Source organism: Carassius carassius, chromosome 11, assembly GCF_963082965.1.
Source record: "Carassius carassius chromosome 11, fCarCar2.1, whole genome shotgun sequence".
Classification (NCBI taxonomy): Eukaryota; Metazoa; Chordata; class Actinopteri; order Cypriniformes; family Cyprinidae; genus Carassius; species Carassius carassius.
The window spans coordinates 31060495-31132583 of NC_081765.1; the positions used below are offsets into that span (position 1 = coordinate 31060495).

At 38.8% G+C, this 72089-nt stretch overlaps 4 protein-coding genes and 1 long non-coding RNA gene across 5 annotated transcripts; 2 read left to right on the forward strand and 3 right to left on the reverse strand.

Moving 5' to 3' along the window:
- Positions 1–1668: 1668 nt before the first annotated feature.
- Positions 1669–6681, reverse strand: zgc:172182 (coiled-coil domain-containing protein 89). Its single transcript, XM_059561290.1, has 8 exons — positions 6332–6681; positions 3775–4247; positions 3335–3465; positions 2932–3068; positions 2594–2670; positions 2128–2227; positions 1939–2045; positions 1669–1901 (listed from the first exon to the last, which is right to left on the reverse strand). Exons 1-7 carry the CDS (start codon positions 6389–6391, stop codon positions 1959–1961), a joined length of 1065 nt encoding a protein of 354 aa, XP_059417273.1. The 5' UTR covers positions 6392–6681; the 3' UTR covers positions 1669–1901; positions 1939–1958.
- A 4586-nt stretch (positions 6682–11267) lies between these two features.
- On the forward strand, positions 11268–11568 carry LOC132153191 (uncharacterized). Its single transcript, XR_009436626.1, has 2 exons — positions 11268–11390; positions 11423–11568. It is a non-coding gene; the product is annotated as an uncharacterized LOC132153191 (long non-coding RNA).
- A 135-nt stretch (positions 11569–11703) lies between these two features.
- Positions 11704–19143, reverse strand: rdh1 (retinol dehydrogenase 1). The gene is made up of 5 exons (XM_059562521.1): positions 18292–19143; positions 16654–17005; positions 13464–13722; positions 12263–12426; positions 11704–12089 (listed from the first exon to the last, which is right to left on the reverse strand). Exons 1-5 carry the CDS (start codon positions 18292–18294, stop codon positions 11923–11925), a joined length of 945 nt encoding a protein of 314 aa, XP_059418504.1. The 5' UTR covers positions 18295–19143; the 3' UTR covers positions 11704–11922.
- Positions 19144–19265: 122 nt separating this feature from the next.
- dhrs9 (dehydrogenase/reductase (SDR family) member 9) lies at positions 19266–22952 on the reverse strand. The gene is made up of 5 exons (XM_059562523.1): positions 22861–22952; positions 21196–21510; positions 20339–20597; positions 19673–19836; positions 19266–19557 (listed from the first exon to the last, which is right to left on the reverse strand). The coding sequence occupies exons 2-5, from the start codon at positions 21506–21508 to the stop codon at positions 19334–19336; spliced, it is 960 nt and encodes a 319-aa protein (XP_059418506.1). The 5' UTR covers positions 21509–21510; positions 22861–22952; the 3' UTR covers positions 19266–19333.
- An 841-nt stretch (positions 22953–23793) lies between these two features.
- abcb11a (ATP-binding cassette, sub-family B (MDR/TAP), member 11a) lies at positions 23794–43544 on the forward strand. Its single transcript, XM_059562522.1, has 29 exons — positions 23794–24110; positions 26173–26276; positions 27475–27568; positions 27724–27736; positions 29256–29310; positions 29396–29637; positions 30786–30870; positions 31136–31269; positions 31645–31816; positions 32723–32847; positions 33024–33198; positions 33650–33763; positions 33862–33972; positions 34059–34184; positions 34552–34755; positions 34904–35074; positions 35509–35710; positions 36413–36494; positions 36580–36700; positions 36778–36942; positions 37356–37460; positions 37577–37738; positions 38480–38683; positions 39125–39366; positions 39579–39735; positions 40572–40769; positions 41136–41342; positions 41729–41875; positions 42758–43544. The coding sequence occupies exons 3-29, from the start codon at positions 27493–27495 to the stop codon at positions 42956–42958; spliced, it is 3996 nt and encodes a 1331-aa protein (XP_059418505.1). The 5' UTR covers positions 23794–24110; positions 26173–26276; positions 27475–27492; the 3' UTR covers positions 42959–43544.
- The last annotated feature ends 28545 nt before the right edge of the window (positions 43545–72089 follow it).

The window sequence follows — 72089 nt, forward strand, 5'->3', positions numbered from 1 at the left end:
AAAGGTATGTACATCTCAGGTTCACATCCTAGAAGGACCATCATTTTTTGGAAAAGAAAGTGCTCTGCTACATGACTAAATATCCTCAGTTTAGGGCTAAAATATTTCATGCCATAATGCAATGCAAGATGCAATGAAAACGAGTTAACCCAAGAGGCGACTTACAGTACATGCTTTGAAGTGTGAACATCTGTCAATTCATCCAGATGTTCTATTCTATAAAACATATATACAGATGCAGACCAGATGACCACTATACAATTACGCGAACTGCCTGTTATTTGGCCACATATAAGTTCAGGAATGACACCAAAATTACTACACTAAAAAGTACTAGGAGCAAAATACTGTCATTTTATGCCGTTCATTTGTAAATGCAGAAGACATGCTGTTATTACTTGGACAGAATCATAGTTTCATTCTGTTATATCGATGCATGGAGGAATACACGGTGAACCAATGCATGACCTAAAGTGCTGGAAGGAACTGGAACTAGAAGGTAAACATTGCATTTTTAGGTGCTATATGGCTTGAGAGCTTTTACTAACGCAGTCAGATAGTTTTATCATCTCAAGAACCAGGCTACATAGTACACACAAAACAGTCCAATTTATTGCATATACGGATGAGCATCAGATAGAGCTGTCTCGATGATTCAGTTCTGACTGGTCATACTGTACAAATAGTGGTGATTGGCTATTTTCTTCTGAAGAACACAAAAGAAGATATTTTGAAGAACGTTGGAATCCAAACAACATTGGAGCCTATTCATTTTCATTGTGTGAACAAAAAAGGGGTGAGTAATTAAGAACTATTCCTTAAATTTTGAACATTACAATTAATTACAAGGTTTCTGCAGGTCTTAAAAAGTCTTTATTCATCCTTCCACAAATTGAGTCCTTAAAAAAGTCTTAAATCTAAGCAGGAATTCTTCCAATTTATCAATGAATTGCAATAAATGTTACATTGTTTTCCAGTACAAATATCAAAACATTCTTAAACCCTTAACTCTAAATTGAATATATGAAGTCTTGTTTTTTGAGAAACTGGATAAAATTAGTTCGAAACATGAACAAATATCTGTCAATGTGGAATGAAATCTTTTTTCCCTTTAAATTCTGTTACTTTTCTCCGAGCTCACTGGCAGATATTTGTTCGTTTTAATCATAAAAACACTTTATTTTTATCAATTTCTTATGAAACTAGACATATAAGATCTCATTCTGCTTCTTTTTATCTTGAATTAAGAATCTGTACACAGAGCAGGGGTGTCCAATCCTGTTTCTAGAGGTATATTATTAATATTTAAGTGCAAGACATTAACATTCAGAGGCTAAGTTGATGAATTATGTTCCATTAAAAGTTTTCCTTAAATTTTCTTTACTTGGTCTTAAAATCCTGAATTATCTGATAAGCATCATATGATATAATCAACTTGGTGGAAAAAGCAAAATAAATTTATCCAAAAGCAAACTTAAGCTGAAGGCAGAAGAAAATTTTAAACCTACATTTTCAAATTAGTTTAGAAAAAAAATCCCTTTTTTGAAAGGCAATATTTGACTTCAATTTAAAGCTCACAATGATTAGAGATTATCCAAGTGTAATCAAAATCAGGTGATTTTCTAATAATCATGACAGAGCCATTGACAGTCGACACTAAACAACAGCTGAAGTTTAAAAATGCTATTTTTATTTATAAAAGTCACAGTTTAGCCAAAACCAACCTATTTGCAAACTATCAAACTCCCCTACAGAAATACTTTAAACTGCACCTACTGACGGAAGACATTCTCTTAAGAGAAACCTCATTTCTGCTTTGTCTTCTGGTTCATTTTATACAACTTCCCCATATGCGATGAGCTAATGGTTTTCGCTATATCATGGCTGATTTTGATGATGATGATGGAAAGGGATGGATGGCTCAGATGATCATGTGCCGATGGAAAGGGATGGATGGCTCAGATGATCATGTGCCGAAGTTTGCAGTTTAACTCCTTCTCCTTCTCAAGCAGTCCACTGCTGTGCTTTTTATATGCCTCAAACTCCTAAAAACGTGATATGTAAAAACATTTATATGCTACTGAGACCAAGATGTCCACTGTACATAAAGGTTTTCTTTTAGCAGACCTTTTTGAGCTCATTGCAGGTGTCCTCTGCCTTCTCTAAGGCGTCCTGTAGTTCCTTCACTCTTAATTCACGGTTCACAGCTGCTGCTTCCTTTTCAAACCTGATAACCAAAAGAAATAAAATAAAAATTAAGAAAGACAGACTAAGCAAGTAATGCATTATAGACATTGGTAATATCATGTGCAAACAGAAACTCAAAGTCATAAAGAAAGTCAAAAATCCAGAACTGAACTTTTGTCTGTTGTGTTGTTTTTTTTCACTCATGTTATTCTGACCATGTATTATTGTCTTTCTATATTTATGGTGCTTTCTTTAGTCTGAAAGATGTATTTTTTATCTACTGTCCTCGAATGGAAAAATCTAATTGTATGTTTAATGGAAGGAAATTGGACGACTTGAAACTGTGTAAAAGATAATGAAAGTTTCACTTTTGGGTGAATTATTCCTTTAATTTCGCGATTCTTACCTGTTTTCTGCATCTAGTCTGGCGTTCTCAGCTTCCTGTCTTTTCCGAGCCAGCTCCTGAATTTCAGCTTGCTTGTCCTTTAACACATTGCAATGAAATCATTACAACTCCATCTGAAAACAAACAGATGTGTCCTGGACGGGATATCTTAATTGCATAAAATATTTGGGTTTTGGCTTTGTTTTGCTATTGTACTTGCTTTAGGTAATGACTTAAATGTAGTTTGACCAATAGCATGCAGGCATTGTACATAATCGACCAATTGTGGAATGCAAGAAGGTGGACTCTAACAAAGAATGGTTAAAGCAATGCAAATATGCATTATTTTTATTGCTCACCAGTATCATTTTCCCACGCTGCATTGAGAGATCAATAAGATCATCCTTTTCCTTCACAAGTTTCTCCAGTCTCTCTTGAGTGTCTGTCTCTCTCATTGACTCTTTTTCCTGAGTTTGTCTTAGTTTGAAATCCAACTCTGTTGAAAGAAATGTGTGAGGTGTTTAACAGTGTGCAGGTTACAACTGGACGACTACACACATTTAAAGACTTTGGTTCATGCTTAGCATAGTCCACATCTTTTAAATTCTCATCAAGCTTTGCTTCAGGACATTAACATAAAACATTTTTTGTTAAATTTTTAGTTAAAAATTAAAAAATACTTAAACGTTTTGGCAATATTTTTCTCATTTTCATTTAGTTTTGCTATTCTAGTTAGGCTTGGGTGAAATATGGACTAGATACCTGCACACATCTCCACAGCATTCTTCAGCTGTTTCTGTGTGTCGCTCAGCTCGTTCTTCAGCGACGCCTCTTTAATCTGATGGAGGTTGATCAGCTCTTTCAGTTTAATCTGGAAACCTGTTGTTTTCTCCCTGTTGGGATCATAACCATTCAATTCAGTTCTACTTATTTCACTGAAAGTAAACAGTAACCATCAACTTTTTCAGTTCTGGAACTATTTTTCCCATTCATTTTCTCAATATGTATTTTTAAAATGCAATCAATAAATTGTTCTAACAAACATGAGTTTGTGAAAACTTGAAAAAACAAAAGTTGGGTCTCTCTTCAGCATTATGATTTATTTATTTTTATTACCAGCAATATGGCAATTCATTAAAACTGTATTTCTCTATAGAGGTTTTTACTTCCAGAACAGACTGAAACCAAGAAGCGTTTCTTACTGATACTCTGTTTCTAGTCTCTTATGTTGCTCTGCCAAGTCTTTGAGCTCTTGAGTCAGTTTAAGGATGGTCTTCTCTTTTTCTTGCACTTCCTCACTGAAAAGCGTTTCATTTTCCTTTCTGAGTCTCTCGTTCTCCTTCTCCAGCTTCACGTTCTGGCTCTTGTACTCGTTCTTGAAGTTGATCAGCTCTCGGTGGTTGGAGGCCAGGTGCATGAATCTCTGCTCCAGCAGTTCAGATTTCTTCCTCTCGTTCTCCAGCTCCAGCTGCACATTGGCTCTCAGGTTCTCCAGCTCTGCGTTGATCTTCTCCAGAGCCTGACAGCGCAGAAGCATCTCGTCTGCTCTCTGTTTCAGGATGCAGATGAGAGTGGACTGCTCATCAATTCTTGATCGCAGCACTTCTGCTTCCGTCCTTTCTTCCTGAGAGAGACTTCTGAGCTTTTCCAGTGCTTGGTGCACATCGTCCATATCCTTGAAGGAAGGATTAAGATCTGGAGTTAAACCTGAGCTAATTCAAGTCATTATATTTATCATTTTCTGCTCAATTAGATTGTCTAAGAACCAATTCTAAGAGATGCATGAGATGCAGAATTGGCTCTAGATGGGTTTTTAAAGCCTGATACTGATATTTAGAGAAAAGGCTGTCAAATAGCTAATACAGTTGCCAGTATAATAAAATTAAAGAAGTAGTTCACCAATAAATTAAAATATGCTATATTGCTTATCTTGTATATTGCATTATTTCACCTCTGTCTGCTGTTTGGCTGTTTATATGTTGTATACTATGTTATTTACTTCATCTAAAGTGTCCTTGGGTGTTTGAAAGATGCTATATAAATAATAATTATTATTATTATGATTATTATTAAGTCATAGCACATGCAAAATTGCTGAATTTAATTTATATTAAAAATATGTATTTATTTAATTATTTATTACAATATTTACTCAAGAATATTTTACATGTATATAGAAAATGTTTGTGCACTGACAAATGCCTCAAAATTAGAAAATATTGTTGATTAATCATGTCTGGATGGTAAATTGGTCTATTTCTTGCACAGTTTCACATTGGCACTGTAAATTACATACTTTTTTTTATTACAAGAGCCACTGATAAATTTACATTATACTTTTATTAATTTAGCAGAAGTTTTTATTCAAAACGACTAACAGTTGAGAAATACAAGTGGCTCAAAATAAAGAGGCAAAAAAAACAAAACAAAAAAAAAACGGGAAGTGCTTGCCATGGAAAGTTTCTGAATGAGTTCTTTTCATGGATGTTTTTCCAGGTACAATCAAGCAAAAGGGAAAATGGGGCTTTGGCTCCACCTTTCTGCCACTCCAGCAAGAAATGGGACTGGACCATTTCAGTCAGGAGGGAGGGACACATTCACATGTTGCTAGTTTTGAGGATTCATTTTATTATTGTTTTAGTTATGGATACAGTATGATCATTTAAAAATGATGGGTGTTATTCAGAGGTTTGTTTTTGTTTAAGTTTCATTACTGAATGTTGTTTTTTAATACTCACCTCCCATGGTTTTGGTAGACTTAGGTCTATATCCTGTTTGTATGAGCCTTTTTTGTATTTGTTCATCAGGGTAGATCCTCTATTTTATTTTAGAAGCATTACAGTCATTTATTTTTCATTGGTTTAAACATTTCGTCATTTTATTTATTTTTTGCTATCATTTTATTTTTGATAGATGCACTTTCTCCTTTTTTGTGCACTGCTTGTGACCTGACTTCGTCTGCTCCATTACACAAGTAACCACAATAAAACTACCCTTGGTTACACAAGTCAAGCAAGAGCCTAATATATTATGATGGCAGATTTTTAAATAAAGCTTTATCTGAACTAGGGTATTTGTTTGGGGCAATTTGTCACATGTTTGAAATATATCAATATTATTCATATGGTTTTGTTCAGTGTACTGTAATATGTATTGACCAAAACAAGGGATTTTTTTGTATGCATATGTGCTTGCATGCTATTTATGTCCATTGTGACAACTTACCCCACGCCACTGAGACATGTTATGAAAAAATGTCGATGCGTGATATATGATCTGTTTTGTTTATTTTTATTTTCTAAAGCAGTATCGGTGGAAATGTTCAAGTTGCGTGTTAACGAAACTGAATTGGGGGAAGTCAAATAAATTCACTGAATATATGAAATAGGGTTAAAAAAAAAAGTGACAACAAGCCCCGGTGTGTTTACCCTACTGGGAGATGGTTTTAAAGGTAGAGTATCAAACCTTAGGTATTATAAAGCAAAACTATTAATTCAATCTTAAAATGAAATGTGTAGAACAAACAAACAACCAAATAAAAAAAGAAAGATTATTTCTTCCTTCCTTTTTTTTTTTTTTTTTTTTTTTTTTTTTTTTTTTTTTTTAGTAATGCGTGTCCAGTTGCTTTTTTTATTGTTTGGGCGAATTATATGTTTCAACCCACGATTTTATCCCAATCACAATATGAAAACAGTCGATGTTGACAGGCGAACAGAGATGATGAAATGGGCGTAAACAGTTTTGTATGAAACTGCGTACCTGTTTGGTGTCTTTGATCATCGTTTTGAGGTCTATTTGGATTTTCTGTGGAGATGTCATGTCGAATCTCTCAAGGCTGTGTTTCGCAGAAGAAAATAAACCAGGTTTGTTCACAAAGGCGTCTCGACCGCAGTGAGCTGCAGTGATTGATCTTCGGCTTGTGGCGATACAAAGTTTCCCCGGTTGCCCCTAGCAACAACGAATTTCGTCACGATTATTGTGCGTGTTTTCCCCTTGAACAGACTAGATTTGAGAATGTAATTCAGCATTTTAAAAATCGACTAACATTTATAACACGCGACGTTGTTCCAGATATGTATGTTTTGTGTGTTTCCCCTCAGGTTAAGCAGACTGGGCTGAAAACGCAGGTGTATTGCTCGGGTTTTACCACTAGATGTCGCCACAGCTCCTTCTCTAATGTGTGAAGAGACACTGGTGCGAAAGGCACATTTGCATTAGGTTGATTAGTAGAGTGAAGAATATATAGTTATTTTGATTAGCATTACGTTATGATCTACAGCTGTAGATCTTTTAAAAAAATCAACAGTGTTCTTTTGATTTGTTTAAGAGTTTTCCCAGCTAAGATCTTCAAACCATCTTAGGCTGGTTTAAGATGTTTTATTCAGTGGGAGCTCTTTAATTATAAAGTGAGGATCACAGGACATTAACACACATCAAATCTTTATTCAACTTTAATTTTGGCTCAGAAGGATCACTTATTAGCTAAGCATGAGAACTTTAACTTGCCTTATAGAAATTCACTGACCTTAAGTACATTTACATTTATTCATTTAGCTTACAATTGCTATATATGTCAGAGGTTGCACGCCTCTCGAGCAACTAGGGGTTAAGTGTCTTGCTCAGGGACACATTGGTGTCTCACAGTGGATTCAAACCCAGGTCTCTCACACCAAAGGCATGTGTCTTATCCACTGCGCCAACACCACCCCACAAGCAAGGCATTTAAAACCCTACTCTGCATTATTTGAGTCTGGCCTACTCAGCCTATGGAAAACTTTGAGAAATCTTGAGAATCAGAGACAGCTGTGGGTTCTTATCAATAAAAAATGTATTGCAAAAATATTGACTTGAGCATCCAACCTTCAAGTATCAAGCTGTGGTTTCACAACAGACTCTACAAAAAGCTTAGCTTCCTTAGCTGAATGTTCATTTCTATTATTTGTTAAATCTGACACAAATTTAGGAAACTTAAATTTGCTGCCCTAAACATGAAGTAAAATAGCCAGAGGCTATGCGCTGCAGTGCATTACTGATGTACAGTATCAAGATGGTTTCAGTGTTGTGATGAAAACATTTTTACAGTGCACTTTAAAAAAAAATCTTTATTTTTAAGTCTTTCTATTTTAAAATTCCTAAATTAATTCAATGTGTTACTTTTACCATTTCTTTGTAATTCTTTATGAAATTTTGGAGCGAAATTAGTTTCAGAGGAAATCCTACACCAATATTTTCAGTGTAATTATATATATATATAGCAACAGGTATCTCAGTAAATAAAGAAATGGATGATAATATTTATTATTTATAACCATTATATGATTTGTAATTTTATTATTCTAATTTATTATTCTATTTTTTTATTATTATTATAACAGCAATAAAAGCAGTGATTTGTAAATATTTCACATATAGTCTGTGACTTCACCATATACACATTATGTAGTCTAGTCAGTGACCTCGACAGGTTCCTGGGACCTAGTCAAGGATTTGATCCTGTGGGTCGAGCTGGGGGAGCGTCATATGCACGCCCTTTATCATCCACCCGAGCCACTGCATCTCAGTCCCAAGCGCTCCATCTGTCCGGCTTCATGAGAGGCTGGACACAGCAGCCGGGACCTTGCGTCACAATGCACAACATCTCCTCATTATATCTTTATGTGTGCTTCATTGCGATTGTCAAGGTATGGTGCGACTTTTGTCATTAACTTGTTTAGTATCATATTTGCACATTATTCAAGGTATACTGTAAACTGTCTAAAGTTGTTACTGTACAAAGCACAGTAAACTATTATTGCACTACTGTTATTTTGCATAGAGATTTATAGTTACCAATGATTTATATTTCAAATAAATGCTCTTTTTTTTAACTTTCTGTTTTCAACATTTTAATAATAAACAATGTTTCTTGGGCAGCAAATCGGCATATTAGAATGATTTCTGAAGGATCATGTGACACTGAAGAAGTAATGATGCTTAAAATTCAGCTTTACATAACAGGAATAAATTATATTTGAAAATATATTCAAAAAAGAAAACGTTTACTTTCAACTGTAAAAAAATAATATATATATATATATATATATATATATAAACCTTTTTGTATAAACTATTATAATATTTATTTAAAATGTTTTTTTGTGTTTTCAAATTAATTTGAGTAACTTTGCCCTATAGTCATTTTATTAGTTTTTGTTTTAATATATATTTGTTTTGTTTTAATTAATTTAGACTTTCATTCTAGTAATTTTAGTACTTCCAGTTAAATGTATTTAATTTCAGCTACTTGGCAAGGCAACAATTCTCATCTTCCACATCGGAAAACACAAAGAAACACTTCCTTTTCACAGAATACATTTTTATATGCAGCCCGCATATGACAGAAATCAATTTAAGATTATTTTTGAAGCAAATAAAAAAAAGTATAGATGAGAATAGATTAAATGTTTGTATAGTCTACAGGAAAGAGACTTTGCCTTCTGATGTTTTGTATGCCAATTCATGTTCCTTTTTATTATTATTGTGACATCATATTTGTATATCTTTGCACTGATACTGCTGAAAGAGAATGTTATGAATATTTTGTACATTTGTAAATTTGAAAATATTTTTTTGATAAGATCCTCTGGTCAGATGTTATTATGAAATAAATTATTACTTGTTCCTGGAGATTCGCACACACACACACACACACACACACACACACATATATATATATATATATATGCCAACAATACAGTAAAGTGCATTGAGAGCCAGCTGAGACTTTGTCATATGATCTGATTCGTCTTAAAAGAACAGTTCACCCAAAAATGAAAATTCACCCTCAGGCCAAGATGTAGATGAGTTTGTTTCTTCATGGGAACAGATTTGGAGAAATGTAGCATTGCTTCATTTGCTCACCAGTGGATCCTCTGTAGTGAATGGGTGCCGTCAGAATGAGAGTCCAAACAGCTGATAAAAACATCACAATAATCCACAAGACTCCCGTCCATCAGTTAATGTCTTCTGAAGCAAAAAGCTGCCTGTTTGTAAGAAACAAAAACCATTAAGACAGTTTTAACTTCAAACCATTGGTTCCAGCTAAAATACCAGTTCATAAAATTATTATATTTTTTTTTATTTTGAGGTGAATAGAAAACATGATGCATATGCATCACTTATGAACATATACCTCATCTGTGAAGTGGCCAGAATCGAGAAAAAGAGCACAGTGCTATTAAAGGAATAGTTCACCCAAAAATGACTCACCTGCTCCAAAAACAACCATAAAAGTAATATAAAACTAGTTCAGATGACTTGTGCATTATATTCTAAATCTTGTAAAGTTATACTTTGTATAAGAAACTGACACCGAATCGCATTATAAAGTGCTGATTAGTTTCCACAAAATAACAGCATACGTGTTCAAATGACATCAGGGTGAGGAAATTATGACAGAAATGGTAAACTACTCCAAATATTAATATGCAGTGACATTTTCTGCTGTAAACACATTTGAATAGAAGTAAAAGACACACCACTTCTGTCTTACAGTATATGTTCAGTTAATACTTGAAACTTCCCATCTATATGCATGTGATAATGACTGTGATATCTGGAGCTCTCTGATGTCCAATAGTTCAATAGCTTTTCATATTTAGTTTCCCATCTGATGATGCACATGTACAGTGAAATCAAAATATTTTATATGACTTTGTATATTAATTACAGGAAAACAAAATTAATATTATGTATTTATTCATCTTGACATGCTGATATGTAACTATAGAAAGTAACTGGAAACAAATGAATGCTGCTGTGAAAAATCTAATAAATTTGTTTTTATAAGAAATGCCTCTTTCTTTCACCCTCTTTTTCTTATGGTTTTAATGAGCTAATTGATATGGGTTGGGTTAATTAGTGAAAACAGCTGATACTAGTTACAGAGAAGCCTTAATTAAAAACTCTCCAGAAGTTGGTGGTGACTGTTAGGGTTGGAGAGTGGGTTATGTGTCTGTGAGATATTTTGGGAGGTCAGAGAGCTTCTGCTTGATGGAGAGCTTTGAGATCTATGCTCTTGGTTCTCTTCAAGCCTGTTCTTCACTCTTTGCAAAAGGTGTTTTTTGTTTGTTTGTTTGACAAAATGAGTCCAAAAACGAACTATTCCTGGTTCCCCAGGCAGTGAAAGGGTCTTAAAAATATATAAAAAATACTTTCTCTCTCTCTCTTAGCATGAATAACAGCCTTTTGTGAATTGTAAAGCCTTTATGGATGTCTTCACGGAACCATAAATGAACCTTTATTTTTAAGAGTGTTGAAGAGTTTTCCATTTGGAGTCATTCCATTAAGTTATGAAAAAATGTTAAAGTCTAGGTGAAACTATAGATTTTTTTTCTGTGCTGCAACATACATCCAGGTGTAATGGATTATCAAAAAAGAATTCACGAAAAAATGTTGGTTCTTCTATGTATGGGTGGTTGATTTGATGCTGAGATGTAGGTGTTGGACTCAAATTGGAGGCAGATGAATGTGAGCATAGGGTCTAAGCAAACTAAATGATCGGAGAAGGCTCGTCTTCGTCAGAATATCCATTTATGTCATTTTTCTTAAAAATTATTTAAAAAAAAAATTATAACATGATTGAATGGATCAGTTTGTTGTGGGACACCAAAGGGTACTTTATGGAAAATGCAACAATACATAAAATACATCATTTGCAGAATGAAATCCAATACTTTTCTTCCAAATTTTGAGGTGCTTATTGCAAAAATTGTGCCCGTTTTGCTCTATATGTCACTTTTTCACAAAATATGATGTTCCTTGTGTTCTTTTAATACGTGTTCCTTTAAATGCTTTTTTCCCACTTTTTAGCATTTTTTTTCTTTTTTTTGCTTTCAAAGACCATTTGTAAGATGAAGTCTTGTATTTTCCCCAAATCAGCAGAAAACTTGCCACAAAGACAGGATTCCCATCTTCCTCTAAGTCAGTTTGCAAGCATTTGTTAAATTCTCAGACCATTATCACATCCTGTATAGGAATGATTCCAAAGACATTATTTTATGCCTAATACTGATTGATATGAACTTTTGACTGCTTTACATGATGGAGAATTTTATTGATATTTTTGAATTCATCACCATCATCAAATGAGGTAATAGTAGGATTTTTTTTGCAAATTAGCAGAATTGTTTTTCAAGATTCAGAGTAGTTTAAAAATTTTTGCACACTGCAATCAGTTTCAAAGACAAATAGTCCCAAAGATGCTTGTATTAATATGTTGAGCTGCAGTGCTGTTTGCAGTAGTTTTTTTGTAGCAATGTTCAGCTCTTGTTCGTGGAAGGCATTATAATGTTGGTGAAGATGTCTGCTATTCATGTAGGCAGATACGAGAGGGGAATCCAGAAGAACTTGGCGTCCCAGCCTGCACTGTAGCGTGTTCGGGGATAACGTCCTGAAAGAGCGTGTTGCATGCATGACGTCACTTTGGAAAGGTCACTACTGGCCAGAATCTTCATGGAGAACTCCTGCACCTTTATATCTGGAGGAAAAGATTAAGAGAAATGCTGAAATGTCACATCGTTATCAGTCAAGTATTGTGTGTTTCACTGGATGAGCTTGTTTGCATGTGTTCCTTCAAATGCACCATGATATAAATCTTTAAATTCTAGTATTGCATGAAATCTGCATTGACATGACATCAGAAGCACTCACAGTCCTGCAGGTATGAGTCTCCGTAGGCTCTCCTGACCTCTGCTGGGAGGTTGCTCCACCGTTTCTTCAGATCATCTTCAATGAGGCTCAGATCGGTTACTTGTGTCTTGAAGAAGCCTGGTTCAATGATACTTACGTTCACTCCAAAGTGCATCATATCCCTCCTGATATCAGCAACAGAGAATAAAATGATTTTAGAGACATCATTAGACATTGAAGTAAAGATGCAAATCTCAAAGAAGTTAAAGTCTGGGTATGGTTTATAAGTTTAACTCAGTGAAATGTCAAAGTGTTTAAAGGGTTAACTTCAGAAAGACTGACGTTGTGGTGACTCATGACCATAGTTAGAAATGGGTTTTGTTGGCTGTTTTTAATTATAGTCAGATGATAAGTACAGCTTGTAAGCGGTATAAAATAATACAAATTATTTGTATTAATTTTAAAATATGTTTTATCTATTTTATTTATTTATTTAAGTCCTTATGACCTGTGTAATCTTTACTTTTATAGCTCTAATATTTATGGAAATTCAGAAATTGATTTTTGCTATTTTTAAAAGTCAGATGATGTTGTTGGTTTGTTTGTAATTTAACATTTTATTTTTATATATATTTTTTACTTAATACATTATGTATTTGTGAAAATGTTATTTATTTTTATATGTATTTATATTTAGATAATTTTAATATATATATATATATATAATATATATATAATACATAAAATGTATTTATATTTGAGAAAATGAATAAATATAAGCCATGATGAAATGGATTTTTTAAATAAAAGTCAGATGATTTTGTTAGCAATGTAACACAATACATTTGATTTTATGTTTTTTTATTAAATACATTTTGTTTGTTCATTTATTAAAACTTATTCATTTTATATTTAAATACATTTAATAAACACAAAATTATTTGTCAAATATATATATATATTTATTAATAAAATAAATAAATAAATAAATTATATATATATATATATATATATATATATATATATATATATATATATATATATATATATATATATATATTAAAAATAAATATATTATAGTTAAGATGATTGTCAAATATGTACTTTTGAGGCTCTAAATTTTAAGGACTAAAAACTAGGATAAAGAACAAGCACAAAACATACTACCAGTTCTTGTTGATATGTCTTGAAGTTCAGTTCCTTATTAGACAGCTAGGCATACCTCAAGCTATCAGAGAAGGCTTCCACACCATATTTAGCGAGACAATATCCTCCCCCGATGAGTGAGACTCTGCCCAGTATGCTGGCCACGTTCACCACCCGACCACGAGCTTTCTTAAGCAGAGGAAGAAACTTCAGGGTCACCTCGATGAGACCGATGAGGTTTACATTCAGAACCTTCTTAAAGTCCTCCAACTGCATCCACTCCATGGGGCCGATGGGGACCGAGATGCCAGCGTTGTTCACCAAACCCCACAGACCTGATGTAAGAAAAACGAAGAAGTGTAGTGTACATGCAAACCACACAATGAAAAGAAGAGTTTACTCACCCACAGGCCATTCAAAATGTTGATGAGTTTGTTTCTTCATCAGAACAGATTTGGAGAAATGCAGATTTCATCACTTGCTCAAAAATGGATCCACTGCAGTGAATGGGTGCCGTCAGAATGAGAGTCCAAACAGCTGATAAAAACTTCACAATAATCCATCAGTTAATGTCTTGTGAAATTAAAAGCTGTTTGTTTATAAGAAACAAATCCATCAAGACATTTTTTACTTCAAAACTTTTTTATTAATCAGTACAAAACATTACACTATTATATTAAGGCAGAAAATGACTCTTTCTTTCTTTGTTTTGTTTTTAAATAAATAAAGAATACAAAATTAACCATGGTTGTATAGTAAAGGTGTAACATTGGAGGATGTTTTCAATGGAGGAAGTGTTATGGATTATGGATATTCTGGCCAGAAGCTGTTTAAAGTTAAAACATCTTAACTGTGGATTTGTTTCTTACAAACAAACTAAGTTTTTTTCTTCACAAGACATTAACTGATGGATTGGAGTGGTGTGGATTACTTGTGGATTATTGTGATGTTTTTATCAGCTGTTAGGACTCTCATTCTGACGGCACCCATTCACTGCAGAGGATCCATTGGTGAACAAGTGATACAATGCTACATTTCCAGAAATCTGTTCTGATGAAGAAACAAACTCATCTAACATCTTGAAGGACCCGAGATGCATGAGTAATCTGTCAGCAAATATTAAATTTGGGGTGAACACAACCCTTTTAAGGTCGAAAGGTCATTGAATTCTGCAAACAAGCATGTCAGGTGCATTATGAGGGAAGTATGTGGTTCTATAATAAACGATGCAGCTTTGGTATGAGAATGGCATTTGGCTGAAGATGCCCCTTCAGGTCAACTAAAAGCGCTTGTCCAGGAGTTGCAGATTTATGAGTTGGTTGGTCGGCTTTATCTCTCGCTGTGCTTGACTCGAGCTAGGGTGTCCGTCCAGGGCCGTCGCAAGTGGGGTGAAAGGTGGTGACAATTATAGGGGCCCACGGCCGAGGGGGGGCCCCCGGCGATCTCAGCCGTCTGGCTGAGGCTATCCTAAAAAGACGATCAGGACAGTTGACAGGCCACTGCTGCGTGTCGTCACGAAAGCTTAACATTTTCATGTGTTTTTAAGCCTGACCACTTTCCAATTTAAACATTTAGAAAGAGTTTAAACCATTCAAAACACAAGACGCGGAAAATCTCAACTCGCGCGCTGTGTTCGGTGCGCACGCATCTTACAGTCTCAGAGCCGCGTCTGAGGGTGTACTCACACTAGGCACGGTTGCCATGAACCGGCCCGAGTACGATTGTCCCCCCTCCCCACTCCCCCTCTGGCCTGCACTCACATAGGGTTTCAGCATTCGTGCCGGAGCACGCTTACGTCATTATGGTGCGCGACGGTTTCGGGATAAACAGGAAGAGCGGCGCTCTCTGAACACAATGGAGTCCATCGCTCGTTTTTTTTTGTGGATAATTTTGTGTCGTTTGGTCCACGGTGGTCCACAGCCCTCTCACAGCCTGTTGTTAAACAGATGTGTCGCCTTAGTGGCGCGAAAATTTTCACGTAATCGTGCTGCTCGTATGAGGAGGTTTGCAAGGTACCAGCTGAGTTTTTGGAGCGTCGCAAAACCGTGACGCCACCCGTCCTGTTCCGTGCTCCAGCACGGTTAGCGCTCACACTGCATGCGAACCGCGCCCGAGTCCAACTGAACCGTGCTCTGGCCCACCTCTTCCAAGCGGGCCAGGGCCGGCCAATCGAGCCGTGCCCGGGCACGGTACGGAGCACTCACACTAGTCAAACGAACCGCGCTTTGGTGGTCAAACGCACTCGGGCACGGTTCAAACTGGCTAGTGTGAGTACACCCTGACAGACAGCGACACTAAACCCAGCTCTCCTTTGCGAAGTTCTCCTCGAACTTCCTCCTGCACCTGAACGAACAAATACAAATTGCAGTTTAAACAAACAGAAAAGGATGTGAAAAAGCCCATTTCAGCACCACGGTGTTAAGTGAAAGTAAACAGTTAAGAAAAATATCGGATGTGTATTTTATTGGATGGTTCATCGTCTCTTAAAGTGACCGCGCCTAATTTAGCTACTAGCTGCTGTAGCCTAATGTTAATCCAAGATTTTTTTACGTTTTAATAGTAGGTGCAGGACACTATAATTAATTTAGGTAAGAGAGTATAACAAAATAAAGCGAGCTGTGACATATTATACTCAAAAAATCTTGATACATTGGACTACTAGTGAAATTGATAGAAAAAAAAATGGGACCAAAAATTAATCACACTTTGACCTCACCATGCTTACGTGTTTTTTTGTTTTTTTTCTGAATTGCTAATGCAACCTTTTCACACCACAGACTGAACAAAATTAAGCATTGATTGGTAATTGTTCAACAAAGTATTGATAGTTGTGCAAATATTGTCATACTAACAGTTGTCTGAAGTTTGGTTGATTGTAATCCATTACATATCTTTCTATCAAAGTTATCTTACATTATCAAGATGAATTTGTTCTGACAGTTTAACTCTGATTTATTATCATATTTTATTACCATTTTATAAACTAGAGCAAATAAACTGTGATAATGTAAGAAATGTTGAAGGTGTCTGAATACATTTTGGTTTGACTGTTAATTTAATTTTTACAGTGAAGACTATGCAGTGCTATTTTATATTTAATTATTTGTTTTCTGTACCTGGACACCTACAAACATGAAACAGCTCAAACATTGTGGAATTAGCACAAATAAATAAATAGAATGAACAAACAATTTCAAACAGGGCCCACTGGTACTGCCTGCACTGGGGCCCCGCTGACCCCAGCTACGGCCCTGTGTCCGTCTCACCTCTCTCTCCGGTCTCTCTGCGCACGCGCTCCAGCGCTCGATCGACGCTCGCGCTGTCGGTAACATCGAGCAGAAGCGTCTTGAGTCTGGGGGAGGCGGACGCGCGCAGTCTGGAGGCACCAGGTTCCGTGAGACACGCGGCGAGCACGTGAAACCCCCGCCGGTCGAGCTGCCGCGCCGCCAGGTGTCCGAAGCCGCTATCGCAGCCCGTCACCAGGACGTGCTTCTCGTGGATGCCGGTGATCTGACGGGAGTCTCGGAAGAACCGGACCGCGGCGACGAGCGCGAGAACGACCAGAGACCAGCAGCAGCAGCAGCAGCAGCAGCACAGCAGATCCGCGCAGAAGAACACCTATGATGATGTACAAAACAAAACAATTCCATACAGACTTTTCAGGCAACATTTTTCCACCTTCCATTTACTAGATTTGAATGATTACACACACTGCACTGAGAAATACTCAAGTGAATATCTAATAATATGTTATTAAAGCAAAATATTACTAGAAAAGATTTACTAGACACGCCCATGACTTAATTCATGGGCATTTTTAATTTCAAATGTTTCTTACCATTAGATATTTACCACGGTAAATGCAATTGTAACAGTTATTGTAATTACAAAAACACTGTGGCATTGATGTTTGACTCCACTTTCATCAATCAGTCAATAAATACAGTAATGGCAGAAATATTTTAAAATTGATTAAAAATTAATTGTAGGTGTGTATATTTATTTTCTTTATGCATTGATATTTTATCTTTATTTTCATTTATTCAGGTTTGAATATATTTTTTTTATTCATACATTTATTTATATATTTTTATTTATTTTATTAGATTTTATTTAGCTTTGTATGTGAATATTTTTAATATTGTTTCTTTATATACATTTTAATGAGGATGTTTATGTATTTATGCATATATATATATATATATATATAGTTATTTTTTCCAGGTTAATTTTAAGAGATAAGTGTTTTCATTCTCATATTTATAAATTATTATAAATATAACTTTGAAAGAAGAGACAGGAGAGCAAAAGCTGTGACAAATAAAACTCAGCCAACTAGACTGAATTTGTGTTGCTGGCAGATTCCTATTATTTATTCATTAGTTCAAATTAGGTTGTGCAACTGTGTGAAAGTTTATACGCATAAACCTCCATTGGGACTGACCATATTAAAACTGATTATAGTGCACAACCAATGGAGAAACAAAATATTGTTTCAATGTCTGGCTGCATGAAAAAAAACACTTAAAATGTTTACATTTTGATCAAGAATTAAGCAAAAATATGATTCTTTGCATTATTTTTATTACAATTAATGTTAATGACAGTTAATGCCTCTCAGGCATGCCGCGGTGCATTCCTGTTCGACTGGTGAGAAAGGGAACGTCTTGGGTTATGCATGTAACCTTAGTACCTCGAGAGGGAACGATATGCTCTCCCCTCGCCATGCCTATTCTCCAAAGTGTCCACTAGAGGACCCCACATCTTGTTCCCTAGAAGGGGAACCATGTTACATGCATAACCCGAAGACGTTCCCTCATTTCACTGCTAATGATTTATAGCAAAAATAATTTCTACTTCAAAGACAGAAATGACCTGATCATGTTCAGAATTGACTAACGTACCATGACTAGTGCAGTTGTTAATACTCCTTCACTGAGAAAAACAGTAGATCTTGCTTCCGAACCCCCGAATCTCACTCCTGTCCTGATCCCGCTGCGCAGAAGAGCTCAAGGGCCACAAACCGACTCCGGGGTCCAAGGGCACCACAAGCAATAAACGTCATTGAGGTTGTGCAACTCAACCTATGGCCTAGTTTGGCTTCTAAACATTCATTACTTGGTTTCTTTGGCCATGTTACACTGTAGCTGTGGTCAAAATAAGTCGTGAAATTAAACTTTTGACAGGTTCTTATTTAGCAGATTAAATAACACACGCTTGTATGATGTTGGTATGGTGATGGTGTAATAAAAGTTTTTATCAATCTTTTAAAGAAATGTATTCAATTCTGAGCTTACATAATCATATCACTGGTTTAATATTCTCTCATGAAAGTTGAGATAATGAGAGGATATTTATATTGGGTAAAATATAATTGAAATGCTGTAAAATTAAGGAAAAATATTTATTTGTGATTAGAAAATCTTACAGGAAAAATGAGACCCCCCAAAAATGTTACAGAAAACATTTTAAAATTTAGTTTTTTATTTATTCAATATTGGAAAAATGTACAATAAAAGTTTTAACTGATTCACATGTGGATCATTTTATAATTAGGGCACTTTTCATGTCCATTATAGATGGATAATTGTATTCTAACAATTTTCTTCAGAAATACTGTTATGTATACACAATATGAGAATATGCACTACAATCTCTTACAAATATTTTGTGCACACTGTTTTTCAGTTTGCTTGAGAATGCATTAATGTCTATTAAATTATAGTTTTTGCATTTAAAATGAGTGGTTCTTGAGTTCAAAATAATGCGTAAAGATGTTAAAGTCAATATTCTCTGTATTAAATTTAGTTCTACAACCTAAATGCCTTAGAAAAATTGAGTTTAACATTTTTTTAGTTTGAAAGAAATTATAATTCAGTTAAGAAAATACGGTTTATTCCATCAATGTGCTGCATAGGTGCAACATAGAGAAGTGGCTGTTTATGCTTACAGAACCGAAGCTTTTGGATGAACAGCATTTTTTAAAACGAAAGCATCTGAGATGAAGGTTGGCATATAGGAGAGAGGCAGCCAGAAGAACTTGGCATCCCAGCCTGGAGAATATCTGGTCCGAGGATGAACCGCAGCCACAGCGTGCTCCATACAGCTGACCACCTTCATCAGATCTGGATCCAATATCTTTTCAATCTTCTCCTTAATCACCAGCTTTGCTAGAAGCACAATCATACAGACATCAGGAGTTTATTTAGGCTTTTAGAACTAGTGCAAACAGTTTGAGAGTGCGGACTTAATTTATTTGAAGCAGGTTATTGGACTCAAACTCACTTTTGTCTATGAAATCACTGCCATACTCATCCTTGACCTCCTGAGGCAACCTTTTCCATAATCTCTGCAGATGGCTCTCAAAGATAGTGGAGTCAGTAACACACGTTTTGAAGAATCCAGGTTCAATGCATAAAACCTTGACTCCAAACGGTGCCATGTTCCTCCTGGACAACAAAGACGCATTAAATAACTAAAACTGCCAGATATGAAAAATAAAAAAAAATGGATTCTGGAAATATTGTTGGTTTAGTGGTAAATTTAAACTTGCACATGAAAATATTTCCAGTGTTATTACTATTATATTATATTTATACATATTAAATGAAAAAAAAAAAAAGGTGATTGTGAAATTTTTTATGTATGCAACAAACTGTAATAAGTTTAAGTTCAAATACTAAAATTACTAAAACGGAAATAAAAAAAGAATTAAAGTTATACAGAAATATAAAAACAAATATAAAAACATTACAAGCAAATGTGAATGAATGAGTGAAACTGAAAATATACAAATAAAAGCTGATTCAAAAAATGTATAAATACTACAACAGTATATACATAATACTACAATGACAGCTTTTTTAAAGGATAGGATTTTTTCCTCTCTCTTTCGCTGTAAATGAGATTTTGTGAATTTTCAAAAAACGATCGATCACAGGACATACTGACCTTAGACCGTCATTAAAGGCCTCTACTCCATACTTAGTAATGCAGTACGCTCCTCCCAGAGTACTAATCCTTCCGAACACACTGGCCACATTGACCACTCTGCCTTTGGCTTTCTTAATGAGCGGCAACACGCTCAGAGTGATGGCAACAACCCCGATCAGATTGACATTGATCATTTGTTTGAAGTCCTCGATTTCCAGCCAGTCATTGGGAGCAGTTGGGAAAGAGATCCCAGCGTTGTTGACCACAGCCCACAGACCTGCAAACACGAACAACAAAATAAAATGATTTTAATTCATCTCAAGGGAGACTGCTAAATAAATATCCTTTATTTTACTTTACTTTGTTGAGAACTAAAAAAATATTTACAAAAACATTTTTTTAATCACAGGAATTGTTATATACTGGTTATTAATATCATCTAAGTTTTCTGGAAATACCCCGTATAATGTGCATTACTAAACATATGTATTGTGTAGGATAACATGCATTTATGAGCAAATGTCCTATTGCTGAATGAGCAATTAAATGAATTTCTTTACATTTTTTATTTTTACTTTTTAAATCAAATCTTGCACTAAGTTTTTCAAGGCATCTATTTAAAATCAGGAATTTATCTAAAAGTGCACTCTTAATTTCTTAATGTTTTAATTATCTCTTATGTTCACCAAGGCTACATTTATGTGCTCAGAAATACAGTAAAAACTGTAATATTGTGAAATAGTATTATAATTAAAGATAACTGTTTTCTATTGTAATATATTTTGAAATGCAATTAATTCCTGGGATGCAAAGCTGAATTTTTAGCAGACATTACCTTAGCATCAAATGATCCTTCAGAAGTTTTTGTGACTTACCCTTCTCTCCCACCAGAGTTTTAATGGTGTCTGCGGCTTTTTTGATGCTATAATTATCGGTCACATCCAAATGCAGCGTTGTGAGTTTGTCAGAGCAGCACTTCTTCAGCTCAACTTCTCCCTTCTCCGTGTAGCAGCCAGCGATGACACGGAAACCCTTTGTGTCCAGGTGTTTGGCCAAGAGATTCCCAAACCCTGTGTCACAGCCTGTGATGTACACAGACTTCTCTGATTTATTGGGAACTCGTCCCAGTTCTCTGAACCACCGATACACATATAACAAGACTATGAGACCTACAATGTACAGGAACATTTCTGCAAAAGAAAATTAATTTGTTTTCATAAGAAAGATGATCCAGATTCATGCAAACTCCCCCCAATTATACAGCAACAACAAAAGAGACACGAATGAGAGTGCATGTGGTCAAAGCTCCCCTTATGAAATACAAAACCTAGTGAACCATTAACTTTTTGGCTGATTGCAGAACACTGCAAACAGTATGAAGGAAAAATCCAATGATACATTTAAAACAAATATAAAAACCAGTATATTAAAAAGGAATAATATTAATAATGTTTGTCTGTTTCTTTATCTTTTAATATTGGATAACTGTGCAAGTAAATCTGTGATTGTGAAACACAAAGAAGCCACTTTCCAAATCGTGAATGAATCATTCGTTTGAATCGGATCTCTCAAAGAATCAGTTGAACCGGTTCACACAAGCCGATATAAAGGATTCATTGACGAATCGGGCTGAATCGGTCGCAGCGGCAATCTGGAGTCAACAATTTCACTATTGTTTATTTCGAACACAACCGATTTATAACCGAATAAGTAGCGAATTGTACCTGGGGATAGAAACAATTATCAATAAAGTAGCCTAGACCTACTTTGATTTTAAATATTATAAGCATTTGGGGGGTGAACTGAGATGTGACTGACGGAAAGTAAGTTAAACATTTCTCAAATAAAACGTGCTACAATGTTTGAAACTTGATTTTTTTTTGTACAGTTTTAGCAAAGCACACAAACTTGCTTTAATAAAATGTAATTCAATTATAACGTGCAAAAATGTGTAATGGAAAGGAGTGTGTGCAGAATTGTTTATTGTAAAAGGTTTGAAAGGAAATTAATCTTAGCTGCAGCACATTCAATTGCAGTAGCCTAAATGTTATAGTATCGTAGTATCTTTTATTATATTAGGCTAGCTTTAAAAGGTTTTTAGAACATGGTGACATCGATCGGATGCTCTGGATCACGCGATTGCGTTCGAAGTAAAAGAACCGCGGAATCTAATTTGGACAAATCGATAGAAACACCGGTGCTGTCCAAATGAACCGTTTGAAAGAACCGACTCCCGAAAAAGACTCGGTCGGACATCACTTCAGCAAAGCGGGGGGTATAACCTAAGATATCAACAATAGTAAACTTTAATTTACACAGTACTTTTGCGTACTTGGAACGTATGAAAGAAAGAAACCAAGCTAACGTTGTTACAACACTGAAGTGCCTTTATAAGAAAGCGCGTGATCAGTAGTCGAAACTGTCCTGACAAAGAACTCTTTTGCAAACAGCATTCATTTAACGTTACTAAACACAGGAATTTGCTTACTTGACCCTTTGTGCAAAATTGACTTTACAAACCGCTCGTATAGGCTACTTACCGTTGCTTTCTTTAAGATGTATGTTTCTAGAAACTAGTCAGTCGTCTCAGTAGTTTTGTGCATGTGTTTGTTCTTCGTTTCGGCTGTGCATACAATACCGGTTAACTGAAGTATCCAAGTGTCTGCTATTATGTAATACCTGTCCCGTGTTGTTCCTGCAGGGGGCGCTGGTGATCAGAAAAGACCGTTCCCTTCTCAGATGCATTGAGAATCCACACGGATTTAAGTTTGGCAGCTGGTAGGAAATGTGACAGTCGTACTGGGAACATTGGGAAGGTCAGATAAAACACCAGAGATACATTTCTCCAGCATTTTTCTTGCAATTGCAATTTAGCTTGGACTGATGGATGGTGATGTTGGAGATGATGTTGGCATAGTTTAGATGGTTTTTTTTTTATACAATAAAAACTCCAGACACAAAAGACTTAATGCATCACCTTTTGGAATTGATCAGTATTATTATTAATATTATTTCTTATTTTTTTAGCAGTTAATTTACATTTAAGAATTTAATTCATACATACAGTACAATAATAAGAAATAGATTTAATAAAAAATATTTTAGAGGTGTCACAAATATTTTAGAAAATGTAATGTAGGTCTAGGTATATAGTCACAGTCCTAAGCAGGGATATTATTTATTATTTTATTATAGTATTAATTAATATTTTTTAATTTTCGTTTTTATATTTTCAGTTTTCATTGTAATTTTTTTTATTAAGCTTTAATTTATTTCATAAAATTGTATATTTTATATTTTTATTTCAGTTTCAAGGCAGCATTTCTATTTTCATTTTAATTTTATTTTTAAGCTAAAGTTTATTTTGTTTTATTTTATTCCATTTTCATTATAATGAACTAAAACAGTTTTTAATCGTTTTACCTTTAATTTACTATAGCAACGCTGGTACTTAGAAACAGATCAAACACAGCTTCCTGTGTTTGTGAATCTATAAACAGTGCATTCCTGAACACAGGAAGCGACCTCAGACTTCTTTGGAATCAGTTCTAAGCAGGAATCATTTGTGTTATTGTGAATCCTGTGGCTGTAACAGCTCAGAGCTGCTGCACAAGTCATTGAGGTGCATTCACATACAAAAGGACTTAAACAAAACTTCGTAAAGAGATAATGTGGCATGCACTGCTTCAAAAGAAGTTTCAAGATTGCTGTATGAGCTGGGACACAGAAGAAGATGAGATTAATTGGATGCATATGAACAGACACATCTCTAGTCAGTCACTGTCTGGAGGTATAGTAAACATCAACATCAAGAATTTAATCATTTTTAGGCCTAGGATCCATTGGTGGATAAAGAGACGGAGCAGAGACTTAAAATGGAGTGTTAAAATGAAGAGAGTTGTATTTTTATTAGCTAAAGATAACTAAGATTATTAAAAACAAATGCATTGCTCACTGTTAGTGATGAGACCTTATTGTAAAGTGTTACAGGAATGTTTTTTAAATCCACTCAAATCCATTATCATGTAAATATCTTGATGTCAAGGATTGATATATGATGTACAAATAACAAAGAGTTGCATGATGCAACTTTATGGCAGATTATTACAAACAACCACACCAGCCTTTATCATTTTAACTGTACAAAACTGATTAATAAGTGATAAGTGATTTATCGCAGGCCAGAAATTACAGTGCAGTTATTCACCGTTCGGTCACTGACCTAATTTTACACACTTTTCCACATGATAGTACATGTGAGAGCGTGTTTTTTAATTAATTTATTTATTTTTTGACCGCATTTAATCCTTTTGTTAACTTGTTTATGAAAGATTTTGTCACTGACTAATATTAGAGTTTCCAGCATAAATATATGTTTCCAAATATTTAAACCCTGTTTTATGCATGTTTGGCATTCTTTTGTCAGGCTTTAATTTGCTGACAAATGTATGCATGCCAAATTTGTTGCTGGACACGATTTTAAATGCAATTTTTGTTTTTCAGTTGTGTGATTCATTGTCTGGCCACCAGATAGTACACTGTTGCATCTATTATTTTGGTATTTCTCTTGTGCAAGAAAATCAAATGTTTAGTTTAAATTTAGTCATCATTCTTATGATATATATTTTCAGATCCTTCAGAGGTTATGAAAATGTACTGTTTTGATAACGATTGACGTAGGATGTACCCTCAGCGTCATACGTTTTATCGGCGTCATAAATTTGACTGTTATGAAGGCTCCCAGAACATCAACAAAAATAGTAATATCCATTTCCGATTTTGTCAAAACTCGATCAAAGCAATTCCCTAATTTCTATATCTATGTGATAAATGATCCATTTTAAAGCTATACGTCTGTCTTTGTAATGTAGTAGTCAATGTAATGTCAAATATTGCAGTGCAATGCAATGTAATGCACTGGACTCAGATAGAGGGTAACATAGGAGATTTGTTATCCATTATTAATCATTTAAATTGTTTTTGAGTTGACAATCACCAGAAGGGTTCAATGACCGCTTGGCTGTTAAACTATCACCTATTAAATGATCCCCTTCATACATGATGCATTTATTAAATCAGGCCAAATGCAATATTACACTGGAAAAATGGCAAAAAAAATGGCTAGTAACACACAGAGTTAAATGTGAAATGTTGAAGTAGAAAGACTAATCCAAAAAACCTACTCCAGTTATCTTTATATTTTTAAATCATAACCAATATATATTTTTACAGTGTACACTGAAAAAAAAGATGATAGTACATTTCAAAAACAGTTGTAAAGAAATCGCAAGTAACACATTAAATTAATTGAATTAGAATTTTTGTAAAAAAAACAAAAACAAACTCTACTCATCTTTGTTTAATTTACAACTTTGAAAAATCTACAGTGTAGTTTTTCTACAGTATAGAAAAAATATATAAAAATAACTTGGACTGATTTAAATATAATTATGGCACTGTTATCCAATGGTATAGGTACATTATAGACCTTGTATTTTATAGCAGCATGATTCTAACCAAAAAAATGATGAATTATAAATTAATAAGGAAGACAGATCTGTCTCTCTATTTACTGTATCATCATACCTAATATTGCAAGCCCAACCTTATAGGTATGTCTTAATAAACCAACAACCCAACGGTCATTCAACCCAATTTATTACTTATGTTCATGAGATGACATTAATAATCCGCAGTAAACTTCATTGTGATTTGATGAGTGATAAATAAATGTGATCAATATCAGGAACTCATTTACTCCTTTGACACTATTTTGAATCTCTGTTTAGCGTAGAGAACACACCGTGCACACATTGACCTTGTCAGACGGTGATCAGGTTATGTCTTATCAGTCTAATAAAGGGGAAGATAGTGTAGAAGGTGTGGAAAGACTGCACTGATAGAAGAGCCCCTCTGACTTGAGACAAACGCCACTGAGAGCAGCTCCTCACAACAGGTATGAATCAGTCCTTCTTGCTTACTCTATTATAAAAAAAAGATTAACAATTACTACACTGTTTAGTTATTTGATTGAGAAGTGTAAATGGTGCTCTTTTGAAATGTTATTTGTGACCCTGGACCACAAAACCAGTCATAAGGGTACATTTTTCGAAAATGAGATCTATACATCATATGAAAGCTGAATAAATACGTTTCCATTGATGAATGGTTTGACAATATTTGGAGAAATAAAACTATTTGAATATCTGGAATCTGAAGGTGCAAAAAAAAACAATTCAAAATATTGAGGAATTCACCTTTAAAGTTGTCCAAATTAAGTTCTTAGCCATTACTAATCAAAAATTAAGGTTTGGTATATTTATGGTTGGAAATTTACTAAATATCTTCATGGAACATGAATTTTACTTAACCGCTATTGCTAAAAATAGACTCAAGCAATTTAAGACTGGTTTTGTGGTCCAAGGTCACATATGAAGTTGGAAATGAGATCTTTCTGATATCTCAATCGTTTCATCTATGCTGTAAAAAATATTTTTCAAACTTGTACATAAAACAAAGATGATTTCAGTCTTTCTACTTTAAAATGGCATGTGTAATTCAATGCGTTACCTGCAATTTTTGTAATTATTGTGAAATTTTCTATTAATACCGTTATTTTGTTCTCGAAGATGTTACTAATCATACATGTGTCTCCAAGAGTTTAAGTAGATCTGTAATGTTCTATACTGCTCTCTGACTCCAAAGTTTGAAATCTCTAGTTGGAGATTTTTAATTATGAACATATTTCTAATAATCCAACTATCAAATTCTCCCAAAACAAAATGAAATGATCTGCTATTGACAGTATTTGCCTTGTTTTCTACAGTAACTGGCTCATTTGTGTGTTTTTATTAATTCTGTGTTTATTTTGTCCATGCACTAATGGTTTTTAATTATTCTTTGAATATTTCATCAAACATAATCATGCGAGAAGAACAGTTTAGGATTCTTAATATTCAGTAAATTTATGACACAACAAAGCATTTATTCTTATCTATAGTCATTAAACAAAGACAATAAGACAATAAACTTTTACCTACTATTATTAATCTGGCACTTCATATTTATTATTTAACATATATGTATGTGATTTGATGACGTTGGGAAGTTAAAACTGACTAAACTGATATTTTTTCTGTAAAACCATATTTCAGATGCATCCAAACTGAAAAATGAAGAAGAATGAAGGTGAAAACTCTCCCGGGGACAGTGCAGATAAAACCACGAAATCATACAAAGCTGATGATGGTATGAACTGTAGTGTGCTGTGTTTAATTTTGAAAGCATTTATTTATTTATTTATTTTGAAACACTTCCAATTAAGACGTACTTGTAATAATTAAGAAAAATTATTTAATGTTTTACTATGTGCAAATAATTTCTTCTCTTTTTTTACAACACAGATGCTGACCTCAAGTGAGTTTAATTTTTTTGTCTTGTATATATAATATATAAATGAAATATGGCAAAAATGCCACAGTAAGTGACACTTGTTGAATTTCACACCTCAAATACATTTCTTAAAGGAATAGTTAATTCAATTCAATTCAAGTTTATTTGTATAGCGTTACAAATCGTTACAAAGCAACTTTACAGAGAATTATGTTTCTACAATATTTAGTAGTAGCTTATAAGTGGTGACTGTCAGTTTGTGCACGTATGACAGGATTTTTCAGAAAAAATAATACAAGACGTAGTCAACCAGACGATGAACATTATTAATATTATTAATTAATAATTATTATATGATGCAGTCACACTTGTAGCAATATTTGTTAGTTCTGTTTGTTGATTCAAGGTTAGCATCATCTGGGGTCCTCTGAGGGTCAGCATCATCTCTTCTCAGGTGTTCTGGATCCAGACTGGAGCTTGTGTAAATCCTAGTTATCACGGGATGTAAATCCCTTGGCAAAACATAGAAACAAATAGAGACATCATTAGCATAGCTGCTGATCCAACAAAGTAAAATTAATTAGTTTAACCCAAGCTAAAGAATAAGAATACACATTTGATCAGATGCAACTACACTCACAATTTAAGAGATACATTATTTGAATGCTTGGCGAAAGAGATGCATTTTTATTCTAGATTTAAACAGAGAGAGTGTGTCTGAACCCTGAACATTATCAGGAAGACACCCTGATGAAGGCATGTAGCCGCAACGCGTAGGTGTACCTCTCACCATTTTTAAAAAAAAGCAAGCCAAGAATGTAATAAAGGCTTTTTAATTTTTTCACTGAGATATTCGAGTGCCTTGGAGTTCTTGTCTTCAGAGATTTACTATCCCACAACCAAAGAGCACCGAGACTTTATACCCCATGCAGCACTTTTGTTTTTGCATTACTTTGAATTATCAGGAAGGCTATTCCAGAGTTTTGGAGCCAAATGTGAAAAAGCTCTACCTCCTTTAGTGGACTTTGCTATCCTAGGAACTACCAAAAGTCCAGCGTTTTGTGACCTTAGGGAGCGTGATGGGTTGTAACGTGGTAGAAGGCTAGTTAATTCAGAAATGAAAATTTGCTGAAAACGTTCTCGCCTTCAGGAATTTTTAAGATGTAGATGAGTTTGGTTAATATGGAAAGCCATATACAGCTTGGATCATCTGAGGCTGAATACATTTTCATTTTAGGGTTAAATTTTCCTGTAATATTTTATTTTAGTCTAGTGATGGGTTTAGTGCTTTGGTAGACAGTTTTTTTGTTGTTGTTGTTGAATGTGTAGATAATATGAAGTGAATATGAAAAAAAAAACACATTTTATTTACACTATTGCTTTGATATGATGTAGGTTTGATTTACAAGTACAAGCAAAGATTCTTTAGATTCAGTTATCATAAATGAACTGTGTAGATGTATAGAGTTGGCCTCATAAAGTACTGCTCATAAAAATCCACCTAAGCTGCAATAAAGTATCTAAATTCTGTCTGTGTTTGAAGGAATGGCAGTGACAAAACCAAAGAGAAAGTGCTGACCGTTGGATTCTTTCAGCTGGTAGGCATCTCAGTGTGATTCTGCTACTCAGATTGATTTCATTCATGATTTCTCTCTAACGTCACTGTTTTTGGTCTCTGTCCAGTTCCGCTTTGCCACATGGAAGGAGGTCTTGATGATGGTGGTGGGAGGTGTGTGCTCTCTGGTCCACGGCGCCGCGTCTCCTCTCATGCTGCTGGTGTACGGCATGATGACCAACACCTTCGTGGACTATGAGCTTGAGGTGCAGGAACTGGCCGACCCGAACAAAACCTGCATTAACAACACCATCACCTGGCTGGACGGGACTGTGGCCGAGCGGCCGGACAACAGCACCACGTACTGTGGGTGAGTGAGGATCCATCTGATGATTGGTCAGATCATCTGTCAGGCAAACTCCTGCGAAGGGTCAGTTGAGGGCATTATGACAGTACAGAGCTTTTAAATATAAACATGGGAGAATTTGATGAGAAATATTTGAGTTCCTTAAGACTGAATTTGAGTTAATTGAATCTGAGATATTGATAAGATCTCTTATGAAACTCAAGAGGAGAAATGCATATGATATTACTAGCATAACAGTGGAACATTATAACAGTGGAAGCTAATTCCGTATTTTCGAATAATATTACCAAGGGGCAACATATATATTGAAAATAGAAGGAGACCTAGGACGGATCCTTGTGGCACTCCATATGTTACTGGTGATGACTCCTCATTTAAATAAACAAAATGGTAGCGATCGGACAGGTAGGATCTAAACTATCTTAGAGCCTGCCCTTGAATACCTGTATAGCTTTGTAATCGATCTAGGAGTATGTCATGATCTATGGTGTCGAACGCAGCACTAAGATCAATGAGATGCAGCCTTGATCTGACGCAAGAAGCAGGTCATTTGTAATTTTAACAAGTGCAGTTTCTGTGCTATGGGGGGCCTGAAACCTGACTGAAATTCTTCATACAGATATTTTTTTTGCAGGAAGGAGCTCAATTGAGCAGACACAACTTTTCAAATTTTTTTGACATAAATGGAAGAATAGGCCTATAATTTGCCAGTTCCCTAGGATCTAGTTTTGGTTTCTTAATAAGAGGCTTAATAACCGCCAGCTTGAATGGTTTTGGGAGGTGACCTAAAGATAACTGCGAGTTAATGATATTGAGAAGCATTTTTTTAACTCTTGTTTTAATTAATATATTCTATTAATATATATATATATTATATGTGTATATATGTGTATGTGTGTGTGTGTGTGTGTAGAATATTTTTTTATTTACATTAATATATTTAGATTTTTATATTATATAAATATTTATTACATTTAATTATTTATTTATTTTTTTTTTACTTTAGTTTTTTTTTTTCAACAAGTTTAATAGCCAGAAGGCTTTTAGGGAATTAACTGGAGGATTGGTTCAAACATTGTCAAATGTGTCAATTTGCAGTTTGTAATTCCAGCTGCATATTTTATATGTTCTTGCTCTGTCCTTCTCTACAGGGTGGATATTGAAGCTGAAATGTCCAAGTTTGCATTGTACTATGTTGGAATTGGAGTTGGAGTCCTTATTCTGAGTTACTTTCAGGTACACAAGAAAGTTTGTTCTCGTCTGATTTGAAACTTTTTACTGTAATGGCCATCCAGACGAATGCACTTGAAAGAAGTGGTGCAATATTAATGTCTGTCTAGTATCAGAGATCCAGTCAGGGTTTTAATATACATGTCCTTCATTTTTTTTAAATCTCAGTAGTGCTCCAGATCTGCTGGAGACAGAGGCATTATTATGTCTGAACCTCAAGAAGTCATGTTTTCAAATCCACAGTATTTATGAAGATTCACTCTGGTTTCAGATCGCTCTCTGGGTTTCTGCTGCTGCCAGACAGATCCAGCGCATCAGGAAAATGTACTTCAGGAAGATAATGTGTATGGAGATCGGCTGGTTTGACTGCAACTCCATCGGGGAGCTGAACACGAGGATATCTGAGTAAGTGTGTTTCCATTGTAATATTGTTAGATTTGTTCATGCATCTTTCATTAGTGGTGTAAAATTTAAAACTTTGCATTGACAAATCAAAATGTGCATTTTGAAGAGTGATCAGATTTTTTTAGTGGACGATAAACAATCCATGAAGAACACTGTAAAAAAATTTTTTTTTATAGAGCATGTTTTACGAGAAAATATTTCCAGTTTTCTATTTCAAAAGTTCATTTTAAATTCAATGTTACTTAACGTTTTTTTTTTTAATTATTAGTAAAATTTTCCAGCAGTTTCTGAGTCCTATAAAAATCCTATACAGTTTTTTTCAGTGTAATAAAATCTAGTTGATTTTTCATGTTTATAAGTTCTTTTTCCATGTAGTGACATCAACAAAATCAACAGCGCTATTGCAGACCAGGTGTCAATCTTCATTGAGAGGATCTCAACATTCATATTTGGCTTCATGGTGGGATTCATCGGCGGATGGAAGCTGACGCTGGTGGTGATAGCAGTGAGTCCTCTCATAGGACTGGCTGCAGGACTCATGGCGATGGTTGGTGTCACTATTAACAGTTTAATATGAAGGAGATTAAGCACTTGTAGAATATAATGTAGTGCACAAATGTAATCAGATCTCAGGACAAAATGCATGTTTTAAAGAAACAGTTCACCTGAAAATGTGATGAAAATGTACTCACCCTCAGGCCACCCAAAATGCAGGTGAGTTTGTTTCTTCATCAGAACAGATTTGGATAAGTTTAGCATCCCATCACATGCTCACCAATAGATCCTCTGCAGTGAATGGGTGCCGTCAGAATGAGAGTCCAAACATCTGATAAAAACATCACGATAATCCACTAGTAATCCACACCACTCCAATCCATTAGTTAACATTTGGTGAAGTGAAAAGCTGCGTGTTTTTAAGAAACAAATCCATCAAGTCATTTTTAACTTGCTTCCTCTATCTGTAATATTTCTTCATTGAAAATTAAATGGTATCTTCTGAATCAGGAGAGAAATCTGCACAGATCAGGCACTGTTCACAGGCTAAAACAAGACTAAAACCGTTCTATACTTATGAATTACGGACTCATATTTTAGCTGGAAGCAATGGTTTGAAGTTAAAATGCTTTGATGTATATGTTTATTAAAAACATTCAACTTCACAAGACATTAACTGATGGACTGGAGTGCTGTGGATTACTTGTGGATGATTGTGATGTTTTTATCAGCTGTTTGGACTCTTATTCTGACGGCACCCATTCACTACAGAGGATCCATTGGTGAGCAAGTGTTGCAATGCTAAACTTATCCAAATCTGTTTTGATGAAGAAACTAACTTTTTTTGGCGAATTATTACATTAAAATGTTGTGTTTCATCATTCAGTCATCCATTATGATTTTGTCCTATTTCAGAGTGTTGTAAAACATTTAATTGTATATTTTGTTTGATTTGAAGGCTGTGGCGAGGCTGACGGGTCGTGAGTTGAAGGCCTATGCTAAAGCAGGAGCAGTGGCTGATGAAGTCCTATCCTCTCTGAGAACTGTGGCTGCTTTTGGAGGAGAGCACAAAGAGGCAGAGAGGTACAGCATGCCCTCTTTATCTGTCAGTGCAACCCCATTTACTTTTGGATATTCAATGAGAAAGCACTGAACTTTCAGCCATCTGGAATTATGTGGATTGTGAAAAGTGGGCATTATGGAAGTAAGGGGCTGAAAAAGTAAGAGGGATGTTGATGTGATTTATTTATTAATCACAGGTATGACAGGAACCTTGTGGAGGCCCAGGCGTGGGGAATTAAGAAGGGAGCGATCATCGGTGTGTTTCAGGGTTACCTTTGGTGCATCATATTCCTGTGTTACGCTCTGGCTTTCTGGTACGGCTCAAAACTGGTCATTGAAACTAAGGAGCTCACACCCGGTGGCCTCGTTCAGGTACAACGGCCAAGTGTGGACAAAAGGAATTTTTTTTTTTGTGTGTGTATTTATTTTATTTTATTGTATTATTTTTTAATGTATTTATTTTATTTTATTATTATTAATTTATTTTTATTTAATTTTGTATTTTTTATTTTTATTGACCCATTAGTTTTTTGGAATTTTATCATTTTACATGATGTTTCCAGTTGCAAGTTTACAGTATATGCTGTTGCAAATTTTTTATATATAATGGATATTCAAAGTGCTATACATGAAGGCAATTAAAAATAATCATAAAAGATAGGTAGAAAATAAAAATAACAATAAAAAATAGGAAATGAAAGAAGTAAAAATAAGTAAGAAACATATTCATACATAAAATTGTACAATCCAGTCAGTAAGATGCAACAGAGTGCTCAGTCAGTCAGTTTGTTAATAATTGTATAATGTTTTTTGTTCTCTTCAGGTGTTCTTTGGTGTTCTTATGGGTGCCATGAATCTGGGCCAGGCCTCTCCTTGTCTTGAGGCCTTTGCCTCTGGTCGGGCCGCAGCCAAGAGTATATTTGACACTATTGACAGGGTGAAAATAACACACACACAGTTCTCACAAAATCAATGAATTTCATTCTTTCAGCTTCAGAAACAGATTAATGACTGTCACATCCTGTTCCCATACAGGAACCAGAAATTGATTGCTTCTCAGAAGAAGGTCATACGTTGGACAAAGTTAAAGGTGACATTGAATTCCACAACGTTCACTTCAACTATCCCTCCCGTCCTGAAGTGAAAGTGGGTTATAGTTTTTAGCATGCATAATTTAATCTAATGTTAGCTTTTTTTCTATCCAATATTGACTGACCATATCTTGTATTCAGATATTAGATGACTTGAATGTTGTGGTTAAAGCTGGCGAGACGACTGCATTCGTTGGACCCAGTGGATCAGGAAAGAGCACAGTAATCCAACTCATTCAGAGGTTCTACGACCCAAAAGAAGGAATGGTACAGTAGTACTATTTTACTATTATTTATATACTGCTAAAGTATTTATTTTTTGTTGTCACATTTCCAGTTTTCATTTTTTTATTTCATGTCATTTTAATTTAATTTATTTTGTTATTGTCATTTTATATATCTATATATATATATATATAATTTCAATTTCAATTATATATATATATAAGTTCAGATTTTTTAAACAATTTCATAGGACATCAGTTATTTCCAACAATCAATCAGTAAAGGAAAAAAAAGATTGTCTTTTATTTGTTAAAAATACCTTCCATGAATAAACACTAGTTTAAAATAGTTAAATCTAATACCAAATGCCTGATCTGGTGTTGAAAATTGAAATTATTGTCATTTTTAGGTCACCCTGGATGGTCATGACATCAGAAGCCTAAATATCCAGTGGTTGCGTTCCCTTATTGGCATAGTGGAACAAGAGCCTGTTCTGTTCGCCACCACGATCGCGGAGAACATCCGATACGGCCGTCCTGGAGTCACCATGGAGGAGATTATAGATGCTGCCAAACAGGCCAATGCTTACAACTTCATCACGGATCTTCCTCAGGTGCCAGTTACTGTATAAGATCAGCACATGCATTACCTCACTGATAAATAGATAAAGTAACAGAGGAAGTTTTTTTTTTGAATTTTGCATGTATTCAGTTTGCATATCGAACTAAATACATTTTATCACACTGTCTCATGTCATTCAGAAATTTGACACATTGGTGGGTGAAGGTGGGGGTCAGATGAGTGGGGGGCAGAAACAAAGGATCGCCATTGCTCGAGCGCTGGTCAGGAATCCCAGAATCCTTCTGTTAGACATGGCCACATCAGCACTGGATAACGAAAGTGAGGCTATAGTACAGGAAGCCTTGGACAAGGTGAGTTTTACAACATCCATTAGCTAAGAACAAAATGTAACTTCTTCAGGTGTTTTTTTGAAGCTACATCCATCAGTTCAGCACAGTCCCTCATCCTGTCCTTACTTTCTAACTCCTTTAACTCCTTTTTTAAAACTCCTTTAGAACAGGGCCTAGCACCCATTTAACACCTTAGTAATGAGACACAACACCATAGCAGCCACACAGCTGCCCATGTATTCATAACTATATGAGATGCAATTAAACCTTGGACTTTGAGGCTTTTATTCTTGACAGACTGTCCTTTTCTAGTTATAATTAATTATAGTATCCTATAATTTAATGTTGCATGTTGTACTGAATTAAGAAACTTGTAAGCAAATCCATGTTTATTCAAGAAACTGATATTTCCATACATTTATTGTTGCACACACTCATTCAATGATATTTTTCAGGCTCGACAGGGAAGGACGACTATCAGCATTGCACACCGTCTGTCCACCATCCGTAACGCCGATGTTCTTGTGGGCTTTGAGCATGGACACGCTGTAGAGAGAGGCACACACAGCCAGTTACTGGACAGAAAGGGAGTTTACTTTACCTTGGTCACACTCCAGAATCAAGGGAAGGATACAGACAGTGATAAACCAGAGAACAGTGAGTACGGGGACTTTTGGAAGTCATTTGGTGTTGGAAACCTGTATGGTGGTGATTTTCTGTGAAACACAAAAGCAGAAATTTTGCATTATTTCACCAGTGAATTTCCATGCATTATAAGCTATGTGTCCATCCATGTATTTTCGTACGTATTAAAAAAAATAAAAATAATAATAATAACATTGGATTGGTGTTATTTTTTATGGTTGCGACTTTTTTGCTTTTTTTTTTTATCTTTGACATTTTTTCTTAGAATTTGTGTGATATAACCTAACAGTTATTTTCTCAAAATAGTCAGTTTTATTTATAACTCACAGTTGCGAGTTTATCTCATAATTCTAAGAAAGAAGTCAGAATTACAAGGTATAAATTTGCAGGTGCGAGGAAAAAAAGCACTTTTATCACGCAATTAATAATATAGGATGGAAATACTTTATTTGCAAATGTTATATGTGGTACTCTAATTTAATTTTGCAACTTTAGATGAAAGCATAGCAGTACTTACTACATCTGTCAAGGACAAAAACACAAAAACATAAAAACAGTCCACATAACTTCTCCATTGCACTACATTCTTCTAAAGCGATGCAATAAAATGAAGGTGCATAGAGATAGTTTTGAATGACATGAGGGGAAATGACATTGTGTACATTTTTGGGTGAACTGTTTCTTTAAACACTAACATGATACTGAATCACACAGCTCCTGAGATGAACTTGACAGAGGAGGATGGATTTGAGAAAGCAAGGAGCTTCAGCAGAGGAAGTTATGAGAGCTCCTTAAGGTACATAAACATTATGACATTTAATATAATCTTGAGAGGATTTGTCGGAATGTTCTCTTTTTAAATTAAAATGCCTTTTCTATAGGCGTTCTCTGAGACAGCGCTCACATTCTCAGATGTCAAACAAAATCCCGGATGCCATATCTGGAAAATTCGAAATCCACTCAGACCGATATGAAATGGAGGAGGTTGAAGCAAACAACAAGGTCTAGAACTGAATACAGTTGAATACAGTATTTCTGCTTTCTATATTTATTCTAAAGTTCCCTGTCTTGTCTTGCAGAAAAGCAAGGGTGAGGATGAAGAGGTCATTGAAGCGGCTCCTGTGGCACGAATCCTGAAGTATAACCGTCCTGAGTGGCCGTATATGCTCCTGGGCTCTTTAGGTGCTGCTATTAATGGATCTGTCAACCCCATCTATGCTCTTTTATTCAGTGAAATCCTTGGGGTGAGACACACACACACACACACACACACACACACACACACATGAACATGAGATACAATCTGTCTAGTTTTTATCTGCTAAGGCAGTTCTGTGTTTTACTATTATTTATCCCCAACCCTAAGTATTAAGCTTTGATGTGTACCTTGCTAAAAGGGTTTTGCATAAAATTTACAGTAGCATCCCATTAGTTGGCAACCGTATAAACATTGCCTGCGTTATACATAGTTTTCTCATGACATCACACATCACATACACACAATGTTTTTATGGTTCTAGTTTTATAATAACCCATGCTAGGCAGGTTTCGCACAAGCAAACACCACTCATCTTTAGTGTGTGTATGATCTGTTATTAAGTGTATCCTGTTATTAATCACAGGAATGGAGTTTAATAATATCATGGTTGCTTTTCAGACATTCTCCAATCAAGACCTGGATGAACAAAGGAGGCAGATAAATGGGATTTGTATTTTGTTTGTCAGCATAGGAGTCCTGAGCTTCTTTTCACAGTTCTTACAGGTATTCCCAGAGTTCTTAGTGAGGTTTTGTATACCTACGTTTTGTCCTTTTTCCATCAGAAGTGTGTGTTATTACAGCAGATCATCACTGATAGTGTGATTATACGTTTATTGCAGGGCTACTCTTTTGCCAAATCAGGAGAGCTGCTGACTCGCAGGCTGAGGAAGGTTGGATTTCAGGCAATGTTGAAGCAAGAGATGGGCTGGTTCGACAACCCCTTTAACAGTCCTGGTGCTCTGACTACCAGACTAGCCACGGACGCCTCAATGGTGCAGGGGGTGAGTGACAAAAGAATACAATAATGACACAAAATGTTGCAAAGCTGGAGAAAACAATCATTTCATATGAAAAGAGGTATTTCTTGAAGCAAAAAACAGATATCGAAAACGGATATAAAACACATTTGTGACTGAAAGATTGTGGCACACAGAAACTTTACATAAAAGAAGATAGTTTGCAGCAGCCCAAACCTTGCCATTTAATTCCAAGTATCATAGAGAGGCTAGGAAATGGATATAAAACAAACTTGTGGATGATTTTGGCATATAGAAATATTACTAGCATTATAAGTTGACTTCGGGGTGAAGAATTACATTAAAAAAGTTTCATATGCCCCTTTAAGATTTGCAGGAAAATACAATACTAATAAAAAAGGTTGCAAAAAAAATCATATGCAAAAAGGGTGTTTTTTTGAAGATGCAGCAGCGAAAATCTGAGCATTTAATTCTAAGGAAAATTGACGGAATATGGCACACATAAACTTTACTAACATTATAATTAGTAAATAAAAATAACTATATAAATTTGATATGCCTCTTTAGATTTTAAAAGAAAATACACTAAATACAAAAATTATAATAATATAAAATCATAAAATTATTAAAAAATATATTTTCAGTGGACCTTAGGTGGATGAACCACGTTATAAAAGATGTATGATATGCACCTTCTTAAGATATACATAACTGATATATGGTTAAGTGTGTGTTTGATTTGGTTTAATGTGCTCTTCACCGAAGGCTACAGGCTCACAGATCGGCATGATCGTGAATTCACTGACCAACATTGGTGCTTCCTTCATAATTGCATATTACTTCAGCTGGAAACTGAGTCTAGTGGTCACCTGCTTCCTTCCTCTCATCGGCCTGTCTGGAGTCTTTCAGGCTAAAATGCTGACAGGATTTGCTCACGAGGATAAAAATGCACTGGAGGCTGCTGGGCAGGTACAGTGAAGTCATGTTAAATAAGGTCTGCTTCATTCATTTAAATGCATCCTTTGTGCTTTCTCTGAGGCAGCGAATACACATGCATGTAGTCAGATTTATGAATGAATCACCAGTTCTTCATTAATGAATCGGTCAGAAAGTCTCATTAATCTGCATCAAATGTTTCTTGAGCATCAAATCAGCATAGAAAGATTTCTCAAGGATCATATGACACTGAAGTAACTGGAGTAATGATGCTGAAAATTCAGCTTTGCATCACATGAATAAATAATATTTTAAAATATATTCAAATAAAAAACAGCTATTTTAAATTGTAATAATATTTCACAATATTATAATTTTGCTCTGGGCTTTTACACAAACGTGAATCCCGCCAATAAAAAAAGTACCATTATTTTAGTTATGCACGTGTGTAAATTGAGCTCTCTGTTCATACAGGTGTCCAGTGAAGCTCTGAGCAACATCAGGACCATCGCCGGTTTAGCCAAAGAGAAACACTTTGTGTCTCAATATGAAGAGCAACTGCAAACACCATATAAAGGGGCAAAGAAAAAAGCTCATGTTTATGGCATCTGTTTTGCATTCGCCCAGTGTGTCATTTTCATGGCCTTTGCTGCCTCTTTTAGATACGGTGGCTATCTGGTCAGTAACGAGGGACTTCCATACATGATGGTATTCAGGTTAGTGCTTAGTACAGGTTTAAAAAAATAAAATAAAAATACACACCGCAAAGATTGTGGCTTAATTAACATACTCATTAAAATGAATGTCTGTATTAATGCATAAAAAAGCTTGCAGCATATACAACTTGGCATCAGTTAGAGGGAATTGTTTGAACAGATCAGGTTATTATTGTCCTTAATAGATGCTGATGTGTGTGTTTATTTCTCAGAGTCATTTCAGCTCTGGTGACCAGTGCCACTGCACTTGGCAGAGCTTCATCCTTCACTCCAGACTACGCCAAGGCCAAGATTGCTGCGGCCCAGATTTTCAAACTGTTGGACAGGGTTCCCAAAATTAACGTCAGCGAAACAGAAGGACAAAGTTGGGTAAGAGAGCATCAGTTTTTTTTCCTCCCAGCTGTTAACTTCCGTCATTTTTCCTAGTTAGCATGACTAGTAGAACTTTACCATTCTGTGGGCAAAATTCATCTTTCTCCATTGATGGCCATTCTTAATTAGCTGAAAATTTGTGAATTTGAATGTGCAAACTGATCAAAAGACAGAGTTTCTGATGGATGGTTGTCTAATTTAAAGTGTGGGCTGCTCCTCTGAATTTATTTTATTATTATTATTATTATTATTATTTTTACATGGTCTTCTTCTGGTCATAGTAAGAGACAGATGTGATTTATTAATTATTATTTATTTTATTCCATTATTTATTTTGCTTTATATCATGACCTCTTTCAGTAATATTTTTGTCATTTTATGCATATTATAAAAATAAATGCATACAGTGGGTTTTTATTTTACTTTATTTTCTATTTCATATTTAATTTCTATTTTACTTCATAATATATTTTTGTTTTATTTTTTAATTTAACTTTATTTTTCAATTTTATTTTTGGATTTGTATGTTAATATTAATAGTTATTTTGTAAATTATCCCCTTTATGTATTTCAATGACATGTCTCAGGTGGTAGGGATATTTAATGCATGTTATTCCCAAAAGAGATGCTAACAGACACCATCAAATGTTTTTTTTCTTTTTTCAAGTATTTTGTGACCTTTAGTACATGTCTACATTGTGTACATGCTAGTGTTCACCTAAAAGTTGCCAATATTAACTTTTAGTAGATACTGTATACTTAAAAATGTCATATTGTAATATTATTGATTCTGCTTTTTTGCCTTTATAATGTTCTCTTCTATGCTGTTACAGGATGACTTTAAGGGCCAAATAGAATTCAAAGTGTGCAGGTTCACGTATCCCAGCAGGCCAGACGTCCAGGTTTTAAGGGGGCTGGAGGTGTCAGTACGTCCAGGACAGACTCTTGCTTTTGTGGGCAGCAGCGGCTGCGGGAAAAGCACCAGCGTTCAACTGCTGGAGCGATTCTACGACCCCGATGAAGGACAAGTGGTATGAAACCACATTTATTGAATACTTACATAAATGCAGTTAGCAGATGCTTTTAACCAAAGCAGAACAAAAGCAATTTGTCACAGAGCCAACAGTATTAGTAATTTTAATGCATATTTAATTTGCTCAGAAATTGCTTGAATTTGAAGCTGTTGCATTATTGCAAGAATTATTACCAGATAGATTTTTAAAGATTCACATTATAATCTAGTTGACAATAATCATGTCATTTTGCCAAAAAAACACACAAAACTGCTGTAATTAGATGCTATTAAAATATCTCTTAATACAAGTCAGACGATGAGGAAGGATTGTGAATTCCTTGATTTCTGTCACAAACTATGACTTTCGGTTATTGCCCTATAGCTGATCGATGGACGTCCATCTGCGAGCATCAGTGTGCCTTTCCTGAGGTCTCAGATCGGCATCGTATCCCAGGAGCCAGTGCTGTTTGACTGCAGTATTGCAGAGAATATCCAGTATGGTGATAATTCTCGTACCGTGAGCATGAAGGAGGTTATAGAGGCTGCAAAGAAGGCCTATCTGCACGATTTTGTGATGACACTACCTGATGTAAGTTATGCATTCCTTTTATTCATGACTGACAATTTGGATTTAAATATGGCTTAAAGTCAACATTTGTTTGTCCATTTTATTTTTGTAATTGAATGTATAATCCGCTATGCTGTTATAAAGATCTCGTTGATTTACAGCTATCAAAATTTTAGCGTACTTATGGCCATATAAATATCAGCATCTGCACCAAATTGCATATTTATTTCTTCCTTCCTTGAGTATGAGCTACATATTCTCACTATATAAATCATAAAAGACTGAAATATCAAATATGATACAAAACATAGAAACACACATGAAACTTTTTGTTTAGATTTCCAATAAACCGTTCCATTTATAAAAAAAATTTTTTTTATATTTTTGATTATTGTTGTGTTTTTTAGAAATATGAAACTCAGGTCGGTGCTCAAGGCTCTCAGCTGTCCCGCGGTCAGAAACAGCGCATAGCGATCGCAAGGGCCATCGTCAGAAACCCTAAAATCCTGCTGCTGGATGAGGCCACGTCTGCTCTGGATACTGAGAGTGAGAAGGTAAAACTATTTTCATGTGTGAATGCACTGATTTTATATTCTGACTGTCATTTGCTGAGTAGTACCTGATTATATGAGATCTGAATTGCATAATCAAATTCCAAAAAATACATAATTGTCATTAGATCGCACACACAACAAGTGTTTTAATTAGATTTTTTATTTTAAAAATATATGTTTAAGATTTAATTAGGTAATAGGTTTTTAATGATTCATGAACCCCCTGCAGTTCCTAACATATTGTAATGTTTAATGCACTTCATGTGGTTGATAACAAAGAATGGAACACGTTTTCTTTTTCTTTGTATTTTTTTTTTATATCAATATGGTACAAGATTCTATTCATATTAATTGGTGAATGAGTTAAGGGCCTTTCACACTGAGCGTGATTAAGCGACACAAATGTACAATACAAAACAATTGATTCCTTTGGAGCTTTTCAAATTGGGCACGATAATTTTTTTCCCGACCACTGTAGATTTGAGCTTTAAATCACATGCTCAGAGTTTACAATTAATTAATCTTAAGGAGGTTAAAAGTACAGTAATCCAAAGGTAGTTGGATTATACAAGATAAACTTAATCTAAAAGTAATCGTAGGGGGTTAAATGTAGTTTTAAAGTAGTAAAATAGTAGTTGGATTATATTACATAATATGTGTTATATGTTATTGGCCACCAAGTAATCTGCTATGCTATTATAAAGATCTTGTCGATTTACATTACAAGCTTTCAAATTTTTAGCGTACTTATGGCAATATAAATACTACAATTTTCATCATGTAATTTGTATTCAAGAATGGACCACAATTTGCAAGAATCTACTCGGCACTGTATTTTTGAATACTTTAATGCACAAAATGTGTTTGATTTTCGATCTTCAGGTTGTTCAAGCAGCTCTGGATGAGGCCCGTCAGGGACGCACGTGTATCGTCATTGCTCACAGGCTTTCCACCATTCAGACTGCTGACATCATCGCTGTGATGTCACAGGGCATGGTAATCGAGAAAGGGACCCACGAGGAGCTCATGGCCAGGAAAGCAGCATACTACAAACTTGTCACCACAGGGGCGCCTATTAGTTAAAACTTATATAGCGTTTAGACAAGCAAGTTGTCCCACCTCAAAATCACACATCATTGCTTTGTCTGGCTTATTTGGGCCATTCAAACTGATTACATCTCATTACATTTATTGATGGAATTACTGAACTGTTGTTGAGGTGTTTGTTATTGATTTGTATTTATTGATAACTGGATGTTTATTATGTCTTGACAGTAACCTCTATGTGTTTGAATTCTACTAAGACAGAGCTGGATCAGCTGTATTGTGTTTGTTGTTTTCAAGAAACTTAGTGAAAATGTATTGTATCAAAATGTGTGACATGCATAGTTTGGATTTGTACTAAAAGGTTGTAGAGGTTTGACTTATTGTAGCAGCTGAAGATATGGTGTCCTTGAACTGTAGTGATAATAGTGCAGGACTGATAACGTTCATAATCACTGATACCTTTATGCTCAGTCATTGTTTAATGTTGTGCCATGTGTGATCTGGTTTTGATGTCTCACTTATTGTCACTCAAAAAGTACTTTAAAAACTGTAATTTAAACATATGTGTCACTATTAATTTTGCTTTCAATGAAAAAAAAAAAAGAGTATGTTTATTAATTAATTATGCTAATTTAGCTTAATAACAACAGTATTAAGTTATGGTATTAAGTTTCTTCTCTCTTGATGATTTGTTCCATAGGCCTAAGAGGGCATAGTTGTAAAAGGATTAAAAATAATAATAATAATAGGTGTTATGGAGGCCCAGGATGCTTCGATAGTGGCCTTAAGCTCATCCAGAGTGTTGGGTCTTGCATCTCTCAACTTTCTCTTCATAATATCCCACAGATTCTCTATGGGGTTCAGGTCAGGAGAGTTGGCAGGTCAATTGAGCACAGTAATACCATGGTCAGTAAAACATTTACCAGTGGTTTTGGCACTGTGAGCAGGTGCCAGGTCGTGCTGAAAAACGAAATCTTCATCTCCATAAAGCTTTTCAGCAGATGGAAGCATGAAGTGCTCCAAAATCTCCTGATAGCTAGCTGCATTGACCCTGCCCTTGATAAAACACAGTGGACCAACACCAGCAGCTGACATGGCACCCCAGACCATCACTGACTGTGGGTACTTGACACTGGACTTCAGGCATTTTGGCATTTCCTTCTCCCCAGTCTTCCTCCAAACTCTGGCACCTTGATTTCCGAATGACATGCAAAATTTGCTTTCATCCTAAAAAAGTACTTTGGACCACTGAGCAACAGTCCAGTGCTGCTTCTCTGTAGCCCATTTCCTGCACACGCCTGTGCAAGGTGGCTCTGGATGTTTCTACTCCAGACTCCCCCAAGGTCTGGAATCGGTCCTTCTCCACAATCTTCCTCAGGGTCCGGTCACCTCTTCTCGTTGTGCAGCGTTTTTTGCCACACTTTTTCCTTCCCACAGAGATGCCTTGATACAGCACTCTGGGAAGAGCCTATTCGTTCAGAAATTTCTTTCTGTGTCTTACCCTCTCGCTTGAGGGTGTCAATGATGGCCTTCTGGACAGCAGTCAGGTCGGCAGTCTTACCCATGATTGCTGTTTTGAGTAATGAACCAGGCTGGGAGTTTTTAAAAGCCTCAGGAATCTTTTGCAGGTGTTTAGAGTTAATTAGTTGATTCAGATGATTAGGTTAATAGCTCGTTTAGAGAACCTTTTCATGATATGCTAATTTTTTGAGATAGGAATTTTGGGTTTTCATGAGCTGTATGCCAAAATCATCAGTATTAAAACAATAAAAGACCTGAAATATTTCAGTTGGTGTGCAATGAATCTAAAATATATGAAAGTTAAATTTTTATCATTACATTATGGAAAATAATGAACTTTTATCACAATATGCTAATTCTTTGAGAAGGACCTGTATTTGATTGCTCTAGTCTTTATCCACTCATCATCATCATCATCCACCAATCAGAACACACAAGAACTCTTTGACCACAGCTGCTGTGCTTCTAAAGCTCTTGCAGCAGCTCAACACTGGTTTTCTCTGAGGTGGTCGGATCACATCAGATTGTGGTTAATCTTGCAGATCATGACTTATATCTACTCTTCCTCTCCCTGCAGTTTGGTAATATAAAGATTCCTCCTTTGAACTCCCACCTCTTCTGTGGGTTTTATTGTTCTGGGTCTGAATTTGGGCTCCTGGGGTCTCAAAAAAGAAACATTTTCAATCTCCAAGGTGAACGTTATGACAACACACTCTTAGAAAAAAGGGTTCATTGGGGTTCTATATAGAACCATAGGGTTCTTTACTCAACCCCAAAGAACCTTTTATGCTAAAAAGGTTCTATAATGACAAGAAAGAACCCTTGTGGCACAAAGGTTCTTTAGGCTATAATTCATTCATATATTACATTATTCTGCAACATTTTGTATTTGTAATTAAATTATTGTTTGTAGTAACTAAATATCACATTTTAATCATGCTGATTTTTGGAGAAAAACTGAAATGGCACTCTTCGTGTGATATTGATTAACTACATAAAATGATATAAATATATATATATATAAATTTTCTAACCCCCATATCTTGAATTTTGTAATCATTCACATGCATTCATAAATGCATTTGAATACACTGAATAATGTAGTGAAAGAACGCACTCAAAATGCACACGCGCACTAGTATGACTTCATCATGTAACTTTACATTAGCCTAGATGCGTGCACTTTGTAGGCACGATTTGTTTAGTTTTTGAATATACTTGATACTGTTAAAAGGCACATCATTAAAACAAAAATACGAGTTCACATTTCACACCTAAACATGCGTGGAAAACGTAATTAGAACTAGCTACTAAATTAGTTAAAAATGCCTATCCATATACAGCTATGATTCGCAAACCCCAAACTGACTCAAATGATTCGCAAACTTGCTCCGAACTCCCGAACTGACTCAAATGATTCACGCTCTGAACTCCCAAACTGACTCAAATGATTTGCGAACCCACTTTGAACTCCCGAACTGACTCAAATGATTCGCAAACCCGCTACGAACTCCCGAACTGACTCAAATGATTCGCGATCCCCAAACTGACTCAAATTATTCGCAATCCCGCTACGAACTCCCGAACTAATTCAAATGATTTGCGATCCCCAAACTGACTCAAATGATTCACACTCCATTCTCCGAACTCCCAAAATGACTCAAATGATTTGCAAACCCGCTTTGAACTCCCAAACTGACTCAATTGAATTACGTTCTGAACTCCCGAACTGACTCAAATGATTCACAATCTGAAGTTCCCATCCAAATCAAATGACACCGCCTGCGCTGATCACTGAGACGCCCTGCGATTCACTGAACAAGCCGTTTAACATCAAATCTGCGCTGGATATTAATATCCAAAGTATAGTGAAAACACTATCAATTAGCACAGTAACAAGATCGGCAGTTTAAGACATTAACTTGTAAGCACAAAACACAAGATACTTCTCTTTTCAATATGAATAAGGCTTTATTAGATAAATCTAAGACATATAAACTAATCTAACACATAAACGCACGCACTCACACATTCACACAAGTTGCAGGAAGATCGAAAGTTAGGGAAAGATGAGTTTAAGAGAATGGAAATGTGGAATCCCAAGTTTACAGCAATACGTGAAATTGCATAGACATGAACAACCATCAATCACTTAATTAACCCTCGCATTGAGTTCCTCGATGAGGTTAAAATTATATTAGATACACCAGTACAAATCAGAGTCTGTAGGTACATTGCCTGTGTAAAGTTGTTATTGAAAGAGGGTGTCCCGATGTCGCTGCTTGGCTGGAAGTTCAGTAGTCGCTGAAGTGACGTCTTGGGAAGCCCGTGGTTGGGCGTTGGCTGAAGACGCGGAGTTGTGTGGCTGGTTGAAGTTGAACGGGCACTTGAGGTCAGACACGGCGTTACAAAACTTAACTCAGAACACGAAACTCTCAAACAGAAAAGAAAAGAAGTAAAGTTTGGCGAGACTAGGTGGTGTTTCTTCTCATCGTGGCTAAGTAGCAGCAGGCGTGCAGGCCGAAGCATGCTGGAACCGCGCTCAAAGAACAGTGATAACTAACAGCATGGCTAAAAGCTAAAGCTAAGAAGCAAAGCTAAAAGCAAACTAAAAGCAGGCATGACTAATAGCAGAAGCTAAACGCAAGCTAAAACTAAAAAAAGAAAGATTTTATGATGTTCTAAGTATTTAAACTGGCCTGTTGGCCACACCTCAAATGTTGTCTTGACCAATCAGATATTGTCTTGGCTCGGGGGTATCATAAATCATATGTTATCTTATCAAGACAAGCACATGGTCCGAATTTTCCCGCTCTTGCAGGGTATAATTTTGGACATGATTTCTACAACAAGAATATGATACATTTGACAAACAACTGATGGTCAGAACTGTTTCAAGCTAACAGATTCGAACACATACACACTAAACATGAATATGTATCCATAAGCTATCCAATAGTTATTAAAAGACATACACAATAAGTGATTATAAACATGATTGTCAAATGTGTGGGTTACATATAAATGAATATGGATTCATTTATAAGTCTTTTTTAGTTCATTTTGGTCCATATATATGTAGAAAAGACAGTTTTCCGTGCCATTATCTGACAAAGATTTCTGTGGAGACCAGAGGTTCTTCTCCGAATTGAAATTGTCAAAAATTGTTCTAATGGTGTTAATGTCGAAAGCTGTTCTGTGAAAGAATTGGTTGGTTGGTTAACTTGTTTCTGACTTGTGGCACTAGAACTGATTTATGACCTCCGGTTGCCTTCCTGAGGAATTTGGCTCATGTTTCAACCACAGTCCTGATCGACTCTTTTATTTGTCTGGTTCAAGTCAGATCTGCTACATCTACTATTGGCTTAGTTCTCTAATTTCATAACATTTACTGATTTTAAGGTACGAAAAGTATGTTGTTAACAAATAAAATATCAATATTTCTATTCCGAACTGCTTTCCATGTCGAAACAACCACGAACATAACCAGGTGAGCAGATCACTCTCTCACTATTTGATTGCTCTAGTCTTTATCCACTCATCATCATCATCATCCACCAATCAGAACACACAAGAACTCTTTGACCACAGCTGCTGTGCTTCTAAAGCTCTTGCAGCAGCTCAACACTGGTTTTCTCTGAGGTGGTTGAATCACATCAGATTGTGGTTAATCTTGCCGATCATGACTTATATCTACTCTTCCTCTCCCTGCAGTTTGGTAATATAAAGATTCCTCCTTTGAACTCCCACCTCTTCTGTGGGTTTTATTGTTCTGGGTCTGAATTTGGGCTCCTGGGGTCTCAAAAAAGAAACATTTTCAATCTCCAAGGTGAACGTTATGACAACACACTCTTAGAAAAAAGGGTTCATTGGGGTTCTATATAGAACCATAGGGTTCTTTACTCAACTCCAAAGAACCTTTTATGCTAAAAAGGTTCTATAATGACAAGAAAGAACCCTTGTGGCACAAAGGTTCTTTAGGCTATTATTCATTCATATATTACATTATTCTGCAACATTTTGTATTTGTAATTAAATTATTGTTTGTAGTAACTAAATATCACATTTTAATAATGCTGATTTTTGGAGAAAAACTGAAATGGCACTCTTCGTGTGATATTGATTAACTACATAAAATTATATAAATATATAAATTTTCTAACCCCCCATATCTTGAATTTTGTGATCATTCACATGCATTCATAAATGCATTTGAATACACCGAATAATGTAGTGAAAGAACGCACTCAAAATGCACACACGCACTAGTATGACTTCATCATGTAACTTTACATTATCCTAGATGCGTGCACTTTGTAGGCACGATTTGTTTAGTTTTTGAATATATGTAGGTTCATCACGAAGGGAGACTCTCATGAAAGGTGCTAGTGTGCTTGGCCTTACATCACGCACAGGCAGCGCTTAGTGGCCTTTCTTCTTGCCCCCATTGTGATGGCCTGCGGCTTAGAGTACTGCGTTCGAGGGTAGAAGTATTTTCTAAGGTCGCCCCCGTGTCTAACCCCCGCCGTGTCACTCCTAATTCGGCCACGGCATGGAAGTCACGTCCCATTCTTCCTTCTAAGGCGTGTCGAGTCACGTCCAGCCTCGTCGGGAAGTCCTACATGGCCGCAGACCAGGCGGCCACATCGCTCCACTCTATGGCGGTCCTTCAGACCTACTAAGCGGAGTTCTTAAAGGAACTCGATGAGGGGGAGGGTATCACACCCGAGGCTGTCAAAGAGCTGCGGCGAGCAACGGATTTGGCGCTACCAAACATACTGCTAGAGCAGTGGGCCGTTCTATGGCTGGATTGATTACGGTTGAGCACCACCTCTGGCTTAATCTCACCGACATTAAAGAAAAGAATAAATCTTTTCTCATGGACGCCCCTGTTTCTAAGGACGGTTTGTTTGGAGAGGCGGTCACTTCGGTGGTGGATAAATTTAGGGCAGCGAAACAGCAATCAGCCGCCTTCCACCAGCTGATTCCTTGCAGGCCCAGGGAGATTGAACGGCGGCAGGCGCCCGTGCGTTCTCGCTCAACCTCCTCTCACCGCCAACGAGTTGCCTCACGTGAAGAGTCGTCGCCTATGGCGCCCCCTCGTAAGGATTGGGGTCCTAAGGCTTTTCCACCGGCTCGCCAGCGACAACGAAAGAGGTTAGACCTGAGCTCGATGGCTAATGCCTCTCGTTCTCGGGCCCCTAATATCAGCTCCTGATATTCTCGCTGCTTGCCAGGGACTGTGCCCTCCACTAGAGAGCGCTATTGGACCGTTTTTGCGCATCCAACCCTCTCACTGCAGTCCCCACGCTTAAACATTGACTGTCTCGCCTTCGAGCTTCGAGCAGCATTGGATCGAGTTATCATGTCGAGCGTTCCCTCAGACACTCTGCGCAATTCAGCCTTCAGAATCTGAGGGACGGTTCAAGGGTCTGGCAAAGACGGCCCGTTTATGACGGCTCACACAGCCGCCGCTTTTTTGCTAGTGGCAGAGCCCGATGTTCATCTTGTTGGAATAATTCCTTCCATGGACACGCTTCAGGATTATTCACAACGAGACGCAACGACTTTGACGCATGCGCTTTCCCTGCTTACGGACGCCGCGAGCCTTTCGTGCACGGACATTTTAACACGTATAAAAACGTTGCAGAAGGCGGAAATCTTGAAACCGCTAATGTTATTTCGGGCCGCGTGGGAACGCTTGCCCGGCATTTCACAATGGGTGTTACGCACAATTCGTTACGGATACACCATTCAGTTTCGAAAAGGCCTGCCTCCTTTCCGCGGAATTCTTCCCACGGTTGTGAAGCCAAAGGAAATAGCGGTGCTGCGACAGGAGATGTCAGCTCTGCTGAGCAAAGGGGCTATAGAGGAAGTACACCCCTCTCAGATGGAGTCAGGTTTTTACAGCCGCTATTTTGTTGTACCAAAAAAAGACTGCGGGTTGCGACCCATTTTGGATTTACGCCGTTTGAATCTTGCACTCAGGATGCGCAAATTCAAGATGTTAAAGGTAAAGTCTATTTTGTCTCAGATTCAACCAAACAACTGGTTTGTCAAGATCGATCTGAAGGATGCATATTTTCATATTCAGATCATCAAGAGACACAGGAAGTTTCTCCGATTCGCTTTAGAGGGCAAAGCGTATCAATACCGCGTTCTTCCCTTTGGCTTAGCTCTGGCTCCCCGAACTTTTTCGAAATGCATGGACGAAGCTCTGGCCCCGTTGCGGCTCCAGGGCGTTCGCATGTTGAATTACTTAGACGATTGACTGGTGTTAGCACAATCGCAGACTCAAGCACACTCTCACCGGGATCTTGTGCTGAATCATCTAAACAGCCTGGGCTTATGCACGAATTTCTGGGAATAGACTTGGACTCTCGCGCGATGACAGCAAGACTATCTCTCCCGCGCGCTCAGTCTCTCACGTCATGCGTGCTTCACTTCAAAGTGGGTCGCACAGTGACGGTGAGTTTGTGCCTCAGACTTTTAGGTCTAATGGCAGCGGCATCCCCTGTAATCCGTCTGGGCTTACTTCATATGCGCCCCTTTCAGTGGTGGACGAAAAGCCGGAACATTTCACCCCGTTGTCTTCCACATCGGACAATTTCGGTGACACGGAGGTGTGTTATGTCAATAAGACAGTGGATGTCAACCGAATTCCTTCTAGCTGTAGTTCGGCTGGGGATTTGTGCTTCCCGAGAGACTGTCACGACGGACGCGTCTTTGACCGGTTGGGGAGCTGTTTGTCGAGGGCGCCCAGCTCACAGAGTATGGACGGCGACACAACGCAGTTGGCATATAAACAGGTTGGAATTACTGGCGGTTTTTCTAGCTCTCCAGTACTTCTCGAATCTGCTGATCGGCCGTCATGTACTGCTCAGGTCAGACAACATAGCGGTTGTGTCATATCTGAATCATCAAGGAGGATTACGCTCTTGCCCCCTGTGCAGGCTGGCGAGAAATATTCTTCTTTGGTCTCAGAACAGATTTCTGTCGATCCGAGTGGTTCATGTCCCCGGACGTTTGAACTTCGGAGTGGATTTGCTATCCAGACAGACTCTGGAGCAGGGGGAATGGAGGTTGCATCCCCAAACGGTGAGCGTTTTATGGCAAATATTTGAAGAAGCAAGAGTGGACTTATTCGCGTCGAGCTTGACTACGCATTGCCCGCTGTGGTTCTCCCTATGCCCTCCATCGCCCCTAGGCTTGGATGCGTTAGCTCACAATTGTCCCAGAACCAGCTTGTATGCTTTTCCCCTGATTCGTCTAATTCCAGCGGTGTTATCCAGGATATGGCTGGACAGAGTGGAGCAGCTGCTGCTGGTGGCTCCTTGGTGGCCCACACAGCCATGGTTTGCGGACCTGGTCAGTCTGTTAGCGGGCTCTCCATGGGAGATTCCCCTCAGACAGGATTTACTATCGCAAGCACAGGGAATGATTTGGCACCCAAGGCCAGATCTATGGAAGCTGTGGGCGTGGCCTCTGAGCGGAGTGAGTTAATATGTCCCGGTCTTTCTGTTGAAACCACCAAGACTATAATGAATTCTAGAGCAGCTTCTACGAGACGCTTATATGCTTTTAAATGGAAACTGTTTACGGCCTGGAGTGGAATTCGTAATATGGATCCAGTTTACTGCCCAGTGGCTTCAGTACTGGAGTTCCTTCAAGACCGTTTCTCTGATGGAGTAACGCCAGCCACTCTGAAAGTTTACATGGCAGCCATTTCAGCTAACCACGTATATATAGATGGTGCTTCCGTGGGCCGTCTCCCGGGTTCTCTCCACTTGAGCAGATGCTTCCTTGGATCCCAGCTATCAGGTACGTCAGGCGTTATGGTATGGTATAGGGTTCCCATACGGTGACGTCACCGCAGCATCAAAGTGACCTATGAAAGGGAACATCTCGTTTACGTATGTAACCACGGTTCTCTGAATAGGGAACGAGATGCTGCGGTCCCGGCCGTTCCATACCTAGATAGCGTTCTTCTTCAGTTCATGAAATCTGAGTGAAATGGCACGCGGCACCCAGGTATACGATGCGTACGCATGCGTGGGGTGGTGCCAAGGGCTATTTGGCCAATAGGATTGGCGGGATGGTATAGGGCTTCAGACATTCGTCACACCGAGAGGTGTTCCCATATGGTGACGTCCCCGCAGCATCTCGTTCCCTATTCAGGGAACCGTGTTTACATACGTAACCAAGATGTTTTTTCCCCTTTGCTCTTGTTTCCACGTATTTATTTTATTTCCAGCCGGAATCTGTCAGTTACAGTGAAAAAATACAGCACAGATCACAGCACGCCCACCTTTTTTTGTTATTTTATTGAACTGAAAGCAATCTTAAACGATGCACATTGTGCATTTCACACACGTTTTCTATTTTTTTTTTTTTCTTTTGAGCAAAGACATTGCACTCTGAGAGTGGCACTCTCTATAGATTTATTTTTCATACATGGAGTTTCTCACTTAAGTTCACATTTTAAGAGCAAATGAGAGCACTGGTGCCTCCATCTGTCCTGCTGTTCAGTGTCGACACACACTTCAATAGCACACATTTCTGTAGGTCAACATTAGATTGAGCGGCCATATAAAGTTATTACTACAATACATATTTTCTATATTTGAGGTCTATGAATGATAGGTGGGCTTTTGGATGTACTGCCCGATGTAGGCTACTGTATTACCACATAGACCAGCCATTACCGATCTGTCCTTTACCAGCCACACCAAAGCAAACAGGAGGAGATCATAAAGACACAGGGCGAGTACAATTGAGTTCAAAATTAAAATATAAGCCTACAGTTTATACTTTATTTAAAAGGTAGGCTATATTTGTGTAGAAAGTTGGGGATCAAAGTGTTATTACGATTCCAGGTCCCACCAACATTTTTTCCCGTCCTGTCCCAATCCCGTGATAGTGATTTTGTTTACAATCAATGTCAGCCTCTAGTGTGAAGATGGATAGCCACTGTCAGCAGGCAAATCCCGGACGATCTCAGGTAATTGAGTCTTAAATATTTTGTTAGTGGGTGACAGAAACATTCCCTTTGTGTGACATTTGATGCGCATCTTGTCAGTAAAGCTGGTTGTGTAATAAAGATCCGAATGCATTGGATCCGTGTGCTCTCTTATTGCTCGCGTGGTACTTTGATGTCCTACTATGGCGTTATATTTTAGTCAAAAGTTATGAGCGTGTAAAACATGCTCACGAGCACAATAAAAGCTGAGACTCTATAATAATTTTAAATGAATTCTTATTACGTTTTAACTTATATTGCCGTTTATATAATAAACTAAATGGTGTTATGAACACAACATACAGAGTGAGCCCTTTGACTGTCTAGATTAATGATGGAGCTAAAGCTTCTCTCTTTAATTTCACTACCGTTACTTATTTACAAAGATTAAGTGGTAACACTTTAGAATAATAGTCCTTTAGTTAGTTAATATTAATGTTAGTTAATTCATTAATTAACATGAACAAACAATGAACAATACATTTATTACTGTATTTATTCATCTTTGTTCATGTTAGTAAATGCAAATACAGTTTTTCATTTTTAGTTCATGCTAATGCAGAGTGCATTAACCAATGTTAACTAGCACAACTTTTGATTTAATTAATGCATTAGTAAATGTTGAAATGAACATCAACTAAGATTAATAAATGCTGTAGAAGGATTGTTCTTGCTTAGATCATGTTAACTAAAGTAGTTAACTAATATTAACTAATGGACCGTTATTCAAAAGTGTTACCGATTAAGTTTATCATCACTTGATTATAAGGGTTTCATTGCTTTTCATAAAACTGTGAACTGATTCTATGTATTCTTTTTTCTTCCCTTTTAGCAATTTGCAAACAGGACAAAGACAGCCTTAAGGAAACTGAAGAAAAGCTGTTCTCTGCATTTCCAAGAGACAAGACTATACCTCCCTAGACTAGTGTTGTGTTTGTACTAAACCCAGAGCAGCCCTGAATGAATCGTCAGAATGACCCTGCTCATATTCTAAAACTATAGACTGCATTTAAAAAGCTTTGCACAGGCTGTTTAATGCTGATCATGTACTGCGTGTCTTTACACAAAAACTACATGATGTAAATAGCCTAGAAATGAAAAACACAGGAACTCATAGTGAGTCCAGCTGCAATATCATGATGAAATCATTGTGATGTTGTCATAATGATTATTAATTTTGATTGATCTAAAGTTTTTTGAGGGGAGCATCTCATATTCTGGTCTGTGATAAACATAACTATACTTTGAGATTTTGTTGTGCAAGGTAAACCTCACACACTCACACCCAAACATTCATATGTGTTAACATACATGGAAAAATAAACCACTGTTTCAAAATGTGTGTGTTTTCTGCATGAGTGTGTGTAATGTCCATTATAGAACAAAATGTCAAGCATCATCAAGTTTTTAACATTATTTGACTCATTAATTGAATAAAATAGAAAATCTTGAGGGAAGCGGCGGATAATTAATCTTTATTACTCAGGTTTTGTCTTCACAACTAAACCACTCTATTCCAAGAGAAAGACAGAATTGAAAACTGAAATAAAATGTGTATCTTGAGCTGAGATTGATTCAGAGGATTTTTATTATATATATATATATAATGTATGTGTGTACATGTATATATTATACTTAAGGAGCTCATTAATTAAACACAATTTGGAACTCATGTCAACAATTTTTTTGTGTTGTGTCATAAATTGTGTCTTAATTTGATTAATAATTATTACACAAATAGTATTTTAAAATTACATTTCAAAATATTTTATTTTACTCTTTAATTTACTATTAATTTATTCTTCATTTTTGTCTATTCTGTATTATTCCACCCTTGATATTACATATTCTTCTTGCTATTATTAACCTATTGTTGTTCAGTTATTTATTATGGTATTATACATATTATACATATAATTTTATGCTATTATAAATCTATTATATCACATACCGGTATGTTATTGTACCGTTGTACTCGCTTTTCATATTATTCACTTTACTTTAAGTTGTACTTTTTAATATAACATATCACTTTTACTATATTTCTACTGTGAACTGTATCAGTGCATATTTTCATTTTCACTGAATCCATAAAGCCTCATCAGTTACATGTGTTATTATTTGTTCATCTTCATCTGTAGGCTATAGTGCTATCAAAATGAAAAGCAGACTACAAGTGTGTTACTTTTTTATTTGTATTTACTAGTTTTATTCAATTTTCTCAACGATAGTAAATTATTAGTGTTTAAAGATGTATTATTTAGATTTTATCCAAGTATTTCAAAGGAAATGAGCTGTGTTCTGACCTGAGACACAAGAAAGAGAGAGAAAAAAGAAAGAAAAATGTTGGGATTGAACACAGAGAAAGCAATAAAACAACTACATTTAATCTAATGTACATTCAAATTACATTACATGCATGTGTCACAGTCATACTAAATTAACATTAGAATTGTAAACCGAAAAAATCAACGAAATCAACAAGTGAGACAAAAGTTAGCTTTCACAATTCCTTACGAAAATTAATAATTTTCCAAACCTAACTAAATAAGGAGGCAAAGTTTTTTTTTAACTGCACGTAGATCACAAACCTCTGAAATCGGTTGATAAATGTGAAAGTTATCTGTAGCTAACGCCTTAGCCAACACTTGTGATGCTGATCGCCCGACACTCATTTTAAAACTTTTAATCTTAAAACTGCATCTTAGACAACTAACGTTATGCTAACTGAATCATAACATAATCGTTTTCACATGTAAAAGTACATGTAAAAACAATTATGTTATGATTCAGTTATAAAATATGTAACGTTAATGTTAACTTACGTTTATGTATATTAGAAAACTCGTTCTAATTCATTCCCACTCTTCTTCGGTGGTAACTTAACCCAACTCTGTGCTTCCTGTAATGAGAGCTGTCAATCAAGGTACAAGGATGTCCCTGTGTGAAAGTGACCAATCATAAGAGGGTCAGTGCCCTCCTTGGTTTCCGCCCCCAAATTGTCAAATGTCATGTAGACTCGAGGGAGCAGAAATCAGCTGAGCGAGCAGAAATCCACTGCGCGAGCAAAACAGCACTTCGTGAGCAGAAGCCCGCTGCGCGCGAGCAGGTTCCCTTTCATAGGTCACTTCGATGCTGCGGTGACGTCACCACGTATGGGAACACCTTCGGTGTGACGAATGTCTGAAGCCCTATACCATCCCGCCAATCTTATTGGCCAAATAGCGCGTGGCACCGCCCAGCATGCGTAAGCATATATATACCTGGTGCCGCGCGCCATTTACCTCAGATTTCATTCCTTCAGTACGAAGCAAATCTTCTGTGCCCTATTATCTCACGTTCTCAGCGATCATCTACGAGCAGTATACTCCTCTCCGCGGACGCGATGAGTCAACGAAAGGTAGGAGCCGTATGATGGGTTATCATGAGGAGGCACTTATGAGAGGTTCGTTGCAGCCTCTCTACAGGTTCTCTCCTTGATAGCCTATGGCTACAGTAAAATATGCATACACTTCCCCTGTGCACTAACGCCAATAGGAAGTATCCGCGCTCTGGAGTGTATTTCTTAAGTCGCCTCGCGTCTAACCCCCATCGTTTCGCTTCTGCGGTCGCCGAGGCCCCGCACGAGGTGTTGGTTAGGGGCGATATGTGCGGCTTGACTATGAATACAGTGATGCACTGGAGTTCCATGTGCTCGCTCTCCCCCACTCGAGCGCGTTAATCAACAGTTTTGCTCTTCAAATGGTGGATTACGGCTCACACAGCCGCCGCGTTTTCGCTAGCGGCTTGGCCCGATGTTATCTTGTTGGATTGAATCCTGCCTGTGATGGCCGAGGACGTGGCCACACCAAAAGGGGCAGTAACTGAGAACCCATGCACACATGCATCCCTCTTTCTGGGTTGTTTACACAATTATTTTAGATTATGTTTAGTATTTCATGACACATTTGTTACAGATACCTTGGTTACAGATCACGCTATTCGCATATTTCATAATAATGACAGACACAGATTTAGTTTACGTTCATTGTTTTATTTTCAAATTTGTTTTCTGCCATAAATTTCTAGTTTGGGTGCACACTTTCTAGTTGTTACTGGCATGTTAACATTTATTTCTTTTGAGTTTAAGTTCTTACGTGGAAAGAGTGGAGGGTTGGTGCTGTCTGGGACGTAGCGCTTCGGTGGAGGTCCGTTCCGATAAAGGACCGGCTGGCGTCAGTGGCTGCCATTTTGTTCTGTTGGATTAAACCATGTTGCTAATTAGCTGGGGGTGCCAGATTAATTATATCTGTTTATTTGGTTATTATAATTCTATGTATATTTTGTTGAGTATGATTCTTTGGCTATATTACTTTGTGGATGACCCATTTATTCATGTTTCTGAATTTATTACTTTATTTATTTGAATTGTGTTAGGTAATGTTGGTGTTATTCCCTGTGTATGTGTAATGGACTAGTCCTTTGTGTATATAAGTTCCCCATGTGTGTCATTTGAGAGGTCATGTTTCTTTTTGTCTAGTTTGGTTTTGATTACTGTTAAGTTTGGTTCTGTTCAGTTGACCCTGTTTTTGGGCCTAGACCTGACTTTATTTTGTTCAGTTTTCAAGTAATTTAATTTGTAATTTTGTTTGGCATTTAATAAATCATTTTCTTGTTTTTGGAAATCCTGCATTCTCTGTCCTTGACTGCTTGGTCCCTCACACTGCCGTGGATACGCTTCAGGATTATATACAACGAAACGCAGCGAGTTTGACGCACACGCTTTTCTTCATGTTAATATGCCAGGGACTATGCCCTTCACTGAGAGTGCTGTTAGACTGCTAATGCACATCTACCCTCTCACTGCAGTCCCCATACTCTAACTTTGACTGTCTCGCAGCAAGGGCACCTCGAGCGTCATTGAACTGAGCTATCATTCGCGCGCCCCCTCAGACACTGCACAATCCAGTCTTCAGAGTTTGAGGGACGGCGCGGAGGCTGGCAAAGATGGCCAGCGTATGACGGTTAACACAGCCGCCGCGTTCTCGCTAGCGGCGTGGCCCGATGTTTATCTTGTTGGATTAAATCCTGCCGTGGATACGCTTCAGGATTATACACAACGAAACGCAGCGAATGTGACGCATGCGTTTTTCCTTCATGTTTGCTTAGGACTGTGCCCGCCTCCAGAGAGTGCTGTTGGACTGCTAATGCACATCTAAGCCTCTCACTGCAGTTTCCACACTCTAACATTTGACTGTCTCGCAGCAAAGGCTCCTCGAGCGTCATTTAACTGAGCTATCATTCGCGCGCCCCCTCAGACACTCTGCACAATCCAGTCTTCAGAGTTTGAGGGACGGCGCGGAGGCTGGCAAAGATGGCCAGCGTATGACGGTTCACACAGCCGCCGCGTTCTCGCTAGCGGCGTGGCCCGATGTTTATCTTGTTGGATTAAATCCTGCCGTGGATACGCTTAGGGATTATACACAACGAAACGCAGCGAGTTTGATGCATGCGTTTCCTTCATGTTCTCTAACATTGACTGTCTCGCAGCAAAGGCACCTCGAGCGTCATTGAACGGAGCTATCATTCGCGCGCCCCCTCAGACACTCTGCACAATCCAGCCTTCAGAGTTTGAGGGACGGCGCGGAGGCTGGCAAAGATGGCCAGTGTATGACGGCTCGCACATCTGCCGCGTTCTCGCTAGCAGCGTGGCCCAATGTTTATCTTGTTGGATTAAATCCTGCCGTGGATACGCTTCAGGATTATACACAACGAAACGCAGCGAGTTTGATGCATGCGTTTCCTTCATGTTCTCTAACATTGACTGTCTCGCAGCAAAGGCACCTCGAGCGTCATTGAACGGAGCTATCATTCGCGCGCCCCCTCAGACACTCTGCACAATCCAGCCTTCAGAGTTTGAGGGACGGCGCGGAGGCTGGCAAAGATGGCCAGTGTATGACGGCTCACACAACTGCCGCGTTCTCGCTAGCAGCGTGGCCCAATGTTTATCTTGTTGGATTAAATCCTGCCGTGGATACGCTTCAGGATTATACACAACGAAACGCAGCGAGTTTGCCGCATGCGTTTTCCTTAATGCTTGCCAGGAACTGTGCCCTCCACCAGAGAGTGCTGTCGGATTGCTATGCACATCTAACCCTCTCACTGCAGTCCCCACATTCTACATTGTTTGCCTCGCAGCAAACGGTGCTTCGAGCAGCATTGGATTGAGCTGTAATGCCAAACGTTCCCTCAGACACTCTGCGCAATCCAGCTTTCAGAATTCGAGGGGCGATTCAAGGGTCCTGCACAGACGACCCATTTATGACGGCTCGCACAGCCGCCGTTTTTCGCTAGCGGCAAAGCCCGATGTTCAATCTGTTGGCCTAATTCCTGCCGTGGACACGTTTCAGGATTATACACAACGAGACGCAACGGCTCTTATACATACACTTCCCCTGTGAACGAACGCCACGAGCTTTTCGTGCCCGGTTATTTTAACATTTATGACAGCGTTGCAGGAAGCGGAAATTTTGAGACCGCTAGTATGGTCTCGGCCATGTGTGAACGCTTGCCCGACATTTCTCTATGGGTGTTACGCACGATTTGTCATGGATACACCATTCAGTTTCAATAAGGCCCGCCTCCTTTCCGCAGAATTCTTTCCATGGTGGCGAAGCCGATGGAAATAGTGGTGCTGCGACAGGAGATGTCAACTCTGCTGAGCAAAGGGGCTATAGAGGAAGTACACCCCTCTCAGATGGAGGCGGGGTTTTTTACAGCCGTCATTTTGTGGTTAAAAAAAAAAAAAAAAAAAAAAAAACACTGACGGATTACGACCCATTCTGGATTTACACCATCTGAATCTTGCACTCAGGAAGTTCCTCAGATTCGCTTTAGAGAGCAAAGCGTATCAGTATTTCTCAAAGTGCATGGATGGATCTCTGGCCCCGTTGCGGCCCCAGGGCGTTCGTGTTTGAACTATTTTAGGCGATTAGCTGGTGTTTAGCGCAATCGCAGACTCAAGCACACTCTCATGGGGATCTTGTGCTGAATCATTTAACAGCCTGGGCTTACGTATGGAATGTTTCACCCCGTTGTCTCCGCATCGGATGATTTCGGTGACACAGCGATGTGTGATGTCGCTAAAAATATGTATGTCAACCGAATTCTCCTGACTGAATTCTCCTGACCGGAGTCCGGCTGGGGATTTGCGCTTCCCGAGAGACTGTCACGACGGATGCGTCTTTGACCGACTGGGGAGCTGTTTGTCAAGGGAGTTGGCACATAAACAGGTTGAAATTACTGGCTGTTTTTCTGGCTCTCCAGTATTTCTCGAATCTGCTGATCGGCCGTCATGTGCTGCTCAGATCAGACAACACAGCGGTTGTGTCATACCTGAATCATCAGAGAGGATTATTCTCTCGCCCCCTGTGCAGGCTGGCGAAACATGTTCTTTGTTTTCAGAACTAAATTCTATCGATCCGAGCTGTTCATGTCCCCGGACGTTGGACTTTGGAGCGAATTTGCTATCCAGGCAGACTCTGGAGCAAGCGGAGTGGGGATTGCACCCCCAAACGGTGAGTCTCCTATGGCAGATTTTCGGGGAAGCGAAGTGGAATTGTTTGCGGCAAACACGACTACGCATTACCCGCTTTGGTTCTCCCTATGCCCTCCAGCACCCCTGGGCTTGGATGCATTAGCCCACAACTGGCCCAGGACCAGTTTGTATGCGTTTTTCCCCCAATCTGTCTGATTTCGGCGGTATTATGCAGAATACGGGTGGACAGGGTGGAACAGCTGCTGCTGGTGGCTCCGCGGTGGCACACACACAGCCGTGGTTTGTGGATCTGATCAATCTGTTAGCGGGCTCTCCATGGGAGATTCCCCTCAGACAGGATTTATTATCACAAGCACAGGGACTGATTTGGCACCCGAGGCCAGATCTATGGAATCTGTGGGCGTGGCCTCTGAGCGGAGTGAGTTCATATGTCCCGGTCTTTCTGCTGAAACTACCGAGACTATACTGAATTCTAGAGCAGCTTCTACGAGACGCTTATATGCTTTCAAGTGGAGACTGTTTACGGCCTGGTGTGAAACTCATAATATGGATCCAGTTTACTGCCCAGTGGCGTCAGTACTGGAGTTCCTTCAGGAACGTTTTTCGGATGGAGTGACACCAGCTACCCTAAGGTTTACGTGGCAGCCATTCAGCTTACCACGAATATATAAATGGTGCCTCGTTCATACAGGGTGCGCGACGGCTGAGGCCTTTCCGCCACGTGCGGGTCCCTTCATGGGTTTTTCCATTGTGTTGCATGGTTTATCAGGGCATCTGTTTGAGCCCTTGGAATTGTTCCGGATAAATCCTGACTTTTATAGCACAGAGAGGATTATTCTCTCGCCCCCTGTGCAGGCTGGCGAAACATGTTCTTTGTTTTCAGAACTAAATTCTATCGATCCGAGCTGTTCATGTCCCCGGACGTTGGACTTTGGAGCGAATTTGCTATCCAGGCAGACTCTGGAGCAAGCGGAGTGGGGATTGCACCCCCAAACGGTGAGTCTCCTATGGCAGATTTTCGGGGAAGCGAAGTGGAATTGTTTGCGGCAAACACGACTACGCATTACCCGCTTTGGTTCTCCCTATGCCCTCCAGCACCCCTGGGCTTGGATGCATTAGCCCACAACTGGCCCAGGACCAGTTTGTATGCGTTTTTCCCCCAATCTGTCTGATTTCGGCGGTATTATGCAGAATACGGGTGGACAGGGTGGAACAGCTGCTGCTGGTGGCTCCGCGGTGGCACACACACAGCCGTGGTTTGTGGATCTGATCAATCTGTTAGCGGGCTCTCCATGGGAGATTCCCCTCAGACAGGATTTATTATCACAAGCACAGGGACTGATTTGGCACCCGAGGCCAGATCTATGGAATCTGTGGGCGTGGCCTCTGAGCGGAGTGAGTTCATATGTCCCGGTCTTTCTGCTGAAACTACCGAGACTATACTGAATTCTAGAGCAGCTTCTACGAGACGCTTATATGCTTTCAAGTGGAGACTGTTTACGGCCTGGTGTGAAACTCATAATATGGATCCAGTTTACTGCCCAGTGGCGTCAGTACTGGAGTTCCTTCAGGAACGTTTTTCGGATGGAGTGACACCAGCTACCCTAAGGTTTACGTGGCAGCCATTCAGCTTACCACGAATATATAAATGGTGCCTCGTTCATACAGGGTGCGCGACGGCTGAGGCCTTTCCGCCACGTGCGGGTCCCTTCATGGGTTTTTCCATTGTGTTGCATGGTTTATCAGGGCATCTGTTTGAGCCCTTGGAATTGTTCCGGATAAATCCTGACTTTTATAGCACAGACTCTGTGGAAGTGTTGTTGCGACCAAGGCCTAATTATGTCCCTAGGTCGCATCTATCCCTTTCGCTTTCAGCAGGTGGTCCTGGAGGCTTTTTCTCCTGCTGCGGCGGAGTCTGGGGATCTAAGTCTTTGCCCTGTGAGAGCGTTAAAGACTTATGTGGATCGTACTGCCCCATGGCGTGAGTCTGACCAGCTGTTTGTCTGTTTTGGACATAAGAATAAGGCCATGCAGTTACGAAACAGCGCATGTCCCATTGGCTGGTGCAGGCTATTTCCTTGGCCTATGAGGCGCGCGGGCTCGCTTCGCCCTTAGGAGTAAAAGGTCATTCCACGAGAGCAGTGGCTTCTTCTCAAGCCTTTCTCAGTGGATCTTCTATGGATGATATCTGTGCTGTGGCAGGCTGGTCCTCACCGAGCACTTTAATCAGGTCTTACAGTCTGGATGTGAGGATGGCTCCTGGCTCCCGGGTTCTCTCCGCTTGACCAGATGCTTCCTTGGATCCAAGCTATCAGGTACGTCAGGCGTGATGGTATAGCGTTCCCATACGTGGTGATGTCACCGCAGCATCGAAGTGACCTATGAAAGGGAACATCTCGGTTACGTATGTAACCTTGGTTCCCTGAATAGGGAACGAGATGCTGCGGTTCTGGCCGTGCCGTACCTTGATAGCTTTCTTCTTCGTCATGAAATCTGAGGTAAATGGCGCGCGGCACCAGGTATATATATGCTTACGCATGCTGGGCGGTGCCACGCGCTATTTGGCCAATAAGATTGGCGGGATGGTATAGGGCTTCAGACATTCGTCACACCGAAGGTGTTCCCATACGTGGTGACGTCACCGCAGCATCTCGTTCCCTATTCAGGGAACCAAGGTTACATACGTAACCGAGATGATTTCACTGTACAAGCAGAGTTAACCTATGAGAGTATGCCAGGCGCTCGCTCGCAGCTACCTGTACAGAGCATCACAGTCCCGCCCACAGCCCGAGAGAGCTTTGGTGCCGGAGGTAAATTTCCCATTCATTTCTCCCATTGACTTTCGGAAAAATCCGTATCTAAAGAGTTTTAGAGCATGTCTGAGGATAACCAGCTACGGCTGAACTCATAAGCATATAACATATCATTTTGAGTGAAAAAATTAAGAGTAAATCCAAAAAAAGTCAAAGGTACAAGACTGTGTACATATTTTCATTTCGAGCGCAGGAACTACTCATCCCATAAACCACCGCGCCTCATTGAATTCGACTGAAGCCACAACCGCGAACGAGCCTTTTGAGCGACTTCCAAACATTCTTTTACTGTCTATGCTTCCAAATCTGATAACGGCCGCTCGCGCGAACTTTTTCCTCCAGTGAATTTTTATATAGTGATGCAGTATATATAGATATTTATATAGATATTTTATATAGTGTGCAGTAATAGCAATTCTTTCAGTATTAATCGTGTAAATAAATAGTGTTTTATATAGGTATTGTGTATTGATTTTTATATTTATCATCGTGTAATTTATATTGTGTGCGTGTGTGAAAGTGGTTAACATGGTGCAGTGCTTTGTACCTGACTGCAATCACCGCTCAGCCGTCTACACATGTCGTTGCCATTACACAAATGTTCAGTAAATGCACAAAAAGGCATGCCTAGGCTAAATATTGTTTTGACAGTGGCATTATAAAATGCTTGATATGACTCGTACCATATGAAGGCTACATTAGCCTTGCTAAAGTGGACGATAATGCTAACGTTACCAACCTCCCTGCAAAACTCTCATGGCAGCCAAGGAGATCATGATTGCACTGATAAGTCTACCGTGCAAAAACGCAACACAGGATTTATTTTATTTTATTTTTTTATTAATGATCTTCGGTCTTCACGGACCTTCGCGGGGTTTAACCAGACAGTTACACGAGGTCCACCAATCAGATGCATCACTGTAGGATTGTGGGATTGTTCAGGATTGTGGGTAATGAAGTACTTAGCCAAGACGTCGCGAATAAAAGGCATTTATATCAAAACAAGGTTAGTGCCCCATGATCCTTTTGCGTTTATATGAGCATATACTATCGCTTAGTACAGCCGTAGCTGGTTTTAAGTCTACCATGTATGGTTACGTTTTTATGGCTTATACCCCAAATGTCAATGCAGAAATTGCATTGAATTTTTACTTCCGGCACCAGCTGTGGGCGGGACTGTGATGCTCTATACCTCTCGGTTGTTGAATTTGTGCGCGAGTACTTTTATCATGCCAGCTGAAGGTTCATTTTTGCGCGTGTGAAATAACATAATGTGCTCGTGAGTATGTCTTACACGCTCATAACTTTTGAATAAAATATAACGCCATATCCTACAGTGATCATTCTGTGCACCTGCTTCAAGTCGAACGCTAATGCTCCTCCATGTGAAAGGAGGAGCAGGTGATGGAGATTTACTGCTGATTACACAACCGGCTTTACTGACAAGATAAATTAAATATCGCGTGTGATTTATCGTGCAGCCCAACTGTCTAAAATATAAAGTATTGGAAAATAAACCAAACTAACAAGACACGTGTTAACAGGATATCGGCCTACTCGGACTACATAATGCTTGCAGAAAATATCATAATACACAAAGGGAATGTTTCTGTCATCCACTAACAAAATATTTATGGCTAATTACCTGAAATCATTGGGGATTTGTCTGCTGACGCTGGTTATCCATCTTCACACACCTGCCACAGAAGCCACGAGTAGCATTGGAGTGACGTCAACTCCCCCTTGAACTGATTGGCTAGAGGCGCAGCTGTCAATCTAGAACTTACGGGCCAATGAAGCCATCTCGGTTACGTATGTAACCTTGGTTCCCTTTCATAGGTCACTTCGATGCTGCAGTGACGTCACCACGTATGGGAACACCTTCGGTGTGACGAATGTCTGAAGCCCTATACCATCCCGCCAATCTTATTGGCCAAATAGCGCGTGGCACCGCCCAGCATGCGTAAGCATATATATACCTGGTGCCGCGCGCCATTTACCTCAGATTTCATGACGAAGAAGAAAGCTATCAAGGTACGGCACGGCCAGAACCGCAGCATCTCGTTCCCTATTCAGGGAACCAAGGTTACATACGTAACCGAGATGTTCCCTTTCATAGGTCACTTCGATGCTGCGGTGACGTCACCACGTATGGGAACGCTATACCATCACGCCTGACGTACCTGATAGCTTGGATCCAAGGAAGCATCTGGTCAAGCGGAGAGAACCCGGGAGCCAGGAGCCATCCTCACATCCAGACTGTAAGACCTGATAAAAGTGCTCGGTGAGGACCAGCCTGCCGCAGCACAGATATCATCCATAGAAGATCCACTGAGAAAGGCTTGAGAAGAAGCCACTGCTCTCGTGGAATGACCTTTTACTCCTAAGGGCGAAGCGAGCCCGCGCGCCTCATAGGCCAAGGAAATAGCCTGCACCAGCCAATGGGACATGCGCTGTTTCGTAACTGCATGGCCTTATTCTTATGTCCAAAACAGACAAACAGCTGGTCAGACTCACGCCATGGGGCAGTACGATCCACATAAGTCTTTAACGCTCTCACAGGGCAAAGACTTAGATCCCCAGACTCTGCCGCAGCAGGAGAAAAAGCCTCCAGGACCACCTGCTGAAAGCGAAAGGGATAGATGCGACCTAGGGACATAATTAGGCCTTGGTCGCAACAACACTTCCACAGAGTCTGTGCTATAAAAGTCAGGATTTATCCGGAACAATTCCAAGGGCTCAAACAGATGCCCTGATAAACCATGCAACACAATGGAAAAACCCATGAAGGGACCCGCACGGGGCGGAAAGGCCTCAGCCGTCGCGCACCCTGTATGAACGAGAAACAGTGGATGACGGCCCACTGAGGCACCATTTATATATTCGTGGTAAGCTGAATGGCTGCCACGTAAACCTTAGGGTAGCTGGTGTCACTCCATCCGAAAAATGTTCCTGAAGGAACTCCAGTACTGACGCCACTGGGCAGTAAACTGGATCCATATTATGAGTTTCACACCAAGCCGTAAACAGTCTCCACTTGAAAGCATATAAGCGTCTCGTAGAAGCTGCTCTAGAATTCAGTATAGTCTCGGTAGTTTCAGCAGAAAGACTGGGACATATGAACTCACTCCGCTCAGAGGCCACGCCCACAGATTCCATAGATCTGGCCTCGGGTGCCAAATCAGTCCCCGTGCTTGTGATAATAAATCCTGTCTGAGGGGAATCTCCCATGGAGAGCCCGCTAACAGATTGATCAGATCCACAAACCACGGCTGTGTGTGTGCCACCGCGGAGCCACCAGCAGCAGCTGTTCCACCCTGTCCAGCCGTATTCTGCATAATACCGCCGAAATCAGACAGATTGGGGGAAAAACGCATACAAACTGGTCCTGGGCCAGTTGTGGGCTAATTCATCCAAGCCCAGGGGTGCTGGAGGGCATAGGGAGAACCAAAGCGGGTAATGCGTAGTCGTGTTTGCCGCAAACAATTCCACTTCGCTTCCCCGAAAATCTGCCATAGGAGACTCACCGTTTGGGGGTGCAATCCCCACTCCGCTTGCTCCAGAGTCTGCCTGGATAGCAAATTCGCTCCAAAGTCCAACGTCCGGGGACATGAACAGCTCGGATTGATAGAATTTAGTTCTGAAAACAAAGAACATGTTTCGCCAGCCTGCACAGGGGGCGAGAGAATAATCCTCTCTGATGATTCAGGTATGACACAACCGCTGTGTTGTCTGATCTGAGCAGCACATGACGGCCGATCAGCAGATTCGAGAAATACTGGAGAGCCAGAAAAACAGCCAGTAATTTCAACCTGTTTATGTGCCAACTCCCTTGACAAACAGCTCCCCAGTCGGTCAAAGACGCATCCGTCGTGACAGTCTCTCGGGAAGCGCAAATCCCCAGCCGACTCCGGTCAGGAGAATTCAGTCAGGAGAATTCGGTTGACATACATATTTTTAGCGACATCACACATCGCCGTGTCACCGGAATCGTCCGATGCGGAGACAACGGGGTGAAACATTCCATACGTAAGCCCAGGCTGTTAAATGATTCAGCACAAGATCCCCATGAGAGTGTGCTTGAGTCTGCGATTGCACTAAACACCAGCTAATCGCCTAAAATAGTTCAAACACGAATGCCCTGGGGCCGCAACGGGGCCAGAGATCCATCCATGCACTTTGAGAAATACTGATACGCTTTGCTCTCTAAAGCGAATCTGAGGAACTTCCTGAGTGCAAGATTCAGATGGTGTAAATCCAGAATGGGTCGTAATCCGTCAGTGTTTTTTTTTTTTACCACAAAATGACGGCTGTAAAAAACCCCGCCTCCATCTGAGAGGGGTGTACTTCCTCTATAGGCCCTTTGCTCAGCAGAGTTGACATCTCCTGTCGCAGCACCGCTATTTCCATCGGCTTCGCCACCGTGGAAAGAATTCTGCGGAAAGGAGGCGGGCCTTATTGAAACTGAATGGTGTATCCATGACAAATCGTGCGTAACACCCATTGAGAAATCCACGGCAGGAATTAGGCCAACAGATTGAACATCGGGCTTTGCCGCTAGCGAAAAACGGCGGCTGTGCGAGCCGTCATAAATGGGTCGTCTGTGCAGGACCCTTGAATCGCCCCTCGAATTCTGAAAGCTGGATTGCGCAGAGTGTCTGAGGGAACGTTTGGCATTACAGCTCAATCCAATGCTGCTCGAAGCACCGTTTGCTGCGAGGCAAACAATGTAGAATGTGGGGACTGCAGTGAGAGGGTAAGATGTGCATAGCAATCCAACAGCACTCTCTGGTGGATGGCACAGTCCCTGACAAGCATTAAGGAAAACGCATGCGTCAAACTCGCTGCGTTTCGTTGTGTATAATCCTGAAGCGTATCCACGGCAGGATTTAATCCAACAAGATAAACATTGGGCCACGCTGCTAGCGAGAACGCGGCAGCTGTGCGAGCCGTCATACACTGGCCATCTTTGCCAGCCTCCGCGCCGTCCCTCAAACTCTGAAGGCTGGATTGTGCAGAGTGTCTGAGGGGGCGCGCGAATGATAGCTCCGTTCAATGACGCTCGAGGTGCCTTTGCTGCGAGACAGTCAATGTTAGAGAACATGAAGGAAACGCATGCATCAAACTCGCTGCGTTTCGTTGTGTATAATCCTGAAGCGTATCCACGGCAGGATTTAATCCAACAAGATAAACATCGGGCCACGCCGCTAGCGAGAACGCGGCGGCTGTGTGAACCGTCATACGCTGGCCATCTTTGCCAGCCTCCGCGCTGTCCCTCAAACTCTGAAGACTGGATTGTGCAGAGTGTCTGAGGGGGCGCGCGAATGATAGCTCAGTTAAATGACGCTCGAGGAGCCTTTGCTGCGAGACAGTCAAATGTTAGAGTGTGGAAACTGCAGTGAGAGGCTTAGATGTGCATTAGCAGTCCAACAGCGCTCTCTGGAGGCGGGCACAGTCCTAAGCAAACATGAAGGAAAAACGCATGCGTCACATTCGCTGCGTTTCGTTGTGTATAACCCTGAAGCGTATCCACGGCAGGATTCAATCCAACAAGATAACATCGGGCCAAGCCGCTAGCAAAAATGCGGCGGCTGTGTGAGCCGTAATCCACCATTTGAAGAGCAAAACTGTTGATTAACGCGCTCGAGTGGGGGAGAGCGAGCACATGGAACTCCAGTGCATCACTGTATTCATAGTCAAGCCGCACATATCGCCCCTAACCAACACCTCGTGCGGGGCCTCGGCGACCGCAGAAGCGAAACGGTGGGGGTTAGACGCGAGGCGACTTAAGAAATACACTCCAGAGCGCGGATACTTCCTATTGGCATTAGTGCACAGGGGAAGTGTATGCATATTTTACTGTAGCCATAGGCTATCAAGGAGAGAACCTGTAGAGAGGCTGCAACGAACCTCTCATAAGTGCCTCCTCGTGATAACCCATCATACGGCTCCTACCTTTCGTTGACTCATCGCGTCCGCGGAGAGGAGTATACTGCTCGTAGAAGATCGCTGAGAACGCGAGATAATAGGGCACAGAAGATTCGCTTCGTACTGAAGGAATGAAATCTGAGGTAAATGGCGCGCGGCACCAGGTATATATATGCTTACGCATGCTGGGCGGTGCCACGCGCTATTTGGCCAATAAGATTGGCGGGATGGTATAGGGCTTCAGACATTCGTCACACCGAAGGTGTTCCCATACGTGGTGACGTCACCGCAGCATCGAAGTGACCTATGAAAGGGAACTACCCTGATTTACATGAAACTCAAACTGCAACTTTTAGAAACGCAAGCGCAGAACGTGGAAACAAGGGCAAAGGGGAAAAGACCACAAGCACACAAAAAAATTACATATGAGCAGGAAACCTGATTTTGTTTGCGATTTGGAAAATTTTGAATTCATGTTTCAGTTTTGTGTAATCCATAACTGCGCTGTTTGTTATTTAACAAAATTGCATTTGTTTTTCGGTTTTGTGCGTTATTATTTTACACGTATTTTTAAATATTTTATTTATGCTTATTATTTTTCGATCTGTGACTGCAATACATTTGGCGGGATTCTAATCCCATACACTGCTAATCTTACCATCTTTATTCAGGGAAAACATCAAGATTCTCTTCTGTCTGGACCATAGACTGTAAAAAAAGATGGACGACTCGCCTTCGCTCTCTTCCATTGGTCAAAACTGAAGCCGCCAGTGTCCCGATATGGCGCTGACATCTTGGATTTGCGCCTGCGCAGATAGCGATCTAGGGACCAGTTCTGCGCAGTAGCTATGCGCAGTAGCAAGCAGGAAGTAAAGCCTTAAAGCCGCGAAATCAACGGCCCCGCCCCTGTGCCCCGCCCTCACTCTCCCTCGCAGAATGCACATACCGTAATCTGCACTGTTTTGGAAGTGGAGTCCTGCTCTTGTGAACTCTGTCTGCTCCGTTCCACTCCAATCTCATTAAAATAAGGTAAATACAATCTCCTCAGTCCTCCGAAGATCATGAAAAAAGCCTGTTGACGCTTCAGTGCCTCCTCCAGAGAGCTGTCAATCACAGCTGTCAATCACGACGTCACACCACCGTTTTTAGAGCATTAAATAACTATCTAAAAAACAACTTATTTTAAAAACGAACACTTGAATTTACATTAGCGTGATACAAACTACAGTAAATGACAAAAAACAGCTTCGGAAAAAGATATTTGAAGGGTAATTTAATTGTTTAGTTGGTCTCGCGTCCCATTGAATAACATGGGGAGGCGGGGTTTATGACCTATACTAGGACCACTCACCAGGGGGTGATCGAGGGGGGGGGGGGGGGGTGTTCAGAAAATGATCTGAACTTGAGTTCCATACTGTATGACGTACATTGTGATGAGCAGATATTTGAGATGCCATAGTTTTAAAGAATTGACAGCCACGATCACTTGATTGCATGTAGCTCTGTGAATGTGATAACAAAATTAAATAAAAATGTCTTGCTCTTGTAGAATAATGTTCTAATGAAGAATGTTTTACTCTTATTGACAGTTGTTTTGTAATATCAGGAGAAATACAAAGATGTTAATATATAGAGGGGGCTGCTCAGTTTCTCACAAAAACATTTGCACAATTTAAATGAAAGACGTGGAGGCAAAAAACCACTGATGCATATTTTTTTTAGCAACGGCCTTTAGATCTAGCATTCTGCATGCTTTAAATCAGATACACGAACGAATAGCCTTTTTATTTAAATTAACAACAGAGAGAAAGTGAGAAACTGCATGTGTGAATAATGTTTGAGTGTCTCTTCAATAATCAAGCTGCAAGTTTAGTTAAATCAAAAACAGATACATTGTTGCTTTTTAGTTTTTCAGTATGCTATCCAAGCTATTTTATTAATGAATATTGCATTGATCTTGAAGTGTCTGTGGTAATGATTGTTTGTGAGTTGTGTGTGCAACCTAGCCAGTGAATTGGCCCTTACCACTGTAGTAAAAAATGGTCAGTCACATCCCTAATTGTTTGGAAGAAAGTATGCAAGATTCTAAGTTATTTTACAAATAATTTATATGTTTTCCAACTTGCAGGAATCAGTAAAGCCAACTCCGACTATAGTTTTTCATGAAGCTTCAAACCCCCTCCATGCAAAAAGAGCTAGCATCAATATGGAGGGTGTCAACATTGTGAGCGCAGAAATGGGTGTGATGGAGGCAATGGAGTGCCTCTTTGCTACTTATTTTATATTCAGTGTGGAATACCCCAAGCACATCACTCACATGATGAATTTTGTTGAGCAATACCTGTTTAA

What these genes read in the sequence shown, in the direction of transcription:
- dhrs9 (XM_059562523.1), bottom strand. Translation starts at nt 21,508, where the DNA reads ATGTTCCTGTACATTGTAGGTCTCATAGTCTTGTTATATGTGTATCGG. An exon ending in AACTCTGGTGGGAGAGAAGG is followed by an intron (nt 20,598 to 21,195) that starts GTAAGTCACAAA and finishes TCGTGTTTGCAG; the next exon opens with GTCTGTGGGCTGTGGTCAAC. An exon ending in GCCTTTAATGACGGTCTAAG is followed by an intron (nt 19,837 to 20,338) that starts GTCAGTATGTCC and finishes TTTGTTGTCCAG; the next exon opens with GAGGAACATGGCACCGTTTG.
- rdh1 (XM_059562521.1), bottom strand. An exon ending in CAGAGAGACCGGAGAGAGAG is followed by an intron (nt 13,723 to 16,653) that starts GTGAGACGGACA and finishes TTCTTACATCAG; the next exon opens with GTCTGTGGGGTTTGGTGAAC. An exon ending in GCCTTCTCTGATAGCTTGAG is followed by an intron (nt 12,427 to 13,463) that starts GTATGCCTAGCT and finishes TGCTGATATCAG; the next exon opens with GAGGGATATGATGCACTTTG.
- abcb11a (XM_059562522.1), top strand. Translation starts at nt 27,493, where the DNA reads ATGAAGAAGAATGAAGGTGAAAACTCTCCCGGGGACAGTGCAGATAAA. An exon ending in CACTGGAGGCTGCTGGGCAG is followed by an intron (nt 38,684 to 39,124) that starts GTACAGTGAAGT and finishes CTGTTCATACAG; the next exon opens with GTGTCCAGTGAAGCTCTGAG. An exon ending in TGGATACTGAGAGTGAGAAG is followed by an intron (nt 41,876 to 42,757) that starts GTAAAACTATTT and finishes TTCGATCTTCAG; the next exon opens with GTTGTTCAAGCAGCTCTGGA.
- zgc:172182 (XM_059561290.1), bottom strand. Translation starts at nt 6,391, where the DNA reads ATGACATCTCCACAGAAAATCCAAATAGACCTCAAAACGATGATCAAA. An exon ending in TGATCAAAGACACCAAACAG is followed by an intron (nt 4,248 to 6,331) that starts GTACGCAGTTTC and finishes CCTTCCTTCAAG; the next exon opens with GATATGGACGATGTGCACCA. An exon ending in AGACTAGAAACAGAGTATCA is followed by an intron (nt 3,466 to 3,774) that starts GTAAGAAACGCT and finishes TGATCCCAACAG; the next exon opens with GGAGAAAACAACAGGTTTCC.